The sequence below is a fragment of the Arachis hypogaea genome, chromosome 19 (genome assembly GCF_003086295.3).
Source record: "Arachis hypogaea cultivar Tifrunner chromosome 19, arahy.Tifrunner.gnm2.J5K5, whole genome shotgun sequence".
Taxonomy (NCBI): domain Eukaryota; kingdom Viridiplantae; phylum Streptophyta; class Magnoliopsida; order Fabales; family Fabaceae; genus Arachis; species Arachis hypogaea.
In genome coordinates this window covers 138,735,833-138,807,921 of record NC_092054.1, presented here as the reverse complement: position 1 = coordinate 138,807,921, position 72,089 = coordinate 138,735,833, and the positions used below count along the sequence as shown (strand labels likewise).

Genomic DNA, 72,089 nt, shown 5'->3' with positions numbered 1-72,089 from the left:
GAACCCATTGAAGTCAAATGAATATAGCTTCACCAAGTATGTTCTCCCTATAAACAGGGTCTTGGCTCCACAACACCTTAAACAGTTGGGTTGAATCATCACAGGCTATGTTTGGCACTCAATTAACATCCATTAATAATAGCTTAAAAAATAATAAATGCAGAAAGGCTCAGAAATATAACAGGTTCATCAATCACAATTTTTTCAAAAGCAGAACTGGCATTTGAAGCTGAATTATTATCCTCATAGCTAACCAGAAATACATTAATCAGAAAACCCAAAATCAAATGTTTATTAAATCAGAACTCAACGTTTGGAAAAAAGATTGATTACTATAGAAGTCATTACTTACAGTATTTTATCAACTTCCTTCAGAATATCAACTACAACTGCATGCATGTTGACGAACGAATTTCTACTAGTAAAGAAATTCACAAATAAAGTCTCGTTGAAAGTATAGTTTCTAAACCAACAAAGAATTCTTTCGTACAAAAGTTTGGTTGTCACTTAAGTAAACCCAACAAAAATAAACCGAAGTATTTAAACCTCGGATCGTCTCTCAAGGAATTGCAGGGAGGTGTGTTTATTATTGGTTATGAGAAAAATATCTTTTTGGGTTTTTGAAAGGTTTTAACAAGGAATGTAAATGACAAGAAAGTAAACTAATTATCATGAAAACCCTTGCAAGGTATGAGAACTGGACTTCCTATCCTAGTTATCCTTATCAATTGTAATGAGAATTGGCTTTTACTCCCACTTTGTTAACCCTTACTAAATAAAGGAAAGTCAAGTGGACCAATCAATTTGATTCCTCAGGTCCTAGTCAACTCCTAAGGAAAGACTGGCTTTAGAGGGATCCAAATCAACCAGCAAATTCACAATAATCAATCAACAAAGGAGTTTGATAACTCAAGTGTCTCCAATTGATCAATTCAAGCTAAGGATGTAAAAAACTAGATTAAAATCATAAATATGAAATACCTCTAATTGTATTAAATAAAGAAATCAAATCTAACATGGAGTTCATAAACCAAATTGAGAAAATAAATAAACTAGAATGCTAGAATAAATAAAAGTAGAAGAAAAACTAAATTAAAAGAATATTGAACCTGAACCAAAGGAGAAATTGAAAGAAAAAATCCTAAATCCTAAAACCTAGAGAGAGGAGAGAGCCTCTCTCTCTAGAAACTACATCTAAAACCTAAAATTATGAATAATGAATGTTGTATCAATGAATGAATGGATTTCCCCACTCTATAGCCTATAATCTGTGTTTTCTGGGCCAAAAAATGGGTCAAAAATAGCCCAGAAATTGTCCTCAGTGATTTCCGATACGTCCAACACGTCGCTCTGTCACGCATACGCGTAGTCCACGCGTACACGTGGATTGAGCTTTCGCCAGGTCACGCGTACGCATGATTCATGCGTGCGCATCGCCTAACAGCATGGAAACTATAGTAAATTATATATTTTTGTGAAGCCCCGGATGTTAGCTTTCCAACGCAACTGGAACCGCCTCATTTGGACCTCTGTAGCTCAAGTTATGGTCGATTTAGTACGAAGAGGTCAGGCTGGACAGCTCAGCAATTTCTTCAGTTTCTTATATTCCTTCCACTTTTGTATGCTTCCTTTCCATCCTCTAAGCCATTCCTACCCTATAAACCTTGAAAATACTTAACACACATATCAAGGCATCGAATGATAATAAAAGAGGATTAAACATAGTGAAATTAAGGCCAAAGAAGCATGTTTTCAATCATAACACAAAATCAGGAAGGAAAATGTAAAACATGCAAATTCAATGAATAAGGGTGAGAATAGTGGATAAAATCCACTCAATTAAGCACAAGATGTACCACGAAATAGTGGTGCATCAAATCTCCCCACACTTAAACATTAGCATGTCCTCATGCTAAGCTCAAGAGAAGCTACAAAGCAGTGAAGAGGAATGATAGAAATTATGAAATGCAAGCTATCTATATGAATGCAACTAAATGCAAAAATACTTCTACCTACTTGGTTAAAAGTGAACAAGTTCTCCAAGACAAACATAAATCCGATTTCACTAATTCAAATCACACAATAAAAGGCAAGTAAACTTGTAAGAAGGTAGCTCATGAAAGCAAGGAACGTAGAATTAAGCATTGAACCCTCACAGGAAGTGTATATGCACTCTGATCTCTCAAGTGTCTAGGGTTAATTTACTCTACTCTTCTCTAGTCATGCTTTCTAAAACTTTGTTCTTCATCTAACCAATCAACAAATATTTAATGTATCAATGCAAACATCATGAGGTCTTTTCAAGGTTGTAATGGGGCTAAGGTAAGGGAGAGAATATATGTATGGCTAAGTGAGCTACAAATTGAATCCTTGAGTAACCTAAGCTCTCACTTACTCACACACACACACACTCTATATAACTCTAAAATCATGCTTAACTACCCAAAATTTCCACTTTTGCATTACATACTCATGTATCAACCTTTCTTTAATTTTATCACATATGCATTGATCTTTTATCAAACTTAACATTTGGGGTAATTTTGTCCCCTTATTTATTTATTTAATTAATTATTTGAATATTTTTGGTTTTTTTTTGAATCATAAAAGCAACATAACATATCAATGCACGTAGATTTTTAATTTTTCTGGTCTTACATGAGTAGTACCCAAATTCCCAATATTCAAATAAATTAGAAACATAATACATTCCCATTAACCCAAGTTCCCACAGTTCCCCACACTTAATTGATACACAATCTCTAACTTAAGCTAACCAAAGATTCATTTGAGGTAATTAATTGTTTTTCCGCTTAAGGCTAGTGATGTGGTAAAATACAGAATAGAAGGGAGATTAAAAGGCTCAAAGTGGCTAACAGAGGTAATTGGAATGGTAGGCTATTTGGGATAAGTGAGGTAATAACAAATGATGGCCTCAATCATATGCAAGCATGTAAATACACTAAACAATGGATATATAAAATAGAACAAAGCAGGGATTGCAATCATAGAGAAGAAAACACACAAGAATAAAAATTATGGTTAAATAATATAACCATGTAATCAAGCTCAAATCTCACAGGTTGTGTGTTCTTAGCTATAACCTATGTTTCAAATTACAATTCTCAAACAAGTTTAACAAAAATAAAAAATTTTAATTTAAATTAGTGAAATATTATAAAATAGAGTCTTGAAAAGAAATTTATTACTTTAACCAAGTAGTAGCTAAATGCACAAAATCAAACAAACATGCAATCAAACATGCAAATGCAACAATTAAATTAACATAGAAAATTAAACATTAGTGTTCAGAAGAAAATAACTAACCCACGGAAGTCGGTATCGACCTCCCCACACTTAAAGATTGCACCGTCCTCGGTGCATGCTAAGATGTGCAAGTGGACGGGTACTCCAACTGACGCTTTTTCTCCAAAGAATGTGCGTAGGAACTTGTTTGTCGCCCCATGTAAAAGTCTTCCGTTTCCCTCTTCCTGGTGGCCATCCTGAAAGAGAAAAGAAATAAAGTATATGTGGGCTATTGCCAAACAATAAGGTTTTCAACTACATGGTAGCTACAACATGCAAGTGAGAGAATAATGGAAGTACATGGCATGTCAACTAAATAGCAAACAAGTTAAGAAGCATCCAAAATAATGCAAGAAATATGCAACAGTTGAGTAAGAAAATTTGAACACCAAAGTGAAAACAACAAATATAGAAAAGAAAAGGAGAAGAAACAATAAAGTTAGAATGCCATGAATGTGAGTATGCAAATGTAACAAATAGAATAAAAGAAAGGGAATAAGGATGAGAGGGGAGGAGAAGAGAGTGGAAAAGGAGGAGGAGAGAATAAGAAAGGGGAGAAAATGAGAGGAGTGGAATCTGCGACACGACGCGTGAGCGTCGCCCACGCGTACGCGTGGGTGTGTAGAAGAAGAGGCAACATGTAAGCATCGGTCGTACGCGTGACATCTCGTCGTGCCAGACGCACGACACCAGCCTCCTTCCAGTGCAACTCTCTGTTCAAAACACTCTCTTACGCCGATTTTTCATCCACACGTACGCGTCGCTGATGCTTACGCGTGGATTGGCAAAACTGCAGGTGGCACGTACGCGTCGCCCACGCGTGCGCATGGGTGGGCTTGTGCGTCAGGGACCCTTCCAGCACGCCTCCAACACAACTTTCTGTAACTTTTTACTGAGAGCTAAATTTGCATCGACGCGTACGCGTGGGTCACGCGTACGCGTCACATCCCTATTTTTTTTTTGAAATGCAGAATGCAGAATGCAGATGCTGATGCAAACATTATGAATGAACACTAAGAAAAACAAAATAAAATAAAACTAAGAACAAAACAAAATAAAATAAAATTAAGACTGAAAAAGAACGATTATACCATGGTGGGTTGTCTCCCACCTAGCACTTTTAGTTAAAGTCCTTAAGTTGGACATCTGGTGAACTCCCTGTTATGGTGGCTTATGCTTGAACTCGTCCAGAAATCTCCACCAATGTTTGCAATTCCAATAACCTCCGGGGTCCCAAACTAGGCACTTAAAGCCTTCGATTACGTTAAAGCAAGTGACAAAGCTCCAGGGGTGTTGATTATCAGAATGAATTCCAAGATCCCAAACCCTGCTGTTGCACCCGTCTTTGCTCTGATCTACATTGTTCCAACCGGGTGGTATGCAATCTGAATTCCCACTAAGATATCCAAATAGATACCCAAACATCTTCTGAGACCCATTCAGTCGAGTTCTATACCAATCCTTGTACTTCAATTTGGAGCGTGGAACCTTATTGAACCTTGCATGCCAACTCTTATCACTAACCATCTCCCTCTTACTCTTAAAGTCATAAAGAACTCTAAGTTGACCATCTATTTCAAGCAAACCATATTCAAGTGGGAAAGTAAAGATAAAGGCTAAGGATTTTACCCACTTGAGGTTTGTATTGGGTGGTAATGGCCTTGGGAGAGGTGTTTCTAGTGGTCTTTCAAGCTCCACTCCCCTGTACTCTTCTGTGAATTCTTCCACCTCCTTGCAAACCTCTTCAATTGCAATCTCGTCTTGATCAAAGTCTTCTACTTCTTCCCCATCATAAGTTGGGGGTTGAGAAAAGTCTACCTCCACATCATCTTCATATTCACTTGGGGAAGGTTCTTCAAGCTCAAGGAGTGCAATTGCGGATGCAAGTTCATCACTAGGAGAGCTTGATTCATGATCATCATTGCCAAGGGAATTCGCTTCTTGATCTGTTCCGTCCAATTCTTCATAATGTATATGCCTTGGGGGTTGTGCACTATCCTCCTTAGCATCAATTTCAAACTTCTTTGTGGAATTCTCTACAACTCTCGATTTCCATGGAGGTTCAACATCGCCTAGATCTTCAACTACTTCCACCTCTTCTCTGGCAAGCGTAGCTTCTTCCAATTGTTCTAATACAAAATCATGCATCTCACTGTTCACCAGAGTTTCTGGTATCTCCTTCCTGCTATGTTCTTCATTCAATTCTTCCCATGAAGCCATGGGGGTTCCTTGAGTATCCAAACATTGGGAAGCTAGTGGTTTATCGCTTGCTCCAGTTGATGAAGAGTTGCATGAAATCGATCCACTGAATCCTTGAGACAATCCTTTGATTCTTGTTGCGCTCGGATTGCATGATTAGGATCATATGGCTCTTGGATGCATGGATATGGACATGGTGTATAAGGAGGTGGTGGTTCTTGGGAGTAGTTGGGTTGGAAGTGGGGTGGCTCGATGTATGGTTCATATGGCTCATAGGGTGGTTGGTATAGTGGATAAGGATTAGGGTCATATGGGGAGTTTAGTTGTAAGGTGCTTGTGAGTATGGTGGTTCAGAGTTATGTTGAGGAGGTGGTTCATAGGGATATGGTGGGGCTTGTTGGTAACTACAAGGGGGTCCACTATATCTATCATCTTGGTACGCACCTCGGAATGACTCTTGACCATAGTAATTTGGTGGAGGTTGGTTGTCACGAAAGGGTCCACCATTACTATTATCTTGGTATGCATCATAGAATGGTTGTTGGTTATAGCGCATTGGAGGGGGTTGTTGCCAAGAGGGTTGATCAAATCCTGGTGGCTCCTCCCATCTTTGATTCTTCCAACCTTGATGCCTGTTCCCATTATAGCTTCCATTCCTTACAACAACATTGGAACCAAACTTGAAACCAGAGGGGTGAGAATTCATAGTAGCTAAAGAAAATTAAAACTAATAAAAATTAATGAAAATAAACTCCTAAAACTAGAAACACTAACAAAGAAACAAAAAAGTAAATATTTACAATAACCAATAATAAGGCACACGTCTGTAACTCCCCGGCAACGGCGCCATTTTGACGAACGGATTTCTGCCAGTAAAGAAATTCACAAATAAAGTCTCGTTGAAAGTATAGTTTCTAAACCAACAAAGAATCCTTTCATACAAAAGTTTGGTTGTCACTTAAGTAAACCCAATAAAAATAAACCGAGGTATTTAAACCTCGAATCGTCTCTCAAGGAATTGCAGGGAGGTGTATTTATTATTGATTATGAGAAAAATATCTTTTTAGGTTTTTGAAAGGTTTGAACAAGGAATGTAAATGACAAGAAAGTAAACTAATTATCGTGAAAACCCTTGCAAGGTATGAGAACTGGACGTCCTATCCTAGTTATCCTTATCAATTGTGATGAGAATTGGCTTTTGCTCCCACTTTGTTAACCCTTACTAAATAAAGGAAAGTCAAGTGGACCAATCAATTTGATTCCTCGGGTCCTAGTCAACTCCTAAGGAAAGACTGGCTTTAGAGGGATCCAAATCAACCAGCAAATTCACAATAATCAATCAACAAAGGAGTTTGATAACTCAAGTGTATCCAATTAATCAATTCAAGCTAAGGATGTAAAAAACTATATTAAAATCATAAATATGAAATACCTTTAATTGCATTAAATAAAGAAATCAAATCTAACATGGAGTTCATAAACCAAATTAGGAAAATAAATAAACTAGAATGCTAGAATAAATAAAACTAGAAGAGAAACTAAATTAAAATAATATTGAACCTGAACCAAAGGGAAAATTGAAAGAAGAAATTCTAAATCCTAAAACCTAGAGAGAGGAGAGAGCCTCTCTCTCTAGAAACTACATCTAAAACCTAAAATTATGAATAATGAATGTTGTATCAATGAATGAATGTATTCTCCCACTCTGTAACCTCTAATCTGTATTTTCTGGGCTGAAAACTAGGTCAAAAATAGCCCATAAATTGCCCTCAGCGATTTCTGATACGTCCAGCATGTTGCTCTGTCACGCGTACGCATAGTCCACGCGTACGCGTGGATTGAACTTTTGCCAGGTCACGCGTACGCGTGATCCACGCGTGCGTGTCTCCTAGCAGCATAGAAACTTTGGCAAATTATATATCTTTGTGAAGCCCCAGATGTTAGCTTTCCAACGCAACTGAAACCGCCTCATTTGGACCTCTGTAGCTCAAGTTATGGTCGATTTAGTACGAAGAGGTTAGGCTGGACAGCTCAGCAATTCCTTCAGTTTCTTGTATTCCTTCCACTTTTGCTTGCTTCCTTTCCATCCTCTAAGCCATTCCTGCCCTATAAACCTTGAAAACACTTAACACACATATCAAGGCATCGAATGATAATAAAAGAGGATTATACATAGTGAAATTAAGGCCAAAGAAGCATGTTTTCAATCATAGCACAAAATCAGGAAGGAAAATGTAAAACATGTGAATTCAATGAATAAATGTGAGAATAGTGGATAAAATCCATTAAATAAAACACAAGATGTACCACGAAATAGTGGTGCATCACATGTCCTCCCTACTAGGTTCCTTCTTGGACTTCTTACTACCTTTTCCTTTTCCTAACAATGGCATTGGAACAGAATAATTTGAGATGGAAAACTTACAAATAGACACATACTTATAAAATACAGAACCATGCTATGTAACTTGATACGAATTCATATCAAGGGTGTGTTTATCAGGATGGTAAAAAATGGGGAGGCAAATTTTGTGTGAGCTCTGCAATTGTCAGCATTTAGTCATCCATGAAAACTTATGTCCCATTTTTTCCCCAACCAAACAACTGAGAAGGGAAGTTTCCAGAAACAGTTTGACAAGACTACTTAATCAAAGTTAACAAGTTCTAAAACTGTTTCACGCAACAATAGAATGCTAACAGAAATAGAGCAAGTACTACAGATAACATCATATGTAAATTGGGAAAAATACAATCAATTCACCTTGATCCTTCACTGAAGCTTTTGACGGCTTCTCTGTTTGTTTTTTTGCTTGCAGCCTTTTCCTTAGTATCTGACTTTTCACTAGAGGTTTTCTGCTTCTTGGATGCCAAAAGCACTATCCTGATGAATAAGCAAGTCACAACCCAAATCCTCCAGATATGCACGGAAGAGAAAAATAAACAAAATTGGTCTATTATGAACAAAAATAAAAATCCAAATAGAAAGCTAAGATTATCATTTGCTTTCATAATTGACAGAATGCAGAAACTTAACAAGAAAGCTAAGTATCTCCAATTATCTCAAGGAAAAATAAGTGCCAAAACTAGCAAAACAACTCAGCAGAAACTACCAATAGTTAGAAAGCAACTTGGTTGAGCTACTGCATTCACAATTATACCAGGTTGAAACACAAAGCTACTAGCTCGTATGATGAGAAAGTATAAGATCTTATAAAACTCATTTTTAGGTGTTGATTACACAATGTGAATCTTACGAGACAAATAACATGCTATGTTATCATAAAGAATAGTCTTATATATGTTAACTTTGCATCCTTAACGTGCTTGCAGCCCATTAATGACTTCTTTTGCATCATATATCACTCTTGCTTTCTTGTTATTTATATCCTTCACTTTTATTGTTCTTCACCATCAAAATGGTTATGAAATTAGCATAAATCTAAACATAGAATAAAATTAATTGTTTAAGAATCAATGAGAAAAATTTTAAAGACAATATAATACATATCCCAATGACCATCAACTTCAAACAAAACATTCAAAGTTGATGAATTAAAGATCTTCCCTTAGACCACTTTCTGATTTCCACCAAATCCAAGAAAAGAATGAGTTGATTTGTAAGATAAATCAGCCTCAAGTCCTGTCTCTATGCATTTTATATTAATTTTGCCAATCCAATCAACAGCAGGAACTGGAATTATTTTGAATAAAAAATGAGGACAATTCATTTCATGTTTCTCCATGATTCAAAAGCTTCAATTGCCGTTTACCATGTACTTGAGCTTTAATTGATGTTCCTACATATTTGTTACATTTGTTATGAATCTATGTGACTTAATTAACATTTTTAATTTGTTAATGAATAGCCAATCTCCTAGAAAAGTTCTAGAGCCTATTGCTTTCATTTATGCCAAACACAGAAAGGAATCATAACAAATCGAGAATCAGAAGCCGAAACCCCCAAAATTAGAACCCAAACCCCAAAAAATTCACAGAACCAATTGAAAATTGATACATACCTTCTCTATCTCAATTAGCCATTGCAATGTTGCAGAGCGGCCACAGTTAGCCTGCATTGGTATAAGCTGACAATATTCTCGTCTCCATTAGAATCAGTTTCGAACACCCTTAGCTTTATGATCTTACAACAAAGCATATTAACAAAAATGTATCAAAATAGGTTGCAAATTGGCTTAGGTGCATGAATTACATTTAAAGCACGGAGGCATACAGAGCAACATTTATTTTTTTGTGTGTGGCTGAATGGGTATTTTACTTATAGTATAGTGCACCGAAATTAAACAAAGCAATGAACCAGAATTATCTAGATTTGAACAAGCAGAAAACTTACAAATTAGGCTGTGCTTCTTCTTCCAATTGCCGTGCCGCCAGAGCTTCTTGGCGAGGTTGCTGTTGTTCTTCGGGAGGGCTGCTGCATTAAACAGAAAAGAGTTCAATAACGACCTAGAATTATTATCCTGTATTATTAAAACTAATAAAAAGAATTTAATTACAACTTAAAGGAACAATGAAAAAGCAATATATAAGACATAAGATTATAAAAAATGATATTAGTTAAAACTTACACATTCAACGGAGGTTCTGGCTTCATCTTCCTCGGGGAAGATTCCTCTGCGGCCTGCTTTTCGGGTTCCACAGGGCAGCTGTAAGAAACAGAAGAGAGTTCAAAAATAAGAACACATTAAATTCATTTTTGGATGCAACTGAACCACAATTAAACCATGTAGTGAACCAAAATTATCAAGATTTATACAAGCAGTAAAATTTACACATCAACAGGTGCTTCTTGTTCTGATTGTCGTGCCGGTACTTCTTTGCAAGGCTGCTGTTGCGTTTTCAGAGGGCTGTTGCATTAAACAGAAAATAGTTCAATAATGACCCCAAATTATTATCCTATACCATTAAAATTAATAAAAATAATTTTATGTGCAACTTACTCATTATCAGAAGGGACATAGATATAGTCATCTTTGAGTAACTCTTCCTTAAGAGAACTCGGAAGAGACACCACAATAGGATCTCTAAGGAATGTAAAGAAGGAAGAAGTTAATGTTGAATAATTAGAATAGGTTCTGAGAAACCGAAATTTGCACATTGAAAAACTCACATTTCCAAAGGTTGAGAACAAGTTTCTTCTCGAACCTCGATTATTTGTAGGTCAGAATCAGGTGTAGTGCTACTGACATTTAAACACAATTTCCATGTGATTAATTAAACAAAATTTATTACCTAAATCTAAAAGAGCAACATAAATATTTTTAACTTACACTAGTGAAGTTTTAAAACTCTTTTTTTGATGGATTTTCTTTCTTCGAAAAACTTTTACCGGGGTTTCCGGGGTATTTTTCCTAATAAAAAAGATACCAAATTAAAATTAGCAACCAAGATTAAAAGCAGAGGTCTAGAAACACATGAAATTCATTTCTGAAATCCACTGAACCAAAAGTAAACCATGCAATGAACGAATTTACCTGGTATTGTCCGGGGCATTCACAGACGATGTGGAGCTCGCTTGAGTCTGTAAGATAGATTTGCTACCCAGATTTGTAGTCGGCAGTCTAAGCAAGATAAATAAATATTACTCAGTGAATCCAGAGGAATCAGAAGAGGTTCTAGCAAATGTTAGTAAACAAAAGAAAAAGAACTCAATATAAGAAATTGAATCTTATGTCTCAGAGAAATCATTTCGTGCCTCTGTGGAGTCAAACCTATCTGGAGCAACGTTTGCTGTCTGACATCCGTCATTTCTTCTCTTTGATATCTTTTCTCTTAACATCTGCAATGCCTGTCTTCTTCTTTCTGCAGCGCTGTCCTTTTCTTGTTCAGTTCTGAAAATTCATAAAATAAGTATCAATGAACCTAAAACGAAAGCTTTAATAACTGAAAATATGATTCGAGAAACTTACTCCTTGTCAGATTCAGTTTTATTCTCTGAATCTATGAAAACAAGCTTTCCTGATTTGGTTTGTTTTTTGGCCACCCTCCCCGGTTGTTTTCTTTTCACTATGGGTGTTTTTTCGATTTCTTTTCTTCTGCAACACAGACAAACACATCGAATTTATACCGGAGACAAATATCAGTAAGAAAAACATTTCTAATGCGAAAGGACCTAACTGAAGACAATAACAATCAAGTGAATAAAAATAAGCAACACCACTGAACCAAACACAATTCATGTACTGAATAAAATGTGATACACATTCAATCATCAAGAAAAACATTTCTTCATGCAAAAGGACAAGCGAAGACACTAATAATCAAGTGAATGAAAATTAAAAAGCTCACTGAACCGAACACAATTCATGTGCTGAATAAAACATGATACACATTCAATTATCAAGAGAAAAGATTTCTGCATGCAAAAAAACTCAACTGAATAATTGAAAATCAAATGAATCAACTTGACCAACTCCACTAAATAATATTATATTTGTAATTTACTTAACAAGCATACAAAAACAATTTTCAGCAAAGAAAAGCAAAACTAAACCAGTTCAATATCATACAATCACATAAATGAACATCACCCGATACTTACTGGCTTTTAGATTGGCTTGTGCTCTCTGAATCCGTCGGCACAGGCTTCCTTTTCTTGCTTTCTTTTGTAACCACCTTCTGTGGTTGTCTTTTTTTTCTTTGTTGCTGTTTTTTCAAACTTACTGGTTTTCAAATTCACTTCTGCTTTCTGAATCATGGGACAACTTTCAGTTTCTCTTGTTGTTTTTGAATCCATCTCAAGAATCTTTTGTTTTTTAACCAGCCTCTGTTGTCTTGTTCTCTTAGCTGGTGGTGTTTTGTCGGATTCGGACTTGGATTCAGATTCAAAAAAAGTGTCTTCTTCCGAAGAGTAATCCAGATCAACAATTTTCTTTTCGTCTTTCTTCCCTTTTCCTTTCTCTTTCCCCTTCAAAAAAGTTTGTTTCTTCTCCACCTTCTTTCTTTTTTTTCCTCCTTTATTTGCTTTCTATACAGAAGTCCCTAAAGCACAAACTTATTTAGTTAGCAGAGTATTTTAAAAGCATCAATCATGTGATGAACTAAAATGAGCAAAAACACTGAACCGAACACCATTTATGTGATAAATAATACGTGATAAATATTCAATCATCAAGAAAAATATTTCTACATGCACCAGGACTCAACTGAACACACTAACAATCAGGTGAATCAAAATTACAATCCCACTGAACCGAACAATATTCATGTAGTGAATAAAACATGATAAATATTTAATCATAAAAAAAACTTTTCTGCATGCACAAGGATTTAAATGAACACACTAACAATCAAGTGAATTAAAATTAGAAACTCCACTGGACGGAAATAAAATAAGAACACATTTCAGAATAAGGAGATCTCCTAAATGAAGCAACTCAATCCAATAAACTTAAAATGCTACTAGGAGAAATAAAGCAGAGTATTTTTAGAAGCATTTGAAATGAAATTTTAGGGGAAAATTTTTGTTTAATTTACCATTGTATCCGTTGCTTCTTGAGTAATCCGGTCGAGCATCATCTTCTTTGTCCAATGGGCCACCCACTGTGGTGGGGGAGCATCAGGTCCATCTAAGCGAGGGAACTTGGTTTCATGGAAATAAATAAGCATCAAAACAAAAACACAGCCATCAACGGACTATTTCTTTCCCTTTCTCTTGTTCTCGATTCCCTTCCTCAAGAACCTGAGTACATGATTTGCCCAATCCTACTGTCGGATGTTGTCCACATGAAAGATAGGCGGCTTATAGATCGGGGAAGCCATGCTTATCGTCGTCAGCAGCAATAAGCACTTCTGTACGAAGACGACAAAAGTCCTCTGGATTTTCGCCAGTTCTTCTCCCCTTCAACACTCATATCTAGGACAGACTTTGTCAAAGACGCCAATGTAACACATTTGAGGCTGTCAAATATTGCCTCGTCTACCTCATTCAGTCTGCCAGACTCAACCTTTTCAAGAAAATGATTCCTTACAATATTTTAATAGCAACAAATCAGCCAAAAAGGCTCAGTTTAATTTTCTGTACCCAAACGAAATCAAAGGAATCAGTGAACCGAAAATAAGCAGAAAGTGGAAAGTGTATTACCGCCGTGGTTTATGCCCAGCACAGCTGCTATCTTGCGAGGTGTTATGTATATTTTTCCATGGAGAGTTTTCAGGTATCCATGGTATTCATTATAGCAATCAATCAATTCTCTCAAGAGGGCGTGAGAGACGTTCATTTTCGAGACATGTGCCGGGGCACCGAATCCCATTTCTTCAACTATATCTTTCTTTTCCTGACTTAAATTCTTGAACACTGTTGCTATTGCCTTTGTTTGGCATCTGCAATCGTGAGTTTTCTGCAAGATTTTGAAACAGAATGTCACGATATATTTATAATAAAAAATAGATTTTATTCGAATCAAAGCAGATAAATATATTTAATGTGCTTACATTATAGCGCAGCTTGTCCTTCTTTGTCACCATTGTCTTCTTCATTTTTGCTTTAAGGACAAAAAAATTGGTCAATACTTCACTAAATACACCGACAAGTACAAGCATGCATATCTTAATCAAGTGAATGAAAATGTCCCAGTCCACTGAACCGTACTCACTTGATGCATTGAATAAAACATGATAAATTATGAAACAGCTAGAAAAGCATTTCTGCATGCAAAAGAAGCTACCTGAACACACTAACAACCAGGTGAATCAAAATTATCAACTCCACTGAAAAGTGATAAACATTCAATCATCAAGAAAATCATTCATGCATGCAAAATGACCAAACTAAACATACTAATAATCAAGTGAATGAAAATGGCCAACCCCACTGAACTGAACGGCATTCATGTGTTGAATAAAACGTAATAGACATTGAATCAACAACAAAATCATTTTTGCGTATAAAAGGAACCAACTGAACACACTAACAATCAAGTGAATGAAAATGACCAACTCCACTAAACTGAACACCATTCATGTTGTGAATAAAACGTGATAAGCATTCAATTAGCAACAAAAGCATTTTTGAATGCAAAAGGACTCAACTGAATACACTAACAATCAAGTGAATGAAAATAACCAACTCCATTGAACCGAACGCCATTCATATGATGAATAAAACATGATAGACATTCAATGATCAAGAAAAACATTTTTACATGCAAAAGGACTCAACTGAACATACTAACAATCAAGTGAATGAAAATGAGTAACTCCACTAAACCGAGCAACATGCATGTGCTGAATAAAATGTTATAAACATTCATTCATCAAGAATAGTATTTTTGCATGCAAAAGAAGTCAACTAAACATACTAACAATCAAGTGAATTAAAAATAGCAACTTCACTGAACTGAATGAAAATAAGAATACATTTCATTCCAAGCCCTAGTTACGCTGTAAAAATGGAATCAGGATACGTCGATCTACTAAACGAAGCAACTCTATCCAGTAAACCTAAAATGCAACTAGGAGAAATGCGAGATTGCAATATTTAAAATGAACAGTAGTTTTTCTCATACCTTCGTCAATCTCTGTTGCTGTGGTGGTTCGTTTTTGCTTCTTATTTCTGAAATCTTCTTGCGATTCTTCTCCAATAGTGGTTTTTGCAGAGAACGTGAGTGAAGTTCAAGTGATTTTGAGAGAGATTTGAAGAGAAGAAGCGGTTTCGTGTGTGTTGAAGAAGAAGGAACGTTTTTTTCATAATGATGCGCGAATGAAATAACGGTTTGGTGTGTATTGGACACGTGTATTTCATGTTTCATTTAATGGTATTAGATTTTTTTGGTGTTGGACCAATTTAAATAAATACAAAATTATATGGATTAGTAGCATAATTGATGATTTAAACATAAAGATAGAAAATTACTAATAATATCCACAAATTTAATGCAAAATTTCATCACTTATTGTACTATAATCTTTTCAAGGTAATTAAACATACCATGACCATATTTGTCATTTTTTACCATAACACTTGGTATTGCACACTTCAATTATCATAAAAATAAAAGAAATTGATATTCCTACTTTTTTTTATGTACTTTATTTTGCATATCTTATATTCACCAGAACAAAATTTTTAAGATTCGATCAAAGACTACAACGCCAATTCGCCAAAATATGCATAATTACAGGATTATTGTATTCAAAATATACACTATTGTTGTTTCGTCTTGCATTCAAATAAAAAACAATTATTATTATATATTTCATAGTTATTTTGGGCAAATTTGGAGTTTAAAATAGGTAAAATAATAGAAAATTAGACTCAATTGTTAGTATTAAGACTGTGTATTTACAAGTTACTCATCTTTTATCATTATTTATGTGAATTTCACAATTACTATCTAAATTTTAAAAACTTGTTTTATTTCTCATTTTCTTTTGCGGAAATAAGGAACAAATTTTAGCCAATTTCACTAGCTCTTGTAGCGAAAATTAGTGTATATATATATGTGATGTACGGACAAGAATTATTTAATTTATGTTTTTATTAGTATTTTTTAATTTTATTCTTTATTATTAATTTATATAAAAATTATTAGGAGCTATAACTTATCTTTTTTATTATCTTAATTTTTAAATAAAAAAAGTTTTGCATTTTTATTTTTTAATATTAAAAATATATATATTTAAATTCTTACGCATTTAAGTAGTACTAAGATGATAAATTAGGTCTTTTAATAATTATTCATGTTTTATTATTTTAAAATGATATTATTTGTAAATTTTATTTTTTTAATGAATATTTCACTAACTAATTCAAACAATGAGATGTCGATGTATATTTTTTATTTGAAAATTATATTAATTAAATTTAATATATAATAAAAGAGATATATGCATACTAGTACTAGAATGTGTTACGTCGACCTTTTTAGCATCAGAATACTACGTGTTGTAAGATAATACTAGTGTATATATTCATGAGATGCAAGAAAAATATTTACTTAATTTATGCTTTTATTAGTATTTTTTAATTTTATTCTTTATTATTTAATTTATATAAAAATCATTAGGAGTAGTAAGTAATCTTTTAAATTATTCTCTTATTTTTAAATAAAGAAAGTTTTGTATTTTTTTATCTTTTTGATATTTTAAAAAATAATATATATTTAAATTCTTATTCGTTTAAGTATTAGGAAGATAAATTAGGTCTCTTAATTATTATTCATAATTTATTATTCTAAAATGAGTATTTTTTTAATGGATATTTAACTAATTAATTCAAACAATAAGGTATATATATATATATATATATATATATATATATATATATATATATATTAATTAAGGTTGATACTTGTTCTGAGGGTTACCTGAAACTGTAGGTCGATCTCGGACGAGATCTTCTGTATTGGTCGGAGCTGACGTGTCCAGTTGGTGGATGGCGGTCGGAGCTGTTGTGTCCGACTTGTTGGACTGAGCGTGCAGCTGATCCTTTGTCACCGGAGGGTGGTGGTACCTGCAAGGGACTCCGATGCTTAAGTTAGCAAGGGTATTAAACAGGTTTTTAGTAGAATCATAGTATGAGTTATACCTGGGTGCTCCAGTGTATTTATAGAGGTGTGGAGTGACCTTTTTAGATAAGATAAGATAAGTTAGTTATCTTATCTTATCTTTGGGTGAGGTCAGCTTATCTTCAAGGGAACTGCCTTTATCTCTATAGGCTTGGACAATCTTTGGATTTGGATCGTGTTCCTCTATTTGGGCCCTTTACTGGGCTTTCCTGTCAGTTTGGCCGAGCTCTTTGAGAAGAGGTCGGATAGTCTGACCTGAAGAGGTCGGTCGCTTTGTCGCTAATCATCCCGGGTCGGATAGCTCGACCCAGGGTATGAACAATACTCATTAAAAGAAAGATATAAATTAGATTTATTAGAATGATTGATAATTAGTGGATTTTTAGTCATTAAATATCAATTTTTGTACAATTCTAAAAAAAAAATACTTTTTTAAAAATATTTTGAGAAGAGAGAGGTATACATATTGGTATCAAAATGCACCATGTAAATATTTTTTATGTTTGTAAGATAATGTAATATAATATAATGATATTATTTGTAAGTTTTATTCCTTAATGGATATTTGATGAGTAATTAATTCAAATAATGAGATGTATATATTTTATAATAAATAATGTTACATATTCAAGTATTTTTATTAATCAAGTCCAACTAAGTTGATTTAATATCAACAAAAATTCGTTATGAGTAGCATTACTCAACGTCTTATTGTTTAACTAGGTTAGACTTAGTTTATAAAAAGACTTGGATGTGTAGTATTATTCATATTTTATTTACAAATCATATTAATTAAGGTTGATACACAATAAAAGAAAGACATATATTAGATTTATTAGAATGATTGACAATTAGTAAAATTTTAGTCATTAAACATCAACGTATAATTTCAAAAAAGATACTTTCTTAAAATATTTTGAGAAGATAGAGATATATGCATACTAGCACTAGAATACATCATGTCAGTATTTTTGGCGTTAGAATACAACTTGTTGTAAGATAATGATAACATAATGATATTATTTGTAGGTTTTATTTCTTAATGAATATTTGACTAATTAATTCAAATAGTAAGATGTATATATTTTATTTACAAATCATGTTAGTTAAGGTTGATACACAATAAAAGAAGGATATAATTATATAAATTAGATTTATTAGAATGAGTGACAATTAGTAGAATTTTAGTCATTAAATCTCAATTTTCATATAATTTTAAAAAAGATACATTCCTAAAATATTTTAAGAAGAGAGAGATATGCATACTTACATCCGAATGTGCTACGCTAATATTTTTTATGTCAGAATGCTACCCATTATAAGATAATATAATATAGGTAAATTCTATCGTATCCTTTGTAAAGTAACATGTAATTTACCATATTTGATGTGTCACTTTTTAATTGGTTATTAGGTTAACTATGATTAGACTATTTTATAATTAAATTAGTTTTTAAAATGGGTAATTATGCAATTTTTTAAAGTATTAAAAATTGAAACATGGCTTTTTCCCCAAATTATTTTCAGAAGATATATCCTAACCCTCTGTAATGGCTTTCGGCATTTCGCTCCTCCCCCATTCTTTCATCCTCGTCGCGCCTCTCAAGCAACACTGCCTTGTTGATTGTAATCAAATTATAAGCCAACTAAATAGCTAAAAAAAACTGATAGGGAGTTTCAAGAACGCAGAGAAGAGAGAAAATCAACAGGTCTAAGCACGGCAAAGCAGATTCTGGTCAGGGATGACAGCAGCGACAGACGAGGACGCGACGACGAGAGACGAACCGAAGCAAGGAGACGCGACGACGCAGAGTATGGGAGCCATAGACCCGACGGCGCAGCGTTGAAGACGCACCGGAGCTGGCGAGACGAATCAAAGGAGCCGGCGATCGTGACTTCTGGACTCTGGAGTTCGGCCATTCGTAACTTTAAGAGAGGCTGACTGGTGAGGAAGAGTTGCTGAGTGACATTGAGAAAGAACGAGAAGGAAGAATTTAGGATTAGGGTCACCGTTAACGTGATTTGAAGAATTAAAAAAAAAACAGTTTCTAATCTTTTAATAAATTATACATTTATCTCTTTTAAAAATTTAATTACAATGTAATCTATCTATGGTTAAGATAGTAACTCAAATTAAAAGAAAATATCTAATTAAGATGTGACACATCATAGGGAGTAATTTACATGTTATTTTAGGGAGAGTTGGGTAGAATTCACCATATAATATACTGATATTATTTGAAGGCTTTATTCCTTAATGGATATTTGACTAATTAATTCAAATAATAAGATGTATATTTTTATTTGCAAATCATATTAATTAAGATTGATACACAATAAAAAATATATATATTAGATTACTAAAATGATTGATAATTAGTAGAATTTTAGTTATTAAATGTCAATTTTTATATAATTAATTTTAAAGAAGATATTTTTCTAAAAAACTATGAGAAAAAATAGGTATACATACTAATACTAGAACACACCATATTAGCATTTTTTTGTATTAGAATACTATGGGTTATAAGAGAATATAATAATTTTTGGTGACAGAATACTATGCGCTGCAAAATAATATATAGACAATATGATATTTTATGTAGATTTTAATTCTTAATGGATATTTGACTAATTAATTTAAAAAATGAGATGTATATATTTTTTTTGCAAATCATATTAGTTAAAGTTAATACATAATAAAAAAAATATAAATTAGATTTATTAAAATGTTTGACAATTAGTAGAATTTTAGTCATGAAATAACAATTTTCGTATAATTCTAAAAAAGATATTTTCTTAAAATATTCTTCGATGGGAAAAATATGCATATTGGCACCAGAACGCGTCACGTCAATATTTTTTATATAAAAATACTACTCATTGCAAGATAATGTAATATAATATTATTTATAGGCTTTATTTTTTACAGAATATTTGAAAATTCCTTAAATTCAATTTCCACAAGAATTGAATTGAATTCTTGTGTTTAAAACAAAAAAAAAATAGTTTAAATAAAATTCAATTCTATTATTTTTTTTCTCAAAATCAATTCTTATCTAATTCACTACACAAAAAATGGCAAATTGCGGCAATTTTTTGGCGGCGATTACCAAAAAAGCCCCCAAATAAAATATTGCGGCGCTTGATGCGGCAGATAAAAGAAGGACTGACAATTGTTTAGAATTTTGCGGCGGTTTTGGTATAACCGCCGCAAAATGAATTATTGTGGCGCTAAATAAGTTATTAGCGTCAGTCTTTTCAACCGCCACAAAATACATCTAGTTGTTTTTTTTTAAAAAAAAATTAACCGGGTATGATCTACTTACATGTTCATTACTTTATTTGAAAATATGTTTGAATCATTGTTACTTAAATCGTTATACTGTTTTTGTATTTGTTTTACGAAAAAAATTTAATCACTTACAAAAAATATATTTTGATTAAGGTAATCAACCTAAGAGTTAAAATAAAAGAGGCAAACAAAGTTCAATCAACCATTAAATTCTTAAAATTTTTTATTTTAATTAATTAAATTATGTATAAATTATAATAAGACATAATATATATATTATATTATATTATATTATGATCCATGCCTTTATATATATGTAATATATAAGGGCAAAATGTACAATTAAACCAAATAGAGGACCAAATTATACAATTCTACCAAAATGAAAAACGTTACCTGAATCTCCCAAAACACATTCTTATATAATTCGAATTTGAACCATTCGAATTATGTTTGCATGTAGTCTTAGAAAATGTTTGATTTTTAATAATTTATAAAAAATATTTATAATTATTATTTTTTATTTATTATTGAATGTACTATTTATTGTATTCATTATGGGTATTATTAAATGTACTCTTTATTGTACTCTTTATATACACTTGGATCATATATAAATAGATGTAAATTAATTCAATCTACTATGGTCCAAAATTAATTCGAAATAGACCGATTTGAATTACTAGGGACGTCCTAGTATGCATAATTCGAATAACCCTAATTCGAACTCCCCTAAGATTACATGCAAGTATAATTCGAATTAAACAAATTCGAATTACAAACATCACTACTAATTCGAATTAATGTTGATTTGTCTCATTCAAATGGGACTGATTCGAATTACATAAAAATGTGCTTTTAGGATATCTTGGTAATGTTGTTCAAGTTGGTAGAATTGTGTAATTTGGTCCTTCATTTGGCTTAATTGTACATTTTGCCCTATATATAAGGTGTCTATAATAACTATGATCAGATATAAAGTATATAACAAAAAATTGTGTGGCAATCAAATGTGTTCATATGATATATATAATTATTAGCGCTACATATATCGAAGAGTCATTTGGCTTGGTGGCAACATGACATTATAAAAGCTTTTCCTTCTTCCATGTTCAAGGTTTTTTCGTTTATTTGCTATTTAGCGGCGGTTGCAAACCACCGCAAAATTGATAGATGTTTAGTGGCGGTTATTCCAGCGGTTAGCATAAACCGCCACTAACCGTTTGTCTGCGGCCCATCTTCCAGCGTTTGGTTTAACCGCCGCAATATGCCGTTTGTGTTGCGGTGATTGGATATGATTTAAAATTTTATTCTATTAGAATTTCACTTAAAATATAAAATATTTTAAATATTTATGTGACTTAATTACTTTTTTTAGAGTAAAAGACAAATAGGTCCCTGACCTTTTTAAACGTGGACATTTTCATGCCTCAAGATTTAAAAATATATTTAAATCCCTCACCTTATAAAATGCGTGACAATTAGACCCCTTCGTCGAGTTATGATTCAAAACGGCAACGGAACATGCTGACCTGGAAGGGTAGAGTGTTAGGTGTCCGTTTTGGTTGCTGATGTGGATGGAGAACAAATTTTTAATGGACAAATTAGTCCTTGATGCCTAACATCTTTGCCTCTGTCATGCGAGTTTCTACTCAAAGACCCTCCTAATCTCCTCATTCTGATTATTCTGAAACTTGTTCATAGCTTGCTCCAATTGATTCAAAACCTCCATTTCACTATACAAATTCTTAGTGTTACTAACATACGTATCCATCTTCCTCACCATACCTTCCATATGCTTAACCAAGAACCCTAATTCATTGACATCTATGACCCCACTCACAATGTCACTATACACATGCTCAAATCCCTGCAATGCAGGAATAGAACACTTCTTCCCTAACCTGAAAATGACGTCGGCGACGTGGTTCAACTCGTCGAGCTTCTCGGCGAGAGCAAGGTCGAGGAGCTAGGAATGGTAGGAGGAAACGAGGCTCCTAACAGCTTCAGAGGTCAAGATCTCATTCCTGAGCCTCGAGATCTAAGAATCCGAGAGGGATTTGTGAAGGTAAACCGTTTTGGACATGACATTGGCTACTTCAAAGGAAAGAATATCAATGGTTACCTTATCGTTGTTCTTGATGCTATGTTGCTGCTGCTTCCTCTTTCCCGAAGAAGTTTCTAGAAGAAGGGCATGCTTGAGATTAGAACTGACTTGGTTACCCATCTTCACAAACCAGGTCTCTGCAATCAGATTCCTGTGAGTCAGCATCACTCCCTTCACTTTCCCTGTGGTTCCTGAAGAGTAAAGAATAGCTACCACATCAGACTGACTCACCTCCACTTGTTCGAGTTTGGCGCCGGGTCGACTCGCTGTCATGGGCGATTTGAACTCGGGCGAGTCGATGAGGACGGCCGTGACGGAACTCATCAGGAAGGTTGTTAGCCGCTGATGACGTGGCAAATGCAATGGTAGGTTTGCTAAGGCGGATGATGCGCGTGAGATCGGAGAGCGTAGCAAGTGGATTTGCCAGCGAAATAACGACGCCGAGAGAGAGGAGTGCGAAGTGGAGGGTAGGAACGTGGAGAGTGGTTTGGAGAGAGGACCAAAGCGGTCTCGTTTTTGGAGAGTGTGAAGAGGGATGTACAGTTGGCAGCTAGGGTTTCTGAACGGCAGATGAAATCGGCGTAGGAGAGATGGTGGCCGGTGGCAGAGTTGATGAGAGCGGTGACGGAGTCGGACCAAGGTGAGTTGCGACGAGAGAGAGAGAGAGAGAGAGCGTATGATGGCCGCAAGGACCAATTTGTCCATTAAAAATTTGTTCTCCATCCACATCAGCAACTAAAACGGACACCTGACACTCTACCCTTCCAGGTCAGTATGTTTCGTTGCTGTTTTGAACTCCAACTCGACGGAGGGGTCTAATTGTCACGCGTTTTATAAGGTGAGGGATTTAAATATATTTTTAAATCTTAAGAGACAAAAATGTTTACGTTTAAAAAGTTCAGGGATCTATTTGTCTTTTACTCTTTTTTTTATTCATTTATTTTTAAAATTTCCCACCTTCCAACGGTATCTCCACTCTCTTTTTCTCTTCTGTGCAGATGTGCTTTAGCTCCTTTTCTTCCATACAGACGTATTTCATCGATAAAGTATATGTATTTCTTTGTTTTATCGGATGTGTATTGCACTTAAATAATATCACATTTAAACTTTTAACATATTGCTCTCCTTTCCTTCAGTAGACGTGCTTCATGTGTATTGCTTTATGAGAATTTATATACATATAATTTAATAAAATTTATGTAAATATATATATAATCAGTTATGTATATTTGCTTGTATAGAACACGTTGCTTATATAGAGCACATTGCTTTTGTTACGTTGCTTTTGTTTAAATTATATTTTGCTTGTAACACGTTGCTTATGTTTATATATATTCAAATGCTTGTAAATAATATGAATGAATTTGACAAAACAGAAATTGTAGCTTTAATTATTTATGCAGGTTATTTAGTAATATAGAAGGCAGCGTATATCTCCAATTAAAAGACTAATCATTCAAACACAGCTATATAATAGAGATTACGTGCGAGATGAGTTGATAGTTCAATTAAAAATACATTATAACTCATGTTCTATTTATAATACGTATGAGTTATGATATTTTTATTAAGAGATTAGTTGATATATTTTATGGAAGAGAATTTTTTAGGAATACCCAATATAACTATATTGTGGAACAAATTACAAAATTTTTACATATTTTAAGTGGTCAAACAAGAATTTAAATAAAAAAAAAATTTTGTCGATCTACTGAAACAGTCAGTCATCATTTTCACTAAATTCTTAAAGCTATAATAATATTTGAAGATTAATTTTTAGTTCAACCAAATCGTACAATTGTTTCATCAGAAATTATTTATTAAGAAAGGTTCTATCCATATTTTAAGATAATTTTTTAAAAATAAACTTCATTTATTATTTTTATGTATATTTTTTGTATTTTCAAATAGTCATATCACTAATTTTCGTTAAAATTTTTAGAATTCTGTCGGTATTATAGATGGAACACATGTATCAAAATATAGAGGAAGAAAAAGTTACCCGACAATGAATGTATTAGCAGCTTGTACATTTGACTTAAAATTCTCTTATGTAATGTGTAAATCCCATGTAATTAGTGAATAATTAGCTAATATATTAATTATTAATCAAAGAAATTAAGAAATTAAATTTATAGTTTAATGAAGTAGAAATAATTAAAATTTGAATTTTGACACTAATTTTAAAATTTTTTGCTCAAAAATGGGTCAACAGCCAAACTGGTTAGACCGAGTCCAAAGCCATTATATAAAAACCCAAAACATCTCTTTCCTCATTTTTTTCATGGAAGCACGCTGAACACAAGGGAAAGAGGGGAGAAGGACGCCAAACCCTTGCCAAAAATTCGATTTCACTTAATTTTCAATCTGGAGCTCCGATTGACGAGCTGTCAGCGACCACGCGTTTGTCTTAGATTCTCTACGAAACTCACTGAATAATTTGGTAAAAATCTAGCGATTTCTCACTCATCCACTCTTTTTCTAATTTCAAAAATTTGAAGTTTTAATTTTGAGAGATTATGTGATTTTGGTATTTAGGATCAAATTAGCCTTGTGGATTTATCGGATATTGTCCCGAATTTTCTTCGGTAAGGTGAAGAACCATTAACTCTTGTGAACCATCAATGATTATGAACCCTAGTTTAATTTTTGTGGTATTTATGTGGAATTAGAGTGAGATATATGTTTTGGAGATAAATTCGGTGATATCGGTGACTAGAAAGCAAACCAGGTTGGATTTTTTTCGGTGAGGATTCGGAGCTTTGAACACTTGAGGAACGAAGATAATTGAGGTGCTTCGACATTAGGGAGGAATCGGCCAAGGTATAGTTTTGGTTTCTCGTAGATAATATATAATGTTTCGTGAAAACATAGGTTAGATGACCATAGGATAGGTTGAAAATCTGTGAATATGTTAATGCTTAGTAATCATGATGTAAATGTAGAAATATATTGAGAATTGATTGATGAATGATGATTTTATTGTTTGATGAGTTTGGAGTTTGATGATGATAATGCATAATGATGAATAATGTTGTTTGATCTTGGGTTGTATGGATTAGAAAATTGATATAAATGAGTAATTGCTGCAATGAGAAGGTAATGAAATGGTAGTAGACCTGTTCTATACATGGTGAGTGTTGTTTTAAGGAATAATGCATTGGTATTGAGTTGAAAACTTGGTAAAAATAGAGGTTGGTGAATTTTGAGAAAAACTGATTTTTTATCGAACTTCAGTGGGCCATAACTCGGCTTTCGAACCCCCAAACTTTTTCAAACTTTGTTTTGAATGAAAATTGAATTCGTGAAGTTTACACCATTCGAAGAATGGACTAGAAACGATTTTTAACAAAAAAGTTATGTGAGTCGATAATTCAGAGTGTAAAAGTAATTTCTGCATAACTTAACTTTTTACAAAATTTGAGGGGCATGCGTATGCGACATACACACGCGACATGACCATTTTGTTTTGTCTAGACCTCTAGCATACGCGGGTGTGTACATGCGTACACGAGAGGTGAATTTTGCAAGCCACGTACGCGCAACATGCATGCGTACGCGAGACCCTATTTTGGAAAACTTTGCGTTTGTGTGATTTAAACATGATTTCAAACCTCTAAACCTCTATTTTTAATCTCTAAGGTCCTAATACTTAGTTCTAAGTTTGGTGAAATGGGAGAACCTTGAAGGAGTGTTAACTTGGAAATGAAGAAAGCTTGTGAAGTGGTGAATTATGATTGATTATTGACTTAAGAGTGAATAAATGTTTGATTGAGATACCAAGGTAGTAGCAAGGATTATGGTTCGTCCCGCTTGTTCCGGGTCAGTGATTGTGATGCCTAGGTAGTAGCAGCAATAGTGGATTATTCTACTTGCTCCAGGTTGAGCTTGTAAACTGTAACACTCTACCATACAGAGTCTTATGCTTAAGTCATAAAACAGGGATGGCAAGGTATTACGACCTCAAAAATAAAAAAATTTAGTACGTATAGTAGTATGAACAATGATTATAACTAGGAGCCTTTTTAAGAAAAAGGGGTAAAACGAAAACCTCAACTCGAAAGCGCAACACTCTGATTGATAACATAACGTAACTGATAAAGATAAGCTAACACGAGATTATATATATACATAAGAGTGCCAAAAATAGGAATATCAAGAGTCAAAATTCAGTTGCAAAGATAACTGGTCCGAGTATAAAGGTATATACAAATATATATAAAGCAAAAAACCCCAAGAAAATCCAAAGAGACATAAATACAGAAAATCTATCCTCCAAAATCTCCTTTAAGAGGAGTCATCACAGTTTGTATTATTTAGTGGAGATAAAAGTATCTAAGAGAAAACATAAAACCAAAATAGAGTCCCGAGAACCAAGGATCTTCGCTAATCCAGAAGTCTCCAGCATGCCTCAACGTCAAGCCTCACGTCCTGCATCTGAAAAATACAAAATCCGCATGGGTGAGAACCGAAGGTTCTCAGTATGGTAACAGTGCCCACATATCTAACATGTAATGTCCTGGGAAAGCCGAAGGCAATCCTAGAACTTCTATCAGATAAATTCAATGCTTATAAACAGGCTAAACCATAAAGGACAACTGACTAGAGATCTTCAGTCTAACTAATACTTCCCTTTCCAAATCCTTCAGACCTCCCAACCACCAACAGGAGTATAAAATGGTAAACACAGTTATATCAAACAAGAGATATACAAATAGGAAGCAGATACGGCATTTAGACAATTAATAAGTAAGATGCAGTCAATTAGGCAATCTCAAACAATTCACATAGTATGCATATGATGAATGCCTATCCTAATGGCTGATGATATCATCTGTCAGTTATATAGCCAATCCGACAAGTCCTGGTAGCTAACCATTGGACTGTCCCTCTGTCGTGCATCCCCAACTCGAGTTATACTCAACATAATTCACAATTCATAATTCATATCCAACACCCTCACTGGTGTATATTCACGGGGGCGAGCTCATCCAAAACTCTCACAGTGTCCGGCCACACTTACAACATAGGGTCAGCAGAGTATCGAGTCTACACCTGGAGCTCATGGTGGCTAGCCATTGCTTTCACCTAGGGAAACTCGTATCTCAGATAGTGGAAGTGCAACATTCACATCTCAATCAATAAGCATATATGCAATTATACTCAGCCATAATTCAATAATGGCTCCGCTGTAACTCGGCAATAACTCAGCCATCCGGCTCATAGTTCAATCCAGAACCAGCCAATTTATCAACAAATACAGCCCTTCAGCTCATGGCACATAAAGCACTTCCACTGCCATCCTCCGTATCTCATATAATCACCTTTGATCATCATTGATCATTAATTTTCCCCTTTCTTCATTCACAAGTTACCACATCCCCTAGCTCCTTTCTCATTGCTAGGCATATCATAATGATTCAAGACATAAATGGGTGAGATCGGAGGTTTAGAAGTATGAAATTTGGCTTAGAAAACTCAAAAATCAACTTTGGAATGAAAACCGGGTCACGCGTGTGCGTCGCCCACGCGCACGCGTGGGTGGCAGAAAGATACATCAACACGTATGTGTCCCCCCACGCGCACGCGTGGATGACAGAAAAACCCAACGACGCCTACGCGTCGGCCACGCGTACGCGTGGGTGCGTTTTGTACCCTAGGCACAAAACTTGCACAACTCAGGCACAACTCTTGGGAATCTGACTGGGCAACTAATTTAACACATTGACGCGTACGCGTGGGCCACGTGTACACGTGGATGGTGCATTTTTGAAAAATGACGCGTGCGCGTCAGCCACGCCTACGTGTGGGTTTGCTTTCTGCCAAAAATTTTACTAAGTTAAAAGCTGCAAAATTCACAGTTTCAAACCCCAATCTTCCGACGGACATAACTTCCTCATTTTAAATCGTTTTTTGTCCTTTTTTGGACGACATAACCACCCCGGATCCAATTTTATTTCTAAATAAATTTGGCTCAAAACAGGGATCCGGAGCTCAAGTTATGCTCTGTCAAAGTATGCCCAAAATTCACATTTTCATACAAAACCATAATGTGCCATTTTCAAAACAAGTCAATTTCAACTCTTTTCAAAATTAACCAAAAAATACCAATTTCAACCCCTTTTGGAATCAATCAAAATATACCAAAAATCAACCTCAAGCCTTCTCAACTCATACATTAACATTTTTACCAAAACTCACAAAACCACCAACCAACCATTTAACCCATCTTAATCAAATACCCAATTTCAACACATTCTCATGTAATATATTCTTTCTCATCCCACATTTCTAACCACACCATTTTCAATCAAACATCATTACACATGATCAATATCATACTCACTATCAACATGGTTTCACCCACAATTCAACCTTAATCAATCATCAAGCATATATCACAATATGCATTTTTCTCATGCATCACACCATCAAGGCATCAATAATCATAATCACATATATGACCACATGATATATCTCAATCATTCAACAATATCAACAATTCAATGCCTATCTTAGGGCCTCTAGCCTAAGTTTTCACACCACATTACATTTTAGATACAGGAAACCGAGACCACACCTTAGCCGATTTCTCCCGTTCAACCGGAGCACTTTCAAATCACTTTTCCACAAGCTCTCAAGGTCTCAACACCTCCAAGAACATATTTTTATCACCAAAATCCCTTTTCAAGCTTTCCAAAATCTCAATCAAGCTTCAATATTCACATACACACAACCTAAGCCACAATTATCACATCCAAGCATAATGGCTCAATACCCAAACATCATAAACCAACAAATTATACTAGGGTTGAGAATCTTACCACACACAAAGTCCAAGGAGACAAGTTTAACCTTCTCCTTCAAGAGAGTTGGGTCCTATAACATCAAAGAGTCCAAAATCTCAACACATTTCTCCATGAAATTCGAATTTAGGGAAGGAAGAACTGAGATGAAATCGTGACTAACCTCAAGAATAAAGTAGTGGGTTTTGTAGAGCTCTTCGCGGTGAATGCGTGGCCGCAAACGGTGTGGTAATCGGAGCTCTAGATCAAAAGTTATGGTGGTTTGAAGATCAACCAAGGGTTAGAACTTGAGAGAGTGTTCTTCCCCCTTTCCCTTCCATTTCAGCGTGTAAGAGTGTTATGTGAGGAGAGAGAGTGCTGTTTTAGGGTTCTTTAGGTTTAGTTAGGTTGGGCCAACGGCCCAATATGGGTTCGGTTGGCCTGGTTTTGCCCGTTCGTTCCAATCTTGGTCTGATTTCTATAAAATTGGTATCGAAATTCTCGTCTCAATCTCCTCTATCATATTAAGCCATAAAAATCACATTTTTGGCTTTCTAGAATAAATTCTCATTTATGGGCTAATTAGTCATTAATTAATCGAGTTTTACATTCTACCCACCTAATTGGGAATTTTGCCCACAAAATTCGAATTCAATTACCTGAGAATAAGTGTGGGTAGTCAGCTCGCATCTCCGACTCAAGTTCCCAAGTGTGTTCCTCAACACCGCCCCGACTCCATGCCACTTTGACTAATAAAACCTCTTTTCTACGCAACCGTTTGATACTAGTATCATCAATTCTGACCGGAGCCACTAGAAGCGTCAAATCTTCCCTTAACTGAACAGATTCAGGTCCTAACACTTGGCTAGCATCAAGAGTATACTTCCGAAGCTGCGACACATGAAATACGTCGTGCAGGTTCGAAAGGTGAGGTGGTAGAGCCATCCGATATGCTACCGGTCCAACCCTCTCCAGGATCTGAAATGGACCAATGTATCGAGGATTCAACTTCTTCGCTTTAATTGCCCTACCTACTCCTGTGGTTGGAGTAACTTTAAGGAACACATGGTCTCCTTCCTCAAATTCCAAAGGCTTTCATCTCTGATCGGCGTAACTATTCTGACGACTCTGCGAAGTAAGCATCCTATCTTAGATTTTTTTGACTTGTTCAGTGGTCTCAACTATCATCTCCGACCCCAACAAACCTTTCTCCCCAGCTTCATACAAGCATAGCGGAGATTGGCATTTTCTCCCATATAGGGCCTCATACGGAGCTATTCTGATGCTCGCATGGTAGCTATTATTGTATGCAAACTCTACCAACGGTATATACCGATCCCAACTCGCCGGTTGGTCCAAAATATAAGCCTTCAACATATCCTCTAGTGTTTGAATCGTCCTCTCAGATTGACCATCTGTTTGAGGATGGTAAGTTGTGCTCAAGCTTAATCGGGTTCCGAAAGCTTTCTGAAATGCACCCCAGAACCTCGAAGTGAAATGAGGATCTCTATCAGAGATTATAGTAGCAGGTACACCATGAAATCTCACAATTTCCTTTATATATAACGGTACTAGCTCCTCAAGGGTGTAGTTCATCCGAATGGGTAAAAAGTGAGCTGACTTTGTCAGTCGGTCCACGATCACCCAGACAGCATCAAAACAGGCCATAGTCCTTGGCAATCCTGACACAAAGTCTATCGCAATGCTTTCCCATTTCTATTGCGGAACCTCTAAAGGTTGCAATGTCTGGGAAGGTCTTTGATGTTCAATCTTTACTTTCTGACAGGTTAAGCACTTTGAAACATATTCCGCCACATCATTCTTCATACCCGCCCACCAAAACATCGCCTTTAAATCATGGTACATCTTAGTACTTCCCGGGTGAATAGAGAATCCGCTTTTGTGTGCTTTCTTTAAGATATCTTGCTGCAAAGACCCAACATCTGGCACAATGATCTTATCCTTGAATCTCCATAGCCCATCTTGATCCTCCGACACTCTCCACCACTTTCCTTGCTCAATAGCTGGCAACACCTTAGGTAACACATCATCGTTCTCATGTGCCTTTAGGACTTCAAATTTAAAATCACTTGAGATCTCTAATCGACACAAACACAGAGTTCTGGATACTTCCTGAACACCAATTTTCAGACTCTCGAATTCCTTGAGCAATTCCTCCTCTCGGAGCATCATCCAAGTAGCATACAATGACTTTCGACTTAACGCTTCCGCCACTACATTCGCCTTTCCCGGATGGTAATTCAACTCGAAGTCGTAATCCTTTAGTAATTCCATCCACCTTCTTTGTCGTATATTAAGCTCTTTCTGATCAAAGAAATACTTCAAGCTCTTGTGATCAGAGAAAACTTGGAACTTAACCCCATAGAGGTAATGCCTTCACACCTTTAGCGCAAATACAACCGCAACAAGCTCCAAATCGTGCGTAGGGTAATTAACTTCATGAGGTCTCAACTGTCGTGAGGCATACATCACCACATTACGATGTTGCATCAGCACGCACCCTAGACCCTTCAGTGAGGCATCACAATACACCTCAAATGATTCATTTGGCTCAGGTAGCACTAATACAGGTGCGGTGGTCAACCTTTGCTTCAACGTTTGGAAGCTCTCCTCACGCTGAGGAGTCCAAACAAACGGCACATCCTTGCAGGTTAATTTTGTCAATGGCAAAGCTAGTTGCGAAAAGCATTTGATGAATCTTTGGTAGTAGCCAGCTAAGCCCAAAAAACTCCTTATCTCAGTAACTAAGATTGGTCGCCCCCAATCCATTACCGCCTCCACTTTAGATGGGTCTATAGCTATCCCATGCTTACTTACCACATGGCCCAAGAACTTAACCTCACTCTTCTAGAATTCACATTTGGATAGTTTGGCATATAGCTTCTTTTCCTTTAGTGTCTGCAGCACAGTCCTCAAGTGCTCTGCATGCTCCTCCTCAGTCTTGGAATAAATCAGTATGTCATCAATGAAGACAACAACGAATTTATCCAGAAACGGATGAAAAACTCTGTTCATATAATTCATAAACACTGCAGGAGCGTTTGTCAACCCAAAAGACATTACAGTATACTCGTAATGACCATAATGAGAACTGAAAGAAGTCTTAGGGATATCCTCACCCCTCACCCTTATCTGGTGATAACCGGATCGCAAGTCGATCTTGGACGAAACCCCAGCTCCCTGTAACTGATCCATGAGATCATCAATCCTTGGCAGTAGGTACTTATTCTTTATTGTGACCTTGTTCAGCTGCCTGTAATCCACACAGAGTCGCATACTTCCGTTCTTCTTCTTTACCAGTAACACTGGCGCACCCCACGGAGAAACACTTGGTCGGATAAAGTTCTTACCCAACAGATCCTCTAACTGAGATTTTAGCTTGGCCATTTCTAGTGGTGACATCCTATAAGGAACACTCGAGATTGGTCCTGCCCCAGGCACTAACTCAATGGCAAACTCAACCTCGCAGTTAGGTGGAAATTCATCAATATCGTCGGGAAACACCTCCGGAAACTCACATATAACCGGAATTTGCTCCAATCTTTGATCATCACCCGAAACACCCGCAGTTAACAACAAAATGCCCTGACATTCGATTCCGGAACAATTCACCATCATAGAGTTCAAGTAGTAACTATTCAACACAACCGGTCCTTCTGTATCTTCCGGCATAAAGTACACTGATTTCGCAGAACAATTGAGCAGAACATAGTTCTCAGATAACCAGTCCGATCCCAAGATAAGATCAAGACCGATCATCGGTAAACAAATTAAATTATGAATAAAGTCACACTGCTTGATCCTAAACAAAACTTGCGAGCATCCTAGCCTAGTTACCATGGCTTCATGGGTGGCATTATACACCTTTAGGTCATAACCTAAAACTAAAATCTTCAATCCTAACTCAATAGCCTTTTCAAATGCAATGAAAGAATGTGTTGCTCCCGAATCAAATAAAGCATTTAAAGTTTGACCAGCCATTTCACAGTTACCTCGGATAAGTGTCTCGAATCCCTCGGCACCTATAGTTGAGGTGGTGAACACCCGACCATTTTGTTGTGCCTTCCCTGCACCTTGTTTCTACTTCTCTGGACAATTTGCGGCTTTATGTCCCGCCTTACCACAAGAATAGCACAAGCCCCACCCGGCCTTGCACGGGGCTCCCGGATGGTGACTTCCGCACCTAGTATAAGCTTGCTCATTCTGATGCTGCTTCCCAAATCTCTTCCCTTGGGAGTTGTTGTTGTTGGGCTTCCTGAATGAGCCTCCTCGCTTGAATGGCAGACCTCTAGGAGCAAAGCTCTTCCCTCGGTTCTGTGGGAATTATCCCCTATGGCTCCCTCTCTCAGCAGCTACATTCTTCACACACTCTTCAGCAACCCTACTCTTGTTCACATACTCGGAGAAAGTCCTGATCTCCATTGGTCTCACTGAGCTGAAGATATCGCTCCGGAGTCCTCCTTCATACTTAATTCACTTCCATTCCTCATAGTCTCCCGGAGTCCCCTAACACATATAGGAAAATCTGAACAACTCCTCAAACTTGTCAGTATACTCAGATACGGATATAGCACCCTGCTTCAGCTGCAGCAACTCAAGTTCCTTGGCCGTCCTGGCAGAAGTTGGAAAGTACTTTTTATAGAACTCTTCAGGCATCCCAGGTGATATAGTCATCACCCTGTTGCAGGAGACGTCGGACTCCTTGCCACCAATGTGATGCTTCCCAGTGAGCAAATATGTAGCAAACTCAACACACTGCCCTTCAGGTACCACCTGCGCTTGCAGTGCTCGCTCCATAGCCTGAAACTAGGTATCGGCTTCAGTCGGGCTAGTGGTTCCCTTGAACTTAGGTGGATTAACCTTCAAGAATGTTGCCAGTGTCATCGGGCCCTGAGCTCCACCTCCGTCATTGCCATGATTATTCATCTGTTACCCAAGATCCTCTGCAGTGGCCTGCATAGCAGTAGCCATGTTCTCCAATGCCGCCATAAAGTCTACCGGGTCATTCGGGTTGTTACCCAGTCCCCGAGCATCAGTACAACCTCTCCCACGACCTCGATTGCGTCCACGAGTCGCCATCTGGTTCCTATACACACCAAACAATCGATATCAAGTTGATCAGTCTCAATATCGGAAGTCTAGTGCTTCAAAGTCCCAAATGCATGCTCATGAACATTTATGCCAGTTATATCAATCAGATATACTAATAGCACATAACACACATACAGAGAATGCACAGAAGCATAGTCAGTCCATCCCTCAGGCTCTATAGGAACAAACTGCTCTGATACCATAATGTAACACCCTACCATACAGAGTCTTATGCTTAAGTCATAAAACAGGGATGACAAGGTATTACGACCTCAAAAATAAAAAAATTTAGTACGTATAGTAGTATGAACAATGATTATAACTAGGAGCCTTTTTAAGAAAAAAGGGGTAAAACAAAAATCGTAACTCGAAAGCGCAACACTCCGATCGATAACATAACGTAACAGATAAAGATAAGCTAACACGAGATTATATATATACATAAGAGTGCCAAAAATAGGAATATCAAGACTCAAAATCCGGTTTCAAAGATAACCGGTCTGAGTATAAAGGTATATACAAATATATATAAAGCAAGAAACCCCAAGGAAACTCAAAGGGACATAAATACAGAAAACCTATCCTCCAAAATCTCCTCTAAGAGGAGTCATCACAGTTTGTATTATTTAGTGGAGATAAAAATATCTAAAAGAAAACATAAAACCAAAACAGAGTCCCGAGAACCAAGGATCTTTGCTAATCTAGAAGTCTCCAGCATGCCTCAGCGTGAAGCCTCACGTCCTGCATCTGAAAACCACAAAATCCGCATGGGTGAGAACCGGAGGTTCTCAGTATGGTAACAGTGCCCACATATCTAACATGTAATGTCCTGGGAAAATCGAAGGCAATCCTAGAACTTCCACCAGATAAATTCAAAGCTTATAAACAGGCTAAACCATAAATGGCAACTGACTAGAGATCTTCAGTCTAACTAATACTTCCCTTTCCAAATCCTTCAGACCTCCCAACCACCAACAAGAGTATAAAATGGCAAACACAGTTATATCAGACAAGAGATATACAAATAGGAAGCAGATACGACATTTAGACAATTAATAAGTAAGATGCAGTCAATTAGGCAATCTCAAACAATTCACATAGTATGCATATGATGAATGCCTGTTCTAATGGCTGATGATATCATTTGTCGGTTATATAGCCAATCCGACAAGTCCTGGTAGCTAACCATTAGACTGTCCCTCTGTCGTGCATCCCCAACTCGAGTTATACTCAACATAATTCACAATTCATAATTCATATCCAACACACTTACTGGTGTATATTCACGGGGGCAAGCTCATCCGAAACTCTCACAGTGTCCGGCCACACTTACGACATAGGGTCAACAGAGTATCGAGTCTACACCTAGAGCTCATGGTGGCTAGCCATTACTTTCACCTAGGGAAAATCGTATCTCAGATAGTGGAAGTGCAACATTCACATCTCAATCAATAAGCATATATGCAATTATACTCAGCCATAATTCAATAATGGCTCCGCCGTAACTCGGCAATAACTCAGCCATCCGGCTCATAGTTTAATCCAGAACCAGCCAATTTATCAACAAATACAGCCCTTCGGCTCATGGCACATAAAGCACTTCCACCGCCATCCTCCGTATCTCATATAATCACCTTTGATCATCATTGATCATTAATTTTTCCCTTTCTTCATTCACAAGTTACCACATCCCCTAGCTCCTTTCTCATTGTTAGGCATATCATAATGATTCAAGACATAAAGGGCTGAGATCGGAGGCTTATAAGTATGAAATTTGGCTTTGAAAACTCAAAAATCAACTTTGGAATGAAAATCGGGTCACACGTGTGTGTCGCTCATGCACATGCGTGGATGACAGAAAAACCCAGCGATGCCTACGCGTCGGCCATGCGTACGCATGGGTGCGTTTTGTCCCCTAGGCACAAAACTTGCACAACTCAAGCACAACTCTTGGGAATCTGGCTGGGCAACTAATTTAGCACATTGACGCGTACGTGTGGGTCACGCGCATGCGTGGATGGTGCATTTTCGAAAAACGAAGCGTGCGCGTCGGCCACGCCTACGCGTGGTTGTGCTTTCTGCTAAAAAATTTACTAAGCTAAAAGCTGCAGAATCCACAGTTTCAAACCCCAATCTTCTGACGGACATAACTTCCTCATTTTAAATCTTTTTTTGTTTTTTCTTGGAACGGCATAACCACCTCGGATCTAATTTTATTTCTAAATAAATTTGGCACAAAATGGGGATCTGGAGCTCAAGTTATGCTCCATCAAAGTATGCCCAAAATCCACATTTTTATACAAAATCATAATGTGCCATTTTCAAAACAAGCCAATTTCAACTCTTTTCAAAATCAACCAAAACATACCAATTTCAACCCCTTTTGGAATCAATCAAAATATACCAAAAATCAACCTCAAGCCTCCTCAACTCATACATTAACATTTTTACCAAAACTCACAAAACCACCAACCAACCATTTAACCCATCTCAATCAAATACCCAATTTCAACACATTCTCATGTAATATATTCTTTCTCATCCCACATTTCCAACCACACCATTTTCAATCAAACATTATTACATATGATCAATATCATACTCACTATCAACACGGTTTTACCCGCGATTCAACCTTAATCAATCATCAAGTATATATCACAACATGCATTTTTCTCATGCATCACACCATCAAGGCATCAATAATCATAATCACATATATGACCACATGATATATCTCAACCATTCAACAACATCAACAATTTAATACCTATCTTAGGGCCTCTAGCCTAAGTTTTCACACCACATTACATTTTAGATACAGGAAACCGAGACCACACCTTAGCCGATTTCCCCCGCTCAACTGGAGCACTTCCAAATCACTTTTCCATAAGCTCTCAATGTCTCAATACCTCCAAGAACAGATTTTTATCACCAAAATCCCTTTTCAAGCTTTCTACAATCTCAATCAAGTTTCAATATTCACATACACACAACCTAAGCCACAATTATCACATCCAAGCACAATGGCTCAATACCCAAACATCATAAACCAATAAATTACACTAGGATTGAGAATCTTACCACACCCAAGGTCCAAGGAGACAAGATTAACCTTCTCCTTCAAGAGTGTTGGATCCTATAACATCAAAGAGCCCAAAATCTCAACATATTTCTCTATGAAATTCGAATTTAGGGGAGGAAGAACTGAGATGAAATCGTGGCTTACCTCAAGAATAAAGTAATGGGTTTTGTAGAGCTCTTCGCAGTGAACGCGTGGCCACAAACGGTGTGACAATCGGAGCTCTAGATAAAAAGTTATGGTGGTTTTAAGATCAACCAATGGTTAGAACTTGAGAGTGTTCTTCTCCCTTTCCCTTCCATTTCAGCGTGTAAGAGTGTTATGTGAGGAGAAAGAGTTCTGTTTTAGGGTTCTTTAGGTTTAGTTAGGTTGGGCCAAGGATCCAACATGGGTCCGGTTGGCTCGATTTGGCCTGTTCGGTCCAATCTTGGTCCGATTTTTATAAAATTGGTATTGAAATTCTCGTCTCAATCTCCTCTATCATATTAAGCCATAAAAATCACATTTTTGGCTTTCTAGAATAAATTCTCATTTATGGGCTAATTTATCATTAATTAACCGGGTTTTACATAAACACCCGCCTGGGTAGTAGCAGTAGTAGTAGTTACATCACTTGCTCTGGGTTAAGCAGGTAGTAGCAATGGGGTTGTGGCTCAGTCTCACTTGCTCTACAATGGGTGTTTCTGTCCAAGGTTAGCTACTAGGACATATCGGATTGGCTATATAACCGACACATAATATCATCAGTCATAGGGCAAGCATTCATATATGCGTTTATCTGTTCTGTTTGAGTTTGCATTACTTGAGTTTGTCTACTTGATAATCTATGCTTATCTGCTATGTGTTCTATTTGCAGTAACTGTAATCTATCTGTATTTTCTTGGTATGTATTATATGTCTGTGCAACTGAGAGGCTCCTTGTCTAGCGGAGGAGTGACGAGGACCGTTCCACCAGAGTTTTGGAGGATTGAAGGAAAGTGAGAATTGAGGGGTTAAGTTAGAATTGGATTAGAGCCTAAATGCCTTAGACAACTTACCTTATTTATAGTTTTAAAATTTAACTCTAACTTTTAAATATGAGTGTCGGAGTTCTAGGATTGCCTCTGATTTTTCTGGAACCTTATATATTATTTATGTGGGCACCATTACCATGCTGAGAACCTCCAGTTCTCATTCCATATATATGTTGTCTTTTTCAGATGCAGGTCAAGAGGTACATCGCTAGGCGTCTGGAATTTTTTTTGCAGGCGAAGTCGGGTTGATGTATTATATTTATGTTTAGCCTCTCCTTTGTGTATGTTTCACTTTTGTACCTCTTAAAGGCTTGATGGAGAACTAGGGTTTATTTTGAGTATTTTGGAACTTGGGATTGTATATATATATATATGTAAATATTCTCCAGCCAGCCTTAACTTCGCAAGTTAAGCCCGGAGCTTGAATATTTTGTATCCTTTGATACTCCACTCTTATTATATATATATATATATATATATATATATATATATATATCTTTATTTTTTCTTCGTATGCAAGTTTTCGTTCACGCGAGCGATGCGCTTTTCTTTTTGCGACTTGTTGCTTAAACTTTCTTTCAAGACTCCTCGAATATAACTTCCTTTCAAATATACTATGTATATATTTTATTTTAGAGGTCGTAATACCTTACCATCTCTGTTTTACGGCTTAAGTGTAAAATTCTGTGTGGTAGGGTGTTACATAATGCCTGAGTGGGAGGGCCCGGCTTCAGATTCACGAATTTTAGATAATACACTAAGTAGAGAAGATAATCTAATTGTTCCTTAAGGTATTAGTTTTTTAGTAATTTTTTATTTTTGATAAACATTCTTCTAATATTAGTTAAGCAAATAGTTTAAATTCTATTTTTAGGTAAATTTTACTTAGCAGATGCTAGATATATGCTAAGGTCTAGTTTTATCACTCCATATCGAAGTATTTGATATCATTTAAAAGAATATTCACGACATCCTCCTAAAAATCCTAAAGAGTTATTCAATTTAAGACATTTATCATTGCCCAATGTAATTGAAAGAGTTTTTGAAATTGTGAAAAATAGATTTCCTATCATAGGAGAAATGGCTAGATATAATGTAGACACTGTGAGCGAAATTGTTATAGCTTATTACATTATGCATAACTTCTTAATGAATTTTGATCCAGACTTCTAAACTATTTGAGACAATTCGTAACTTAAGTGCATAAGATGATAAACTTTTTGAAGCTGTTAAGTGGTTTGTTGAACATTCAAGGATGTCCAGAAGAGTTACGTTTAGGATGGTTGCGTAATAAGTTAGGTTGGTTTCATGCCTAATAGTTTCACAAAGTTCACGTGATTTTTAAAATAGATTTTGAGTAATATTTTGTATTTTTTATTTTGACAAACAAATACTTATGTTGCCTGAATTTACTTTTGTTAAATTTTGAATTAAAATATCTGTGAGTTGTTAATAGATAATTTAGTTTATTTTTTGTGTCGATGACTTTACTAATTGTAAACTCTGATTTTGGTCTTCTACGTATTTTATAAGTCAAAAGAGGTAAAACAAAATTTAATTATTTTATATAATTTAACGAATAAATATATTTTTTATTTAAATATAATGTTAGATTAATAAAGAATAAAGATGTTTACTATAAAATTTTAATTTATTTAATAAATATTCTAAATATTAAAATTAAATTCAATTATATAAATTTATTAATTCATTTTAAATGCTGAAATTTAATTCAATTCTATATCATTAAAAATGTTTAGACAGATTATTAATGAATATTTGATTAAGTAATTTAAATAGTAAAATGTATATTTTTATTTGTATATCATATTAATTAAAATTGATACATAATAAAAAAATATATTAAATCTATTAAAATAGCTGATAATTAGTTAAATTTTAATTATTAAATGTTAATTTTTGTGTAATTAATTTAAAAAAATACTTTTTAAAAATATTTTAAAAAGAGAGATATATATATATATTAGTACTAAAATATATTATGTCAATAATTTTAATATTTAAATACCACGTGTTGTATGATAATATAATGCTAATGATAATGATGGGGAATTATTTTTAGTTTAGTTTTCATTAGCAGCGAAAATGGAAACAAAATTTAACCAATTTTGTTGCCATTGTTAGCAGAAATGCATAACAAGATAATCTTACCTATTTTTCGCAGGTAGTGGCAAAAAATCTAATCGTGCTTAAGATAAGTAAGTTTCTCTAATTTGCTTAAATTTAAATAAATTAGTAATTTTTTTAAATAAAAATTCTAAAATAATACTTTTTAAGTTTTTTTAATATATAAAACCTTTGGGAGTAGCTGTGATTTTTGCAGGGCGCAGTGAAGATTTTGAATAAAAATATCCAGGGAAAGAGAGAGACACGACACACACATGCCATGACACCTCAACACAACCCAACAGTTCCGTAAAGCTATACCAATTTTTATTTATTTATTTATTACAAAAAATTATTAAAAGATTTTTAAAATTTATTATTTTATTATTATTTTATTATTAATTTAATTTTTTAATTTAATTTTTTAATCAAATTTTTTAATCACATATTTTATCTTATTTTCCTAAAATTAATAATTAATTAATAATCAAAACAATAATTCTATAATCCTCTACCATTTTTCATTTTTCATTTATTATTATTATTACTATTTACTACTACGAAAATAAAAAGAAAAAAAATAAAAATAAAAAAAGCCATAGATGTTTGGATATGTAGCAACAGCTATTCACACACTATCACCTCCTTCTCCTTCTCCTCTCTTCTCTTCTTTTCTCCTCTGTTCCCACCACTCTCACTCCTCCATTTCTCTCTCTCTCTCTCTCTCTCTCTCTCTCTCTCGGTCTCTCTCTCATAACAGTTTTGAATTCCTTAACCCAATGCTGTGAAACCCTCTCTCTACCTCGCTCTTAAATCTCATTTCGAAATCCTCTCTCTCTCTCTCTCTCTCTCTCTCGCGTATTCAAAGAAGAATAGGTTTTGGTTATCAGCTTCGGGGAAGAGGAAGAAGCAGAGAAACAGCAACAAGAAGAACAAGAAGAAGAGGAAGGAGAAGGGAATGGAGTCGACGGAATCTTCATACGTGTCGTCGCCGGAAGGGCCAAGGAAGCACGCCTCGCCGCCTCACCAATCCCCTTCCCTTGAAGGTACATCTCGATCCCGATCTACTTTCTCTCTCCATGCTTCTGTGCCCTAATGTAGGTCAGGTTCAATGTATCTCGCTTATGCTCTTCTAACTTCTAAGGTCAACACCTTCCTTTCGTAACCCTAATTGTTGCACTACGCGCCACCAATCACGCTACCTTTCCTCAGATTCACTGTTTTCATTTTTTATTTTTGCTATGTTATCCTGAAAATGAAAATAAGAACAAAAATGCATAGCTGCTTTTTGAGTGGATGTGATTTTGGGTTTTACTTATTTCTTATCTCTCTGCTTTGGTCTTTAGATTTAAGTGGATATGCTTATATTCAGTTGCATAGAAGGATAATATGCTGTTGCTTACCAAATTTTATTGATGGCAGAAACTAGGAGAGCTTATTTATTTATTTATTTGTTTATTCATTTATTTTTTGTTCCTTTGCTCATTTTGTTTTCATTCATTAAGTTTAAATTTCGAGGGAGCTAATGAAGGTTTCCCAAATTTACTCCATTTTAGGTCAAATTTGGAGTTCTTTTGGTTTGAATCTAGTTAGGCCACTTTCGGCATCTCATTACCGATTTAGCACACAACTGGAACTAACTCTTACTTGGCAGTATTATATACCCTTAACATAAGTGTTCGAAAATTCTCTGGGTTGAGCTTTTTAGCTCAACTTTTGCTTCAGTAAACCGGATATTCTGGTTCTGGTTGTTATTATTTTGGCTAACGTTGATTGAAGATTTGGTTTCCTTTTATTATTCTCATTATGCAAGTGGGAAGTAGTTTTGAAGTTTTTGCAATGATTATGTTGTACATAGTGGTAGTTGAAGGGAAGAATTGTTGGTTTTTTTGTTTCCTCATAAGATGAGGCAAGTTGTTTCATATATAGAATCTGGTCAATTGAAGCTTAAAATTATGTTCCATAGTTATTCCGTCTTGTTGCATCCAAAAGTTATACTCTTATTTGTAAATATGTAAATGTCTTAATTGTTTATTTATTTAATATTATATGACATTATGTTGATCACTTGCAGATTCTGCAGAGAAGCCAACATATGTTAGGTTTCTTGTATCAAACTCTGCAGCTGGTTCTGTTATTGGAAAGGGTGGTTCAACCATCACTGATTTTCAGTCACAATCTGGGGCACGAATCCAGTTATCACGCAACCATGAATTCTTTCCTGGGACTACTGATAGGATTATCATGGTATCTGGTGGAATAAATGAAATCCTAAGAGCTGTTGAACTTATTCTGTCTAAGTTGCTCAGTGAGGTAATTTATGATGTCAATTTGATTCGTAATGAAGAAAATGAAAACATGTATTACAATTTCCTGTTTTCCTGAAAGTTATTTACCTTGTGTCATTAGCTTCAAAGTGAGGATGAAAATGATGCTGAGCCAAAAACAAAAGTGAGACTCATTGTTCCAAATGGTTCTTGTGGTGGTATAATTGGCAAGGGAGGTGCTACCATTAGGTACTATTGCTTTTCCTCATTAAGTTATCTATTTACAATTTCTTGAAATATGTACAGATAAAAGTAGTTGTTGATACTATCACACTACTATGTCTTAATTTATGATTCTGGGTGTATTGTGATTTCATGTGGTTCTTTGGTGTTCCAGCTTTTATTTCCCCTTGCTCCCCCTAAATTATGTCAGAAAAGAGAGAGTTCTTAATTGTAGGACCCTTTCTCTTTGTTTTTAAATTACACATGATTGGTGATAAAAGCTTAGAGCATAAATTCTTGCCTTTGGTCAGGTCATTCATTGAAGAATCTCAAGCTGGAATTAAGATATCTCCTCAGGATAATAATTATTACGGACTGAATGATAGGCTAGTGACACTGACAGGAACTCTTGATGAGCAAATGCGTGCAGTTGATTTAATTGTTTCTAAGTTAGCTGAAGATCCTCATTATTCGCAGTCCATGAACTCTCCATTTTCATATCCAGGTTAGTGTTCCGAATTAGTACCATGGATGTTATTCATTCTTACATGTTAGTAATCTGTATGTTTATAATATATATTTTGGAGTTGGAGGGCCTAATAGTAAAATATTGAACTCTCCACTGTCCATGTTTTCTGTGTATGGGTTCCCATGATTGCATGAAGTTAATATATGGAAGCATTGCCTCAAACCATAATATCTTTCCCTGCTATTGTAGGATTATTTCTTTTAAGTGTATAAGATTATGGGTTTGTAGGCACTTTTTATTTTTTTTCCTTCTCAATGAACTTGTCCCATCTGCTTCTCTACTACTATGTTGTGTACTTATACATGGAGATATGTAGAAGATAGTTATGGCAAAAGTATGTTCTGCTTATAGTTTTGTATATTGAGGTAAAAATGTAGTTAATATAGTTTAATCATCCATTTTTAGAGGAATGCTCATCTTTCTATATTATATTAATTCCCTTGTTAAATTTTCATTTCAATGAAAACGAAGATATTGAAAATGTTTTATGATGAGTTAGTTTGGTGCTAAATTTGTGATGAGCTACTTTGGTGAGTTTAATGCTAAGTATAATATTGTTAACTGACATAGGTGTTTACTTTTCGGGTTATCATGGTGTTCCATATACATATGTGCTTCCATCTGTTGCACCAGCACCATACAATGCAGCGAACTACAGACCAAATGGTGCTGCTGGAGGAAAGTTCCAGAATAGCAAGGTTCTTTTGTTCCATTAATTTAGTATTGTTATTGTTTTGGATTTTCTAGTGTCAGTTTTCAGACTGAGTTAATAATAATAATATAAAAAAGGAAGATGTTGAATTCCCTTTTCTTGTTCTACAGGATGCCGATTAACATGCATGTTGTGACTTGTGACAAATGAAACTTTTAACAAAAATTCAAGTGTTTTTTTATCCTGGAATTACTTATTTAATTCTTCTCATGAATTATCATTCTCAGTGTTAACATGCTTAGCTTCTTATAGTTTGTGTGCTAAGGTGGTTGAACAGTCATACATGAGAAGATAAGAGTAGGAGTTATTATTCTTGCTTAGATTAGCATCCATTGGGTAGAATATGATTGGTTTGATCATTTGAATCATAGACCAATGGAGGTCCAAGTGAGAAAAGAGAATCAGGTTAAAGAGAATTCAGTCAAAACTTGAAAGGGTTTGTGATGGAATACTAGAAGACATTTTAAGAGAAACTTAAAGAATTCCTTTTTGTTTGGGTTTTAGCTTTTAATGAAAATTATGGTTTTGATAATGGCGGATCCAATGGTTTCAATATGATCTGTTTATCTACTTTTACTTCCACAATTGTGATAATGAGAAAACTAAATTTTTGCAGCACTAGACAAGGATCTAATAGCACATATATAAGGGGAACCACCACTGAAGCACATTATGTGTTGGCATCTTGTATTTTAAATGGAGGAAGTCTTAAAAAATAACTGTCAATGCTGCATTGTTTATTAAGAATACTAAGAACAGTATGAAACTTAGTTATAATGCATGCTTAATATAGTACTGCTGTTGTCTTGAGATTTAGTTTATGAGCTTTATGAAATCCAGTTTCATGTGAATAATTTTTTTAGATTATGATTTTGGCAATTTGAAAATTATGGCCAAATCCAAGCATGCTATCATGGGATTATAGGACCTGTAGTCAGTAGTGAATTCCTCACATCTTCATCTGAAGGTGAATTGGTGATGCAATCTGAACTGACAGAGTTCCTGTTGTTCTCCAGGAGGACCGGAGTAACTCGCTGACCATTGGTGTTGCAGATGGCCATATAGGATTGGTTGTTGGTCGTGGCGGAAGGAATATAATGGATATTAGTCAGGTTTGTCAATGGCTGGGAGTATTACATGGCTTACAGTGACTAATTAATTAAGAAACTAACCCAAGTAAGTCTTAATTTTTTTCCAGGTTAGTGGGGCAAGGATAAAGATATCAGACAGAGGAGATTACATATCTGGGACAACAGACAGGTAGGATTTTATTCTATCAAGGCTTTTTTCACCCTTCATATCCAGAATATAAGCCAGATCAATGATCAAATGTCCAAAATAATTTCCTTTACCAAAATGCTTTACATTACTTTCCTTATTATACAGGAAAGTTACTATAACGGGTTCCCAGAGAGCAATACGTACAGCTGAATCTATGATAATGCAGAAGGTTGCTTATGCTTCTGAGAGGGTTCTTGAGTAGAGTAGGGTAGTTTGCATGCACTAGTCTGCTTCTAGATGCGTAGTGAAACCTGCTTGCTAATTGCTTATACATTTGCTGAATTTTTGGGATTTGTTTACATTATTTCTCATCATATGATATACTCTGGGAGATCTTTATTGTAGCGAGAGAGGCAGGATTTTTTTTTTTTTTTTTTTTTTGTTGAGAGCGGTCTTATAGGAATTATTCTCAAACCCTGTCAGTTTAAGATCGATTGGAAAGGGCATTATTGCCTTTTCCAAGTGTAGTATTTAGAACTATATTCTTTTGTTGTAAGTCAACAGTAGCTAATATCATATACGTTCTGTATCTTCATCTGTTACTGGCCTGAGATAGGATTTGAGAAAATTTATTTGCTGTCATAGAAATTGAGAGTTAAGAATTTCACTTGTGAGTTACCGTCATGTATTTCTTATTCATGATCATTCTGTGGTTAGTGTTATTATTATTATTATTATTTTTTGTGGTATTGTGCATTGGGGGTAGTGTTATTTGAACATAGCTGTTAATTGTACTTTTTTTTTGGTCATGGATTATTGTACTTCGTTGATGTGCCATCTATTATTATTAATGGGCTTGATGTTGGCCCAAATTATGATGTTCGTTATGTTCATGAAATATTTGCCTTGATTGAATGAGTGCCTGCACTACCAATAAAAATCGTTGCATCTTTGTTGTGTTTTAAGACTGATAGACTGATAGCTTTTCTATAGGAGCCCTATTGGAAATAATTCAATAAGCATGTTTGCCATTTGTTTATTTTATTTCAAAAAGCCCGAGAAACAAGGCAAGACATAATCATGGGTTTCTAAGAAAAAGTCCAATAACTTTGACAATCTTCTGTGCTCTTTTGTGGTGGTCTCATTGTGATTGTGAGGATGCCAAAAGTGATAGCTGTTTAGGATCTTGTAACGGTTGAGTTTCTTTGCTTGTGCAAGACTCCAAGTCTCCTTTTAACGCTTTGCAGGCACAAGCATGCGAAATTGATAAAAAAAAATGTTAATCAAGCTTTTTCAAAGTTGTGGCGGGGTCCCCATGGCCGAGCCATAGTGGCGGAAAAGATTTGTGTAAAGCAATTTTAATATGAATGATTCTAACATTACAACGGGCAAAAAATTGGGTTTATTTTCTTCATTAAAAATTGGGTTAAACAGCTTACAATGAAATAGTTTTTCATGAGTATGGTTTCGTCCCAGTTATTTAGATAAAAAAGTGCATTCAACAACAACAAAAATTAGCAACTTTATCCTATCAGGTAAGGTTGACCGTTGTGTTTTATTATGTATGATGTAGTTTTTTATGCGTTAGTTATTTATGCTTTAGTTATTCATGCATACATTTGACTCTGAGCTATTTAAGAAAAAAAAACCAGCATAAATATTTTTAGCAAATGATTTTTTGGTACCCGGGTAAGTAGTATCATCATAAAAAGTAGAAAAATAAAAATGATGGACCTGTAGGTCTGCAAATTATATAGTTTTGTAAAACAAATGTCTGTCATTATAAACCAGCCTTCAGTGTCCCACATGCGTTACATTGCTGAGCATAAGTACAGTAATTAATTATCATACCAAGAAAATAATAATGTAAAGGATTTAGGACACATTAGCTAAACTTCTTTTTCCAACGAAGAAATGAGAGTGTATGCTTGCTGAAATAATAAATGTACGGAACATTTCTTTTCAAAGTCATAATTAAATAGAAAAGCTACTCATAATGAGTTACTATAAAGTTTGTAGTTCTTAGCTGGGTTGAATTTTGATCTGTTCGATTTAAAAACTTCATGAAACTATTATTGAAACAACTTTTCTCCTTTGATAATAATAACTAGTACTGTTAATAACTATATGTCTTTAACAACGACAATACGTTAATATATATTCTTTGATCACATCAATTTTTTAAGATAAAAATAATCAAGACAAGAATACTCTAGAAAGGAGGAAGAGGATCGGAGAAAAGAAGACACAAGTACAGAAATATTATTGTTAATGCCATGCTTGATAACATCACTAACAAAGAAGGGTAACTAAATATTAACACTACCATGCATGCATGAAGAAGGATGGCCATGAAACCACCCTATAGTTTATTTTTGGAGATCACATATATGAAAACCAACATAGTTTGAATGCAAATTAAACCTAATAAAACAAAACCTATTTCGTTTAAATACATTTCTAAAAGTGATTTATATTTTTAACCCTTCATTTAATTTGTTTAAGGAGACTCACCCTCATTACCACCTCCACTACCGGATCCATAGCCGGACCCACTTCCGTAGCCGGAACCTCCATTATTGCCACCGCCGCCACCACCTCCTCCTCCTTTTCCACCGCCACCGCCACCACCGTTTCCTCCTATGCCACCTCCTTGGCCATAACCACTTCCTTCACCATAACCAGAGCCATAGCCGGAGCCACCTAGGCCTCCACCACCTCCTCCACCTCCACCTCTCCCACCTCCTCCACCGCCACCACCGCCTTCACCTTTTCCACCACCAGAGCCATATCCTGATCCATACCCAGACCCTGATCCATAACCTGATCCATATCCTCCTGAACCACCACCACCACCTCCGCCACCTCCTCTGCCGCCGCCACCACCTCCTCCTATTTCTCCACCACCATATCCTTCTCCTCCACCAGACCCATAACCTGATCCATATCCAGAACCCCTTCCAAGATTGCCACCACCGCCTCCTCCTCCTCCTCCGCCACCGCCACCTCCTCCTCCTCCACCACCACCACCTTTTCCACCACCTAAGAAGCTGTCTTTCACCCTAGCAGCAAATGCTATGTCCACAATGAACAAAGCAATGAAAACAGCTCCAATAACCTTGGAGCTTGCCACCATGATCTCTAACGCTATATGTCTCTCTACACTTCAACAAAGAGAATGTGACAGTATATAGGAGAATTTACGATATGAGTATGTCTATCAATTAAGCTTGATAAAAGACTATACAATATAATGTATTATTGTTGTTATTATTTCACCGCTTGAGGCATGAAGCAAGAACTTATTGGTGCATGAAAGTGTGAGGCATGGGACACTATATATACACATTGTAAAGGTGACTTCTAGTAGGTTCGATTAAGCATGTGTTAGGTCCATTATAGATATCATATGATATATTTCTGAAGGAACGTGTTGTGAGGGATCTCTTAGTGGTGGAGAAGACGGTGGTGGTGTCATTGTAATTAGTAGTGGGTGAGTGTGATCATAATAATATATGTCTTTGGTGGTGGAATGATACTTGAATGTTTGTCCTTTATTTTTGCCCATCAAAATTGTCTTGTGTATATATTTGACACCAATATTATATACATTATTATTCCTGGATAGAATATTTGGTTTAGATTGAGTTTGGGTTAATTTATCTTTGAATTATGAGTTTAATTTTAATGTGTTTATAGCGTAAAACATTTTATATAATTGTCTAATTATATTTAATTTTTAGAATAATTATTTATGTGCTTAATATAAAAAATAGTTATTTTTAGGGATAAGTACTGTTTTGATCTCTAAGGTTTAGGGTCAAAATTAAATTTGTCTTCAATGTTATTTTAAATTTAAAATCGTCCTCAATATTTTATTTGGTATTAAAATCGTCCTTTTGATTTTTTACAAGGCAAAAATATTCTCCACCACCTTTCTTACTCCCACCAAATACCAATAATATAATTCAAGCAACACCAACAATAACACATTATTCGAATTCAGAAATAACAATATCAAATTCAACAACAAAATCAACACACAACAACAATAAAATAAGAAAAATAACAAATCAGAATCAGAAGCAGAAACAAAAGCAGAATCGGCGAGGTGTAGTGGCGAGGTGCAGCGGCGAGGACGCGAAGTGGCGGCAAGATCAGTAGCAGTGGCGGCAGTGGCGGAGCGCGACAAGTTTTCTCCCTGGCTTGCGTCTCCTCTCTCCCTCGCGAGCTCTCTCTCTCTCTGGAACGTACTGATTTTCGACGCATCGTCCCCCCTTCTCTCTCTTCTTCCCTTCTCCCTCGCGTTGTTTCTCTTTTTTTTATTTAATTTTATAATTTTTTTATTAGAGATAATTTAATAATAAAATTAAAAATTTTATTAAAAAGAATGATTTTAATATCAAATAAAATGTTGGAGACGATTTTAAATCTAAAATAACATTAGGACAAATTTAATTTTAACCCTAGCTAAACCTTCAAGACTAAAACAACACTTATCCCTTATTTTTATTATTGTAGTATTATATAATAATTAAATTCAAATACACGTATACAATTATTTTATATTAATAATATCTTGAATTATATATAATTGACATTATGCATGTCAACATAACATTCAAATAAATCTTAAATTATATATAATTTTTAATAAGTTAATAATAATGAAAAAAAATTATGTAAAATATCACCTTTTTAACATTTATTTTTTGAAGTGTCTAGAGTTAAAATTTAGTGTTTTAAGTTTAGATTTTAAAATTCAAAATTTAGAATTTAAAATAAAATAATAATTTTAAAAAGTTGATTATATTAAATATCAAATAAAAAAAATTGATTATCTAATTATGTATAACATTAAAATTAGGATTGTCAAACAAACTAAATAGACTCATTTAAGTAAGGTCTATTTTCTAAATTTGTACATTATATGAATTGGTCTATTTATTTTTATTTTGTTTATAGACCTCAGTTTGTAAGGTTTGAATCGTTCACGAGTCCAATAATTGTACGGGTTGACTCATTTATTTTTTTATTTTCAGAAAAATGTGTGGAATAAAAATTAAGATCTTGGCTTAAAAAAATTAGAAAAAATTGTCATTTTTTGTCAAATTCATAGTTGGAAGACATTGAAAAAGAAAAGGTAAACTTGAATTGAAACTCTGAATGTGAAAATTTCATAAACTAAAGAAAGAGAGGACAAACTAAAGAAAGAGAGAACAAAGTTGAGGGAACTAACAATTCTAATTCTCACTCTACTAATCTAATAACTTTTTGACTAACAATTGGTTATATACACTAAACTTGTAACTAACTATCTGTACTACAGTAGTATATGTCTATTGCTGCTGTACTCACTCTTTGTATATATATTAGCTATATTACCCAAGTGACATTATAAGTTGTCTGTCTGAAAAATTGGCAACCAATTTACAATGAGTGTTATATAAACATGCACTTGGGATTTACATAAACCTTTTCCAAAAAAGAAAAGAAAAAAAAAACATGAACTTATAGAGATACAATGAAAAACCTATGTGCATACAAAAATCATACATTCCCCCTTAAGTTGGGATCGAAAATGTTGAGCAATCCCAACTTAGCATAACCTGATTTGAAGGCTCCTGGAGCAAGTGCCTTTGTGAGGATGTCCGCATTTTGGTCTTTGCTGGTAATAGGCAAAAGCTTGATGAGCCCAGAAATTATTTTCTCTCTTACCACATGGCAATCTACCTCAATATGTTTGGTACGCTCATGAAAGACGGGATTGGCGGCTATATACCTTGCAGATTGACTATCACAGTAGATTGGGATGAATTTGGTGACTGGAATATGCAGGTCAGCTAGAATGAATGAGATCCAACGAGCTTCACACGTCGCAAGTGCTAGCGCCCTATACTCCGCTTCAGATGAGGATCTAGCCACATTTGTTTGTTTTTTGCTCTTCCATGAGATAAGTGAAGTGCCTATGTAGAAGCAGTAGCCAGAGACTAATCTTCTACTATCTGGACATGCTGCCCAATCTGCATATGAGTAGCCGAAAGAGAGCAGGTCTGAGGAGGCAGAGAAGAAGAGACCTACTACGGGGGCATTCTTCAAGTATTTGAGAATTCGGAGAGCTGCACTATAGTGGGCAGTGGTAGGATAGTCCAAACAATGGTTTAACTTTTCCACCGCGAACGAAATGTCTGGCCGTGTTGTTGTGAGGTAGACAAGTCTACCAATGAGGTGTCTATAAGCTGACACATCTGGGAATGCTGGTGCTGAATCTTTGTCCAGTTTGGTTGTATAATCCATCGGAGTTGTGGCAGGCTTGCATTCGATCATTTTGTATTCAGTGAGCAAGTCCAAGACATATTTTCTTTGATGAATTGCAACACCAGTGCTTGATCTAGCTATCTCAAGACCTAGGAAATACTTTAATTTGCCAATATCTTTTATTTTGAATGCTGCATGTAATTGTTGCTTGGTGATGTTGATCTCTAATTGGTCATTTTCTATGAGGATTAGGTCATCTACATAAATAAGAACAGCAGTAAAAACACCATTATTTGATTTAGTGAATAAGGAGTAATCATGTTTGGACTGTGAGTAGTCTAAGCTCAAGAGTAAAGAAGTCAGTTTGACATTCCATTGTCGACTGACCTATTTGAGGCCATAGAGCGACTTGGTTAATTTGCAAACCATGCCAGGTTTTTTCACATTGAGGCCCGGAGGTAAACTCATGTAAACTTCTTCGTCTAGATCGCCATGGAGGAGAGCCGTATTGACGTCGAGTTGCTGAAGCAACCAATCCTTTGCTTCTGCTAAGGCTAAGAGAATTCTGAGTATAGTCATTTTTGCAACCGGGCTGTAAGTATTAAAGAACTCAAATCCTTGTCTTTGATTGTACCCTTTTGTTATGAGCTTCGCTTTATGTCTCTCAATGCTGCCATTGGGTTTTAATTTTAATTTGAAGACCCATTTACAACCTATTGATTTTTTGCCTGGAGGTAAAGTAGTAATCACCCAAGTCTTATTTGTATTCAAGGCTTCCAACTCAGCTGAAATAGCATCCCTCCAACAAGATTCAGTCATAGCTTCTTCATAATATTTTGGCTCAATGGATGATGCAATGCTCATAGACAAAGTTTTACGTGCAGTTGAAGATTATGATATGATAAATGATTAGAAATAGAATACCTACAATTGGTTGGGGTTGCTGTCTCTTTGAAAGTTTGCATGCAATAAAAATTCTCTAGATGAGCTGGTTTTCTTTTTATTCTTTCGAATCTCCTAAGGGGTTATTGTGGGTGAGCATGATGAGATGAGGTAATGCTATTGTTATTATTTGATGATGCATGTGATTGAATAGGAGGGTTGAAAGAAATTGTGGCAGGGATATGAGTTAAAGTGGTTTGGGTGTATGTGAATATGTCATCAAAGTTAAGTGATGATGACGTTTGTTGTGAGTCAGGTCTAATGATGCCAAAGGAGACGCTACAGTATTACTTTCTTTAAAAGGAAAAATATTCTCATAGAAAACAACATCTCTAGATACAAATAATTTATTATTAGTGATGTCAAGCAATAAGAAACCTTTTGTGCCTTCTTTGAAACCAAGAAATACACACTTTTTGGCTCTAGCATCTAATTTAGTCCGATAAACTGACAATGTGAAAATGTATGCAAGGCATTCAAATACTTTGAAATTTTCAAAAATTGTGGTATTGTGATAAAGAATCTCAAAGGGGGCTCTTGTTGTCTAGTAAATTGCTGGGAATTTGGTTGACAATTTGAGTGGCATATACTGCTGCCAATTTCCAGTAGCAATGTGGAACACAAGACTCATATAAGATTGCTCTGGTGACTTGAAGCAAGTGTTGATACTTTCTTTCAACAATCCCATTCTGTTGAAGAGTTTCAACACAAGAGGATTGATGTATAATTCCCTTTGATTTATAAAATTCATGCATTTGAAATTTTTTTCCATTGTCAGATCTGATGTATTTAACTTTCTTTTCAAATTGCGCAAAAATTACAAATTGTTGAATTAAAACTACTGCATCAGATTTTAAATTTATTGGGAAAATCTATGTATATCTACTATAATCGTCTACTATTGTTAAAAAATATTTATTTTCCTTTGTGAAAATAACATTAATGGGATCTAAAATATCTACATGAATGAGTTCAAATGAAGATTGAGTTTTAGAGAAACTGTGAGGAAAAGGTTTTTTTTTATGCTTAGACAAGTGACATGAATCACAAGAAAGAGCAGCAGCATCTTTATTAAATTTGAACTTTAAAATTGTGGGATACAACTGTTGCATAGAATGCAATTTATTAAATGGAATATGACCTACTCTAATATGCCAAAGTGATTGATCAGTGTGGTGTGTGACTAGTGAAGTTGCTACTGTTTGTATGGACATAGTTGTGTAAGTGTTCAATTTCTTGGTATCTGATTTTATTGTATACAAACCCTCAGTGAGTTTAGTTGCTCCAATCATCTTCATTGTATGGTAGTCTTGTATCTCACAACTAAATTTGTTAAAAATAAATTGGGAATCAATTAACTCTATTAATTTTGAGATTGAAATCAGATTTAATGCAAAAGATAGAATGTAAAGAACATCAGTGCGATACAATGTGTTAGAGATTTTGACTATGCCAGAAATTGAAGTTGTGACGATGCTTTTGTTTGGGAGCCTAACCCTAATAGGATTGATTGTTTGATGTGAATAAAATGCAGCAAAAATATGTGTAACATGGACCGTGGCTCTTGTGTCAATAACCCAAGAGTCACTATATTGTGACAAAACTATGTTCATGATCACCGAATTACCTTCATCGGAGGACGTAGGGTCTGTGACAGTGAAAATGTTGTTCACATTATGAGAAGTGGTGGCTCCATGGTGTTAGAGCAATATTAGTAGAGTTTGCTTTTGTTCTTGTGTAAATGAGGCTTGGAAAATACTACTTCCTTCCTTGTAGATATCTATAGTGTCACTGCCTTTCTCATCAGTTACCTTAGCAGTGATGTTGTTGATGTTATGGACTGTCTTGGCTTTGAGGTGTGAAGGGAACCCATGCTTTTTGTAGCAATTTTTCACTAAATGACCCTCTCTGCCACAAAATGAGCATTGGCGGAGGGTGTTTCTTCCTCCATAACTTCTGCCTCTACCATCTCTTCCACGACCTCTGCCCCTAAAGAAGGTGTGACTATTTTGATTATTGATTGCATTGATTTGAAAGTTGGAATTTATGAAATCTGAACTGAAAGCTTGTCTCTCTTGTTGTAACAGCAACAAGAAAACTGTATCTATTGGTGGGAGGGGTTTCATTAACATTATGTTAACCGTGGTGTATTGTTCATTCAATCCACGCAAAAATCTAACAACAAATGTATCATCTCTATAGGTTCTGACAATGGAGGAGCAATTGCAATTCGAGACACAAATGCACGTGGAAAGAGGTATATAATCCTCCAATTCTTCCCGTATGCTTTTTAACTATATAAAATAAGGTGTTATGGATAGGTCACCTTGCTTGATTGAGAAAAGTTCCTCTTCAAGTTCTGCAATCCGGAATACATCTCCTTGGTAAAATCTCTTCTTTAAATCTTTCCATAAATTGTTAGCTACACCATTCCAAATCATACTATTTCGAATATCTTGGTTGAAAGACAAATTGATCCAAGAAACTACCATCGTATTACACCTTTCTCATGCTTCATAAGTTGGATCAGTTTCAATCGATTTTGGGAGAGAACAATCAACAAATGCGATCTTGTTCTTCGAAATTAAGGCTCGCAGTATCAATCTTGACCACGAATTATAATTCTTGTGATTTAATATTTCATATATGAAGGGGTTACCTGGACTATCACCAGGATGAAGAAAGAACGGGGATGAGGGATCCATGATAGGATTAGCTGGAGGACGAGGAGAATTTGCCTGAAAGGTGTTGATCTGAGCTATCAAATAAGTTAGGGAATTGAAATCAATGCCACTGGGTGCTGGTTGTGTTTTAATCGTTGTAGGATCCATGGCTTGAAATTCGAAAATCAATGAATCTGAGAAATTGATGCAGATTCGGACCTTCTTTTAATTTCTTGATCTTGTTGATTGAAAATGCTTAGTTTTAAAATGTGTGATGTGTGAAACTAGACAAATCTCATCAATCTTTATGATATGAGTTCAAGAAAAGAAGAGAAAACAAGAAGAGAGAAAGAAATTGAAAAAAAGAAATAGAAATTCAGAAAAAAAAATTGTGAAATGTTGAGGAGAAAAAACGAAACGAAAAGAGTGATCGAAGTGATTGCAAGCGACAATCGCTCACCGCACCATAAATTCATAGTTGGAAGACATTATTGAAAAAGAAAAGATAAGCTTGAATTAAAGCTCTGAATGTGAAAATTCCACAAACCAAAGGAAGAGAGGGTAAAGTTGAGGGAACTAATAATTCTAGTTCTCACTCTACTAATCTAATGACTTTTTTGACTAATAATTGATTATATACACTAAACTTATAACTAACTATCTGTATTACACTAGTATATGTCTATTGCTGTTGTACTTACTCTTTGTATATGTATTAGTTATATTATCCAAGTGACATTTTTAGACAAAAATTTTAAACAAAAAAAAATTTTTAGTGAATGAATTACGTTTTTTAGATCGAATAAAGATAAATATTAAAAAATATTTTTATACAAAAATTACAAAAATAAAAAATTGGACCGTCTATTTAATTTGTAGACTAATCTATTTTACTCGCTATCTTTTTAGGTTAATTAGATTCAAATTATTTAACTCAAAATTTAGCAGAAAAAATCTGGCATTACAAGCTTAATCTATTTTAACACACTGGTAGTAAAGAATTACAATAAGATTAAATAGTTGTTTTAACGTGTGTTTCAAAACAAAAAGTATACCAACATTTCTGTTTTAATATTATATTTCATTCTATTAAGCACAAATCAATGTTATAAATATATAAGTTATTGCTTTTCTTTTTAATACTCCATTTTTAATCCACAAAATTAAACACCACTCTGGGTATAAGCTCATGAGTAAAGAGAATATTAGGAGATTAGTATTTTCAGTAGAAAATAATAAAGAATAGAATAGTATTAAATTAAAGATAAAATATACTTTTGTTTCTAAAATTTGATAAAAATTTTAAAAATATTTTTAAGTTTTATTTTATTTTAATTTTGTCTCAAAAGTTTTTGATTTGTATCAAATATACTCTAATGACTAATTTTAAAAAAAAAATTAAGACTAATTCAACAATAATTTTCTAAAAATAACCCTCAACACAAGCAAATCAAGTATAAATTTCATACATTATTGTTAGATCGGTCTTACATTTTTTGAAAATTTAGCCATCGAGAGTATATTTGATACAAATAAAAAATTTTTAAGACAAAATTAAAACAAAATAAAACTTAAAAATATTTTTAAAATTTTTACCAAACTTTAAGAACAAAAAGTATACTTTATCCTTAAATTAAATAAAAAAAAGTCATCTAACATTCTTCTACGAGTAATAAGTTTTTTTTTTTTTTAATTTTGACTAAGGCACCAAGCTTTAGTTTTCCACGTTGGATATTATAGGAAATTAAAAAAAAATGAGTAAAGTATCGTCTTCAACGTTTGGGATAAGTCCCTATTTGTGTTTCTAACGTTTAAATTGTCCTATTTATATTTTTAACGTTTATAAAAGTGATTCAATGTTATCCTACTAATAATTATACTAACAAATCATATTATATTTTTCAATTATTCTCATTTTGATATATTCATTCCCAATTAGGTCTCACTTGGATGTGTTCGATTTTAATATTATACCCACTATTTGTATTTAGATTCAATTATGTTCCTAGAAAAGTGAATTATATAAATATTGTAGGAATTAGTTTCAATATTTGATGAGCTATTTTTCAGAGTAGATCATCGATTCTATTTCAGACATTTGTGTTCTAACTTTAAAAAGAGATTTTAAAACTCAAACTAAAGCGTTCATGATGTGTAATTGACGGCAAGATAATATTAAATCACTTTTACAAACATTAAAAATACAAATAAAATAATTTAAATATTAGAGACACAAATAAAATTTACTCCAAACGATAGGAACAAAAACAACACTTTACTGTTAAAAGAAACGGAGCAAATCACCTGCGTCCCCATTTTGTCAGTGCACTACAGCAAAATTTTATATTTACATACACACTAATCGTGTGTGCTTTGACTTTAGATAAATTTTCTTCCGAAAATGATATTATTTAAAATTCTGGGGTAGGTTACGTCTAAACAGTGGGGGAATGATTAAAGAAAGTGTTTAAACTATAAGAATTTGAATAAAAGTTTTTATTTAGTATAAAAATTTGATATATTATAAACTTTTTAATTTTAAAATTAAATTTAATTAAAAATATAAAATTATAGAGATTTATAAAATAATTAAATCTTAATTTTATGATTAAAAGTTATATATTTTTAAAAGAATTACCAAAAGATCTGTTTGTTTTCTGATAATTAAGTTCACCAGGAACGTAACCCATTATCATTTGATAATTTTGATAATGTAAATAATAAGAATAGTTGGTGTCATCATGGGAATAAAGGAATAATGCTTTTGTAAACTGTTTTCTAGATCTTCTATATAATTTATTGCTGAACATGTATGTGATATACCAATAATATTTTGAAAGATAATAAAAATTCAATTCAAACTGTTTAAAATTATTTTATTCAATATTTATTCATTATTGTTAGAATAATTATATAATTTTAAATATAATAAATATATAAATATAAATATTATGTATATAAATTATAGATATTATATTATATACAATAATTTTAGACTTCCTAATATTACCGGTGATATATATATATAAATACTTATAATTAGTTTTATAGCATGATTTATGAGATAAGATTAGGTAGGGATCACACACCATCTCCTATAAAATAAATATGCTCTGTCACAAAATTTTAAATTAACAAAAAAGTATAAATAATTATATATCTATTAATTTTAATAAAAATTACAAATTTATCAAAAAGAGATGAAATATAATCGAAATTCGATCGGTGCTTTCTTTTTTCGGTTTGAGTTGATCTCTAATATCTTCTAAGGGTAATATAATATATATGCCTTTATATGTAGCCTTAAAATAAATTTGAAAGTTAATTAATATCAAAACAATATAATCAAAATGCACAGAAAAGCAAATTAAATGGGAACAGCTTTGAGGATTATACTACAGGCCTATCAGGTAGCCGACCTTGCACACTCACACCATTTTTATTTTTTATTTTTTATTTTCTATTTTATTTTCCAGAACAACAAAATTCATACACCACAAAATCCCACTATCACAAGTCACAACTCAACTACCCCCAAAATATGAAATATTCCTAAACCCCCTATTGTCCCTAATAATCTTTTGGTGGGGTCTGTCTACTTTCTTCAAATGTGCTCTTAGAGTGACAAATGGCATCGAATTTTTAATGTGATAATTTATCCAATATGTGCTATTTTAATTAATTTTTATGTGAGTTATAAAAATGCTCTTTAATTTTACCTTCAATAGATCAAAATTATAATGTTATTAATAGCTAGCTAGTTCAGTTATATATATATATATATATATATATATATATATATATATATATATATATATATATATATATATATATATATATATATATACAAATCAATATTAATTTTTCTCCCACAGATTTTGAATGCTATGATCTCATTTTCAAGGCTACTAAAAGGTACTAGAAACTCAGATAATTACTTAAAAGAAGAAGGGAATAAGAGTGAGAGATTGAAAAAGAAGAAACAGAGAAAACAGAGAGAATTGAATTTTGTAAATGTGTATTCTATGTTTGTTACATCAAAACTATATTTTCAGTAGGGGTGAGTGTGCTTTTATATGTACAAGTGCAAGCTGGTTCTAGAAGCATCTAACTGAACACTCAACTGATTCTAGAAGTCTGACTGTAACTGAACTCTAATAAACTACCTAAAATAGAAAGTGTACAGCTAAGCATACTAACAGCTCAGCAAACTAACTTCCTTCAACTGACTTGTGTCTCACGAAACTCAGCACACCAGCATTAGTAGTTTCAGCAGCTTCTATGGCTTGTAATTCAGCACCCTTATCATCATCTCTGCTTTCTTTTCTTTTTTGTTTTCCTGTCTCCTCTTGATGGTCTAATTCAACAATGCCTAACCTGGTTCTAAAGTGCATGAAGCTTTCTGATGGAATGGCCTTTGTTAAAATGTCTGCTACTTGGACTGCTCCTGGAATGTGGCTTATTCTAACAGAGTTGTTATTCACATGATCCCTCACAAAATGTAAATCTATCTCAAAATGTTTTGACTTGGAATGAAGAATTGGATTGGCTGCTAGTAGGACTGCACTTAAGTTATCACAGTACATCAGCGGTGCTTCATTTGGTGAGAATTGCAGCTCCATCATTAAGCTCTTTATCCACAGTAATTCTGCTACAAGATCAGCTATACTCCTATATTCTGCTTCAGTACTAGACCTTGCAACTGCTGTTTGCTTCTTTGAAGCCCAAGAGACTAAGTTTGAGCCAAGGAACACACAATATCCACTTGTGAATTTTCTGTCGTCAAGGTCTCCAGCCCAGTCTGAGTCACTATATGCTGTTATTTGCAACGGGCAGTCCTTGTGTAGATGTAGGCCATAGTTCCTTGTTCCACTGAGGTACCTTAGTATTCGTTTCACCATTTTCCAGTGTATGTCCAGAGGAGCCTGAACATATTGAGCCATTTTATTGACACAGTAGGAGATTTCTAGTCTAGTTATTGTCAGGTATTGCAAGCTTTCAATAACTGACCTGTAAAGTTGAGGATCACTAAAACTTGAGCCCCCAAAGGCTGACAACTTTACAGTGGAGGGTAAAGGTGTATAACAGCTTGTACACCCTGCCATGTCTGCCTTCTTCAGCACTTCCCCAATGTACTTTTGCTGGGACAGAATCAAACCCTCAGTTTTTGTTTTGGCTACTTGCACACCCAAGAAATAGTGAAGATCCCCCAAGTCCTTAAGTGAAAATCTAGCATTCAGTTTGTCAATGACTTCTCTTACATACTGTTCAGATTCACCAGTGATGATGATGTCGTCTACATACACCAACACAAAGGTTTTTATACCATTTGCATTCCTCAAGAATACAGAAACATCTGATTTTGTTGCTTGAAAACCAATCTCTGCCAATCCACATGCCAGTTTATGATACAATTGTCTTGGCACTTGCTTTAAGCCATAGAGGGTTTTGGTTAGCTTGCATACCAGTGAGGAGTCACCAATTTCATACCCCTTTGGTTGCTTCATGTAAACTTCTTCCCCTAGATCTCCATGTAGAAACGCATTGTTGACATCTAATTGTTTGATCCCCCAAGACTTGGCCAATGCTATTGATAGAAGTATTCTGATTGAGGTAGGCTTTGCCACTAGACTATATGTCTCAGTGAAGTCACATCCAGCCTTTTGTGCATAGCCCTGCGCTACTAGTCTTGCCTTATATTTTTATAGTGATTCATCTGAATTATATTTCACCCTGAAGACCCACCTACTTCCTATTGCTTCTCTGTTTTGAGGGAGGGTTACCAGATCCCAGGTTTTATTCTTCATTAGTGCTGCATACTCCAAGTTCATTGCTTCTTTTCATCCAGGTGAGTTGAGGGCTTGTTGTACACTTCTTGGCTCCATACATGCTTGAAAGGCTCTTGGCTTGAACACACCAGCTTTTCTCATAGTGATCATAAGATGTGAGTTAGTTGGGTTTCTTGATGCACAAGGGATTTCTGGTTCAGAGAGTGGCAGAACTATTTCGATGTTATTAATAGGTACTGGGATGGGAGTTGCTGATGCTGCTATTCTTCTTAGTTGAGTTGATTCAGACCTGATTGAACTTGACACTTCTGCTTCTCTTTGCTGCATTTGATCTTCAATTCTGGAACCACTTGGGACTGCTGCTGTGGGCCTATGTTCTTGGTCAGTTCTGAAATGGCAGGTTGAAGATGGTCCTGGTGATTGATGGTGCTGTTGTTGCTGCAGGGCTTCATTTGGTCTTGGAATTCTTGGAATTGTAGGAATTGTTGGGGTGGAGGCATCTGAATCATGAGCATTGATGACTTTCTTTTCTGTTTGTTGGAATCGGAAGCTGTCTTCAAAGAAAACTACATGAGGAGTTATGATAACTTTTTCTTGTTGAGTAAGGCATTTGTATCCTTTATGTGTAGTGCTGTAGCCAATAAAGGTACATGGAGATGATCTAAAGGCAAGCTTATGTTTGTTATAGGCTCTTTTATGTGGGAAGCACAAGCATCCAAATACTCTAAGGCTGTCATAGGAAGGCTTCTTTCCCAGTAACTTCTCAGTTGGTAAGAGTCCATTTAGGACAGGTGTAGGAAGCATGTTTATCAGTTTTGTAGCTGTAGTGAATGCCTCCCCCCAAAATGTTGTTGGCATTGAAGCTGCTGCTAACAATGTCAAGCCCATTTCTACTACATGACGATGCTTTCTCTCTGCTAAACCATTCTGTTGGTGTACATGAGGGCAAGAAAACCTGTGTTGAACTCCTTTTTCTTGCAAGGCCTTTGTCAAGCTTTTATATTCTGCTGCATTATCACTTTGAAGTACTTTTAGTTTTGAGTTTAATTGTAATTCAATCATCTATTGGAAATGATTAAAAACTGACTTTAACTGAGCTCTAGACTTAATGAGATATATCCAGGTGAATCTTGAAAATGCATCAATGAAATTTACAAAATACCAATTTTCATTATTGTCAGCAATGGGTGACGGTCCCCATATATCTGTATACACAAGTTCTAAAGGGCTAGAATACATTGTTTGTGAGGTAGGAAAAGGAAGTTAGTGTGATTTTCCTATGCAACAAGCTGGGCACTTTATTTGATTACTAGCTGAAACAGAAATATTACAAGAATTTAGGAGGACTTTGGTCATCACATTTTGATTTGGATGGCCTAATCTGGCATGCCAAATCTGAAGGCTGGTCTTGTTATTCAGAGAAGTGTGAAATGCAGCTGGTGTGTGTATTGTGATGAAATTGAGGAATTTATAGAGGCCTTTATCAACCTTCCCTTGAAGCACAATTTTTTTTGTTTCCTGTGATTTAATGCAGCACTTGTCAGCATGAAATTCAAAAAAGACTCCATTGTCACAGTAGAACTGATGTACACTCATAAAGTCTTTTGTGATTTCAGGCACAAATACCAATTTTCTTAACACAAATAATCTAGAGCTCAAGTCAGATTTAATGCATGCATTGCCAACAGAATTAATTTGCAAACCTGTACCATCTCCTATCACAACTTCCTCATTACCAATGTATTCTTCCTTTTCAACCATATTTTGTTCATCATGTGTCATGTGGTGGGTAGCTCCTGAGTCAGGATACCAGTTTAGGTCTTGGATGGTTGCTGGTGTAGCCAGTACATTGCTAAGGTTAGCTTTAGGTTGATTGACTTGATCACTGTAGTTTCCTTCATACTGCTCTTCCTCACTGTATCTATACCAGCAGGTCTTAGCTGTATGTCCTATCTTGTCACAAACTTGACACTGTGGTCTTTCATACTGTCCATACTGTGAGTGCTGAGCTATATTTGCTTGCACAAACGTCTCAGATCTTCTGAATCTTGCCAGCATACTTTCATGAGCAAGTAGTAGTGCTTCTAATTCACCTACAGTGATACTATCCGATCTTGCCAAGACAGAAGTCACAACCTTTCCATACTCCTCAGTCAGGCCATGCAGAATTGCATTAACATGATTGCTTTCTTTCATTGATTCTCCTACCGAAGCTAGAGCATCTATAGTACTTTTTATTGACAACACATATTCAGTCATTGATGCACCTATTTGAATAGTGCTAAGTTTGTTCTTCAATTGCATTACCTTGGCTTTGATTTGAGAAGAAAAATGATCTTCCAGCCTTCTCCAAATCTGGTGTGTGAGCGTGCAACCAACCATTCTTGTAGTGAATGGATTTGACATGAAAGCAAGTAACCAAGATTTCAGAAGAGCGTCTTGCCTTTTTCACTTCTGAAACTCTGAATTCTGTGAGCCATCTAGAAGACAAGCTTGAGAAATGCCTTCTCCAGTGAGATGATTCAACATGTCATTGCCTTCAACCGTTGATTCTGCCTGGTCTTTCCATTGTAGATAGTTATTTTCATCCAATTTCATGGATATTGGCATCGCTACAAAATTCTGTGACATCTTTATCGAGATAGATCTTATTCAGTAGCTTACGAAAGCCGTGGTACCTAGAGCTCTGATACCATGAAAGGTACCAGAAACTCAGATAACTACTTAGAAAAAGAAGAGGATAAGAGTAAAAGATTGAAGAAGAAGAAGAAACAGAGAGAACTGAGCTTTGTAAATGTGCATTCTGTGTTTGTTACATCAGAACTGTGTTTTCAGTAGGGGTGAGTGTGCTTTTATATATACAAGTGCAAGCTGACTCTAGAAATATCTAACTGAACACTCAACTGATTCTAAAAGTCTGACTGTAACTGAACTCTAACAAACTTCCCAAAACAAAAAATGTACAGCTAAGTATATTAACAACTCAACAAACTAACTTTTTTCAACTGACTTGTAATTCACGAAACTACACCAGCATTAGTAGTTTCAGCAGCTTCTATGACTTGTAATTCAGCACCCTTATTATCAGCTACTATAGAATGATAGTTTCATAGAGTATGGTTTTCTTTCCATATGCATTCAAATATAAGGGATCGGTTTAATTAAGACACCAGAGAAAGGGAACCGCATCTACAATTATTCACTGTATTCATTCACATGTGCTTAATAGTAGGCCTATTTCTAAGTATAAGTTATGGTATAAAAATTGTTATAGTAGTAGTTAGAAATGTTATGTATCTGAGAAAGTTTTGAAAATTGATATTGTTCAATTAATATTATAATCAATTTTAACATAAAAAAAATACATTTGAAATTTTTTAAAATAAAAACATTTCAAATTTAATTAAAAATATTTAAAGTCTAAATTTAATAAAAGTTCATTTTTAGTGAATTTTATATTTGACTTGTTTAATAACTCATTATAGTGTTGATTAAAATTGATTATTATAATGTTGATTCCTAACATTACTCTATGTATACTTATCTAATGATTTTATGATACAGCATTAAATTTATTATGACTATAAGATTAAGAATTCAATTTATACCAATCTTCATCGCTTGTTTTATTACTGTAAATAAAATTAGATTTTTAACCCAACAAAAATAACAATGTATTAAATATAACAATAAAGTATTATTTTAATTTCTAACATTTGAATTATGTCTTAATTTTATCACTTGTATTTAAAACATTTTATTTTTATTCCAAATATCTTATAACTTGTCCTATTATTTTAGTTTTCTATGGTCAAAATCAAAATTTTTCTTTCTAAAAGTATTCTTTTTTTTTATTATGATTTTTTTTAAATAGTGACCAAAATTATAATTATATATAGTAGTTATAATGGTAATATAGTGATTTGAGAATGTAAGTCATAAAAAAAGAGAAATAAAAATATAATAATAAAAGAAAAGGAATATTTTTGAAAAAATAATTTTAATCAAACGAAAAAATAAAATGAAATAAAATATTTAAGACAAAATATTAGGAATTAAAATAATATTTATCCTAAATATAAATTAGTTAAAGACTCAGAGGAGATAATTTTATGAAAAAAAAAATTTCCATGTACAAAATAAGTGGCAAAACTTAATAAGTATTTAAAGCCACAAATATTTATACATGTTCATAGAATAAAGTATCGTTTTTGTCTTCAACGTTTGGGATAAGTCCTATATGTGTCCCTAACGTTTAAATCGTCCTATTTGTATCCTTAACATTTATAAAAGTGATTCAATGTTATCCTACTATTAATTATACTAACAAATCAGATTATATGTTTCAATTATTCTCACCACTACAAGAAAAACACCCATTCAAGTACACTTGAAAAATGTAGCCAAAAACGAAAAAAAATGATGCCTTAGGAAAAGGCTACGCTTTTTAGGCTTTGGAGACACTTTTGTAGGCGATGCCTATACTAGTGTTGCCTATTCTCAAAGGCTACGCTTTTCTGTAGCAAAGGCTACGCTTCTCGCCTTTGAGAATAGGGTACGCTTTTTAAGTGATGCTGTTCAGGACCTAAGGCTACGCTTTTCAGCACTAATAGTTACCATAATTCTAAAGAATAGGCTACACTTTTCAGGGCTACTGCATCACTTTATAAATGTAGCAAATAGTATACCTATAGCTACTTTATATAAGTGTAGCCTTTTGTCCTCATTTTTTTTTAATTTCTGTTTATATATATAAATAAAAATTTCTAACAATTTTTTTTATCTAAACTCTAATATTTGAGAATATAATTATATATATAATCCTGTATTGTTAATTAAATTAGTTAATTATTATAAAATAAAAATATATACATATATAATAATACCATACAATAATCTTTAAACAATAAAAATTATACTGAAACAAAATATAATTATACAATGAACCAAAAATATTGGAATGATCATAATTTTGAGCATTCATACATCTCAAACTAGAATAAGTATACTCATATAATGCACTTAGAGTTTACTACTAATAAACTAGGAAAAATCAAAATATTATATCATATAAATGTATCTTAGCTTCTAATAAAAGACATCATCATCAACCATACATACATCTTTCAATTTCCATCTTTGTCAATAAACCATCATGATAAGCATCTCAATCTTCATTCGCATCTTCAGAATTATCCTGCATAATTATATAGAAAATTAATTATAATTTGAAAAAGTACAACAAGAAAAAAGTAATTAACAGATTAATAACACATACAATATCCGAGAGGCATAGGATAATTGAAACTACTCTACTTTTCATATCACCAAAGTCTTTTGCTTTAAAATAACAATCACATTCAAGGGGATACTATAAATCACCATAAAGGACAACTAAAAAATGGACTAACACAACTTCATACTAAATGGGAACTAAAATCAGAAAAATCAGAAAAATCAGAAAACCAAAACCAGAAAAATTAGAAAATCCAGAAAAACCAGAAAAATTACAGCTTTCACCCTGATAACAATAATATTAAAATTACATAATGAAAAAACAAAACCGAAAAAACCAAATCACAGCTTCCATCTTCTTCAATTTCAGTTCAAATTAAAAAAATATGGCATCCTCCTAAGTTCTAACAAATAAAAATTTTAAACTCAAAATCCTAATTAACAATTAACAATATATAAACAAATATTAGGGAATAAGAAAAAACTGGTCATACCATATTTATGTTTGGAATATGTGTTGATCCATGAGCGCTATTTGCATTAATTGGAGAGTGTTGGGCATCTTGTAACAAAGCTTCAATTTCTTTCGGCGTCATTCCAGGTTCAGATCGCTGAACTAGTAACTTAATCATGTTTCGCAATCCATGAAGGTCAGCCTCTTGGTGCTGCTGTTTGGCCTTCACGTCTCCAAGTTCAGCCTTCAAAGATGTGACTTCCTCCTGGTGTTGTTGCTTGAGTTCAGAAATTTTTGCATACTTTTTTAAGTCACGTCGTGTAATAGATCTTCCATAGCACCTAACCCGACCTGGTTGTTTTTTTCCAAATAAAGACTCAAAAGCTTCCTCATCTGTTTCACCAACAGCTTGCCGGTTTTGGAATTCATCCTAATTAAAAGAAACATTTGACATAGAATTAGTTACCGTATCCTAAATTTGATTTATAATCATTAGTAATTCAATGAATTCTCATACAATTGCATCTTATGTTTCCTGATCAACTTCCTTCCTTTTCCGACTTGTTTGAGTAGCAAGGAACATTTCAAACCTTTTTGGTTCCTCATTTGTTTCCTTTGTCGCGCGCTACAAAATAAAGCCTTAAATAAATAAGTCTATAACAACATAACTAAAATTAACTAAATAAATCCCAGCACAAATATGAAATAAGTATACCAGAGCTACTCGTACTCTTTCGAAATTGATTGGCCCCATGCGATGTGGAAACTTTTGCTGTTCTTTATGTTTCTTATTTTTTTCAGTTATTGACTATAATTGAATAAAAAGTTAGCATATAGAAACAGAGAACAATATAATTAAATTTTGCTTCAGCAAACAAAATTACAGCAACCAGAATAGTAACAGGTATAATTGCACAGAATAGAATTGCAGAAAACAAAATTGCACAAAACAGAACTATAGAAAATAGAATTGCAGCAACTTAAAATTACAGCAAACAAAGTAGCCAAAAATAGAATTGTAAATACAGAAATTCAGAAGTTCAGAATGGAACTGGCAGCAGTATATCCTAAAAAAATTCAATTCAGTTCAAGAACCTACATTAGAATGGATATGTATTTGTACAGCATGAGAGAGGACAGATTCCAACATTATCAATTGAAATTTCATTGTTTTGCTTATGTCTTAACAAACAGTAATATATTTGCAATTAAAGTACCAACTATTTTACCTGGATTGTAGGATGACTCCATTGATATACTCTTCACTATACCTCGGTAGATCCATCCAATCCTTCGGCATATCACAAAACCTAATCGATAATTATTAAATTTTTTTGGAGAAAAATTTATAAGGGGTCGCAAAGTGAAGATAACAAGAGTAGAGGAGGAAGGGTGTTATGAAATATAAGGGGCATGGGCTATGAAATGGACTTCATAGCCTTGTAGTTAGGTTAGGAAATAGTTCCTAGTCTTAGAAGTAATTCTCTAAACATTTTACTAGAAACTCGCCGAAGCAAAACAAATTAAGGAAAACAAAGAATTTATAGTACATAAATAATAAGTTAAATTGCAACTTCATAACTAATAAAGCAATCAAAGTGGAGCTACACATGAATTAATAGCATAATAATAAAGTGAAAAGAAAAAGTATGCATTGTACCTTGCCATGACACGATCAATGTTTTGACAAAATCCACTTGGGAGCTTTAACCAAAAACTTCAATCTGTTTGTTACCAAGTAAAATTCTAAGAGATTAGACTATAATCATATTTAGTCTTGATTTATTTTCATAAATTCTAAACTGATATAATTAAAATGAAAGGAAAAAAAAATAAAAAAAAAAACTCAATTCAGGTCGGTAACTTATTTGGAAAATAAAAGCAATCTGATAACAGCCCAAAATTCAAATCCAAAGCATGAGTAACTGAGTAACTAAAAATAAAAGGAAGCAATCTTGCTTCTCAAAACTCAATTCAGGTCAGTAGAAGTGAGACGATTTAATGGTAAGTCATGAGCTAATCAAAATATTATCCTGGTAATTGGTAAGCCATGAACTTGGCAGCCATTCATGCAAACCACATGGGTCATCCATGCGCCTCTTTAGGCCTTGTCAATGGTCACATTATATATAGAAATCTGTCAATTTTGGTGGACGTGAATATGGGAATGCTTGATATTGATATTGCAGTTAGAAATTTTTATACCTTTCCGATTATCCCTTTTCAAGCAGCAAAATAATAATGAAAATGTATTTCACTATTGTCTTAAGGCCCTTTTTATTTTAAAAACAATGGATTTTTGGTCAGTCCTACATATAATGGAGTATTACTATTTTATATGTGGAGTATGCAGAATTGAACAACGTAAATCTTTTCACATGGACTAGTTTGACTATTAAACGACTTATAATTAAGAATAAAAATATTATCATAAATCTCAATAAGTCACGGATTTGAAGTTGTTGCGGAGTAGAGCCTGTGATATAATATAATCTTGGAAGTTCTAACTTTAAAAAATAAAAGTAAAGTTATGAAAATAGATGGAGGTGGGCAGAGTAAGACAGTGAGTGATGTGAATTATTATCAAGTGATAGAGTATGATGATAACGTGAAGACTCATATTTTAACACATTATTACCATTACCTCAATAAATGCTACCAAGATTTTGCCTCCATGTGTTGCTATGCTCTGTTACTACTTACTACTATTATGTTTTCTAATCAAAGTTATTCTCAAAAGTAATAAACAAACAAAACTACCACTTAAAAGGGACCAAAATTCATGAGATTTTTCTGAGGCGGCTTTTTTATTATTGATCTGTGCCACTGATGCCCTCAAAACAAGGCAAGTTAGTACTTATCCCTAACAATATCAATATCTGTGATTTCAGTTTAGATTTCACTGCTCACTGCGACGCTTCAAATTTCTTATTAAGGAGTATATGCAGTTTGCTTGGAATATTGAACAATCTCAATCAAACTAAAAACTATTTTCTTATCTTATCTATATAGTAAGTTGATGTTATGATACTGAGAAGAAAACCAATTGCAGAGAAAATAAGTGGGTGCTTTATCTGTGAGAGTCCACCTTCAGGGATAAGAGCCCATCCATAGTTCTCATTAGCTCCCCTAATCATTCTATATTCTCACTTCTTGTCTCCTTCCTCTATATTTATAATTTTTAGATCATTTTTCCAGCTTTTTTTTCCTATTTATTTCACAATTTTTTTTTTGTTTCTCTATATCCTTACATAATTTTGACTTACACGATCAAACATAGGCGTGAGTCAAGAGTGATTCAAGTCCCATTGCCAAACAAATCTGCAATCAAAAGTGTCATTAAGCTACAATGAGAGAATCTTGTGTGTATTTATGATGAACATTGTGTTAGCTCTATGAAAATTACTGAACAGTAGCAATCAGTCCATTGTCACTTTATAAATTAGATCGAACCATCTTAGGATGTGTTTGGCAAACATATTAGAAGAGAAAAAATACGTTTCAGTTTTTTAAAAGTTTCATTGTTTGATTTGGCTATTTTTTTTTTATAAACGCAGAAGTGATTTTGCATTCAAAACCACATTTACAAGAAGCAAAAATTTTTAATTTCTGAATTTTATTAATAAATTCACCACTATCACATTTTTTTTAAGTTAACAAATCAGCTACAACATTTAACTTCTCTTTGAATAAGATTAAATTGAACTTCTCAATTAAGACACGATAATTTTCTAATTTTCAAGTAAATTACTATCAACACAAGACACTTGTTAGGAATCAAATTAAAGCAACAAGGAAGTATTCATAGAATCAAATTTAATATCGACTATCTTATAACCACACTTCTAAACAAAAACCAATTTTTTAAGAAAAAAAATTCACAACGCAAAATATTCCAAATAAAGAGAGAGCTAAAACAATATTTTTTTCAAGAGCAATCGTCAGACTTAATTACACAACAAAAACCGACGAAATTGTTATAAAAAAAAAATACTGACGTCACAATTATTTATCTTTACTATACTCACTATTATTGAGAGAAGAGACAAGCTAACATCAACACTTTACGCCTGTAAAAACTTATTTGAGATCCTAAAATGATGCAACTCTTGAACAAGTCTCTCAACAATTTTTTTCATTCGACTAGATCTCTTGAGAATGAAACATTTTTCGGTGTCAAATCCACCACAACTCAATAAAAAAGATGAATTCATCTTTTACAAGAAACTCAACATGATAGTATAGAATCAATAGAAAAAATGTCGTTGTCCAACCAAAACCGCAGAAAACACTACAAATCAATTAAATTACGAAACTCAAATTTTATTTTTATGACAATAGATCTCTAAAAAATCACAGTTTTCTTTTAATTATTTAAAAGTTTGCATGTCTTTTAGAACTAGATATGCCTTTTAAGTGCCACTACGGCTCTAACTTCAAACTTCCCTAAAAGCTAACACAGCTAACTCCACTACTTTGACATATCAAAATCTATTATATATAAAATCTATTTTCCAATTTTGACACTGCTCTACACACAGGATTTTAATTATTCAAGTTTTAAAAAGTGCAAATTGATTTGAATTGGAGAAATAAGAGGGAAAAAATAAAAAGGAAGTGCTGGAATGTAATTGAGCTTGTGTATTCCTAATAGAACAAGTAATTGTGGATGGAAAGGGAAGCTTCTTCATCAATCATCATATACAACAAAGCTTTTCACTCAAAATCCATTCATAATAGACAATAATAACTGAACCAAAAGGTTTAGTGTGACTACTAAAGGGGAAAAAAAATTAAAAGTATGCAAGAAGAGAACAAAAAAAAATTCCCCAACCCAAACTCATAGTTACTACAACATCATCCAAAATTCAGAACCAGCTCACCAATCAAAAACCATTTACCAAAAGTAAAATTTTTCTACCAGATATAATCAAAATGGCGAAATCCACTGGTAGATTCGTTTCATGTTCAACAGGGTATGACACAACAAATAATATAAATATTTTGTTTACATTTATTAGTAAATATTATATACTTAAAAAAAATTGGGATCCAATTGAAATTCTGACTTATAAGAATTATTATAATGTAGATTCAGTTAGGAACTTAGGAACTAAAATCGTAAAAACAATGTGAAGTTGTTCCTCTGTTATACTGAAAGATAATGTATATGAATAAGGAATTAAAATGAAAGTTGGCTTACGAACTATACATCACTCACCTGCGTAAATGGAATGAAATCCCAA

General features: G+C 34.3%; 2 protein-coding genes and 2 non-coding genes across 5 annotated transcripts in view; 1 reads left to right on the top strand and 3 right to left on the bottom strand.

Annotated features, from left to right (window-relative positions):
• Positions 1-106, bottom strand: part of LOC112781806 (small nucleolar RNA Z278) — a 115-nt gene extending 9 nt beyond the window's left edge. The window contains exon 1 of the small nucleolar RNA XR_003192564.1: positions 1-106. This exon is cut by the window's left edge and continues 9 nt beyond it. This is a non-coding gene — a small nucleolar RNA (small nucleolar RNA Z278).
• A 56-nt stretch (positions 107-162) lies between these two features.
• On the bottom strand, positions 163-255 carry LOC112781805 (small nucleolar RNA Z223). Its single transcript, XR_003192563.1, has one exon. It is a non-coding gene; the product is annotated as a small nucleolar RNA Z223 (small nucleolar RNA).
• Positions 256-41,146: 40,891 nt separating this feature from the next.
• LOC112775382 (protein BTR1) lies at positions 41,147-46,150 on the top strand. Of its 2 annotated transcripts, none has more exons than XM_025818965.3 (8): positions 41,147-41,597; positions 42,626-42,864; positions 42,961-43,067; positions 43,352-43,545; positions 44,140-44,267; positions 45,298-45,393; positions 45,480-45,541; positions 45,668-46,150. In XM_025818965.3, the coding sequence occupies exons 1-8, from the start codon at positions 41,510-41,512 to the stop codon at positions 45,762-45,764; spliced, it is 1,011 nt and encodes a 336-aa protein (XP_025674750.1). In that variant the 5' UTR covers positions 41,147-41,509; the 3' UTR covers positions 45,765-46,150. The 2 variants fall into 2 exon arrangements, with proteins under 2 accessions (XP_025674750.1, XP_025674751.1); XM_025818966.3 differs by having other exon boundaries at positions 41,150-41,597; positions 44,203-44,267.
• A 360-nt stretch (positions 46,151-46,510) lies between these two features.
• Positions 46,511-48,804, bottom strand: LOC112775383 (uncharacterized). Its single transcript, XM_025818967.3, has 2 exons — positions 48,017-48,804; positions 46,511-46,741 (listed from the first exon to the last, which is right to left on the bottom strand). The coding sequence occupies exons 1-2, from the start codon at positions 48,636-48,638 to the stop codon at positions 46,644-46,646; spliced, it is 720 nt and encodes a 239-aa protein (XP_025674752.1). The 5' UTR covers positions 48,639-48,804; the 3' UTR covers positions 46,511-46,643.
• Positions 48,805-72,089: the final 23,285 nt, after the last annotated feature.

Bases quoted from the DNA above. Each gene is read 5' to 3' on its own strand.
- LOC112775382 (XM_025818965.3), top strand. From the start codon at position 41,510: ATGGAGTCGACGGAATCTTCATACGTGTCGTCGCCGGAAGGGCCAAGG. The intron at 43,068-43,351 runs GTACTATTGCTT...GCCTTTGGTCAG, and splicing joins AAGGGAGGTGCTACCATTAG to GTCATTCATTGAAGAATCTC. The intron at 45,394-45,479 runs GTTTGTCAATGG...ATTTTTTTCCAG, and splicing joins ATATAATGGATATTAGTCAG to GTTAGTGGGGCAAGGATAAA.
- LOC112775383 (XM_025818967.3), bottom strand. From the start codon at position 48,638: ATGGTGGCAAGCTCCAAGGTTATTGGAGCTGTTTTCATTGCTTTGTTC. The intron at 46,742-48,016 runs GTGAGTCTCCTT...GTGCCTGCAAAG, and splicing joins TAGTGGAGGTGGTAATGAGG to CGTTAAAAGGAGACTTGGAG.